This window comes from Echeneis naucrates, chromosome 4, assembly GCF_900963305.1.
Source record: "Echeneis naucrates chromosome 4, fEcheNa1.1, whole genome shotgun sequence".
NCBI classification, from domain to species: Eukaryota; Metazoa; Chordata; class Actinopteri; order Carangiformes; family Echeneidae; genus Echeneis; species Echeneis naucrates.
Genome location: NC_042514.1, coordinates 16,434,513 through 16,506,601, shown reverse-complemented (window position 1 = coordinate 16,506,601; position 72,089 = coordinate 16,434,513). Strand labels below are relative to the sequence as shown.

The following is a 72,089-nucleotide window of genomic DNA, read 5'->3' as shown; positions in this document are numbered from 1 at the left end:
TAAGAAAAAAGAGTAAAAAACAAACAAACAAAAACCTCCCATTAGTACAAAAGTCACAGACGTGTAGCAAATTTATTGTTCCACCACAATGAAAGGTGACAGATATTACCATGACATTTTGTCAAAATTTATTGTTTATAGCGTATAGTATTAAAATGGCAGATAGCTGTCATGTTGATGCTAACATTTATTACAGACCATTAACTAGAACAATCACCAAAGCAGAAGAATAATTCTCAGCGTTTTGAAAGATGGAAAAAAAAAATCACTGAACTTTCTTGCTGAATATAATCTGTGTTCTAAGTAAATGGGGTAATTTGGATTTACAAGGACGGAAAATACTAATGCTCCCAAATTACAGCAAGCAAAAAACTATTCAGTGTCCACGATCCATGGACAAATGAAAAAAAAACCCTTCTGCCATCTCCTCTCTACTTGACCTGTTATGAAAGGGGTCAATGGAAAAATTGTTTTGTGGAAAGAGAGAAATGAAAATGAAAACAGCAGTGAGGACTGCAGGGATGGGACCCTGCAGGGTGGTCTAAGTGTCGGGCCGGAGGTGAGGGCTGGGAATCCAGATGAAAAGTGGACCTTGGGGAGAAGCCTTCGAATGAGTGGCCAGGTTGCATGAGTAAAGACAGTGCTAATCAGATGCTTCAGGCTGAAGAGTGGCTGTGCGTCACAGAATTCATTGTGGGAGATCAGGCAGGAGAAGAGAGCTAATGTCAAGTTATGCAGGCGTGGGAATGAGCTGTGAGGGGTACGTTTGTCTGTCAGCTGCATTTGTTGGATTGATGAGCATTTCCAATTACATCAGATTCATTCATAAAGACTAAGCACACACAGTATGACTCCCTATTTTATTTTTTACATTCAGTTAGATCCTTTTGCTTCTCGCCGGTTATTTGTGTGTCACGGACAACTGAAGCAAAGAGGGGGACATTATGTATGCAAGTTTAAGGTTAAAGATTTAAGGATTAAGGACCCAGTTAATACGAGCAGAAAAACCAGAAACTGTGTTGACCTTGGACCAACTGCTGCACGTTTACCCATTGACAAGTACTTTTATTCAGACTCTGTAAACACTAAGCTGGTTACATTTCAAAGATGTAGTTCATTTTAAAAGGACAAAATAAATGCTGTTGGTAAAGTATAGGTTCATCACAAAGCCTGCTGAAAGGCTACAAGCCAACAAACACATCATGTTCATCCTGCTTTATTGATGATAACGCATCAACACAATCATACATTTATTCAGCTCACAGCTTTGTTTCCTTTTCTCAGCTGTTCTTTTTTCTTCTAAAACTGCTGGGGAGGGGGTGCGAACCATACTGACAAATTTAACAACAAGCCTGTGTTGAAAAGTGAGACAGTGAAATGTTAGCTTTATAGACTAATAGATGGACATACAATATTTTTGAAAACAACAGTTGTGTGATAATTGATACTGCCTCATTAGAGAGTTTGCAGATCAAATAATTAAATGATTTTCTTTCATAACCTGTCAAAATTTGCATTTCCATCCACCGACATAGAGAGCTGGGGTTTCCTTTTCTGGCGTGGTTCTCCATACCCATGACTTTCCTAACTGAGAGTTAGAAAACCAGCAAAGCGTCAAGTCCTCCTACTGTAGCACTAACTAATATTTTTGAAGTATCTGCACAGTTTTTGCCAGAATCTAATGGCCAGAATCTGGGGTAACAGGAAAAAGTGTGGGTAATGCTGTAAGGCAATGTAATTCATATAAAGTGCTGTGCATGCCAAAGGTGAGGGTGTGCTGGTGGAGACAGCGGGTTTGTGCTGGCGTACTGTGTGTGTGTGGTGGAAGTGGGGATATTTTAATTGGGGAGCAGACTGCTGACTGAATCTCTCTGTTTTTGTTGTTGCTGGAGTAAGCCAAGTGATTTCAAGAAGTGAACTCCAGCCTATGCCTCATCCATTATCGCAACAGTGGTTAACTGTCATCGGTCTCTGTCACTGTCTCTACTGCTTTTGTTATTTCCCTGTGCAGTCACACAACAAGAATATAAACAAACAATATTTCCTGAATCAAAGGTCAGCCGCATCCCCTCTCTCAAATTGGTTGGACACTGGCGAACCCCGTCTTTCTCCACAAAGAAAGGAATGGGAAGCTGCAGCCCTGTGTGAGCCTCTCACTTGTTTTCACCGACATGGTGGAGTTCATCAGCTGCTGGTGTGCGGCTCAAAGAGACGGTATATGTCCCCATCCTCCCTCAGATGACTGAGTAAAAAAAAAGAAAAAGAAAAAAAAATGCAATTGCACTTTTTTTTTGTTTGTTTAATAAACTTTAAATTTGTTTTATGCACAACTAAATGTAGTACCTGAAGTGTTGATTGTCTTCTCATGATGTCAAAGAGATAGCTCTGATGGGAATAATGCAGTGCAAACATGCCGAAAGTAAGATTCCCGACTTTCTGCTTTAAATAGTTCTGCTCCCAAGTGCAAATTCTGATATATTTAAATCTACTCTGTGGACAATTTTCAGCTTGGCTTGATGTAATTTGAAACAGGTTTCTGTGCCTTGTGGAGCCGACATATCCAAAATACTTATCTACTGCATTAGTGGAATTAAATGTTGCGTTGGAAAATCCGAGGCCTCAGAGTCACTTGTCACTAAAGTGGAGAGCTTGACTGCAGCATTGAAATTACTCAAAGAGCGACGCACAAAATACCGAAGCCAGCTGGAGCAGATGTGTTACAGATTGTGCTGTCAAGCCACATATACAAATGAAATACCTGCAGATGTGGAAAAATGAAATGATTGATGAGCACCATTTCACACAACACAAATTCAGAAACACACAGAGGTAAAAAAAAAAGGGACAAAAGAGTCAAATATAATATATATATATATACATGTATATGCATATATGTCCCAAAAGATATACACTTCTGTCACTGTTGTTTCTACCAGCTGCCTATAAGAATAATGACTGGAACTCAGACAGTTTTTTTAGGAATCCAAAGATATCTTCAGTTGTATGCAGTACTTTCTGCTCATCTCCTTTTCCTCATACACCGTTCATCCCTCTTCCCTGCTGAGGATTTCAGGATGATTTCCTCCTCACAGTGTAATAATGTCTGCCTGGTGAAGAGAGATGAGTTACTTCTTCTGTTGGAGTGTGATTTGGCTCTTTCTTTGTCAGCTGTGAGGGAATAGGAAAGAAAAAAAAAAAGACAAAATTATTAAAAGTTTCAAAAATCTGATGAGGCACTGCGGACCATTCACAATAAATTTTGACGTCTCTAAGCATGTTTTCTTTGTCTGTGATATTCAGACTAAATTGCCATTTTGGAAAAAGGTAGTTATTTTATACAAACCACTCACTGTGACTTATTTATCTATCTGTACTACATAGTTTCCAGTAGACAGAAGCTGGATAGGTGGCTCCTGGGAACATTTTGCTCACACTGATCAAAGTACCATGTCCTTAGCATTCCAATGAGCCTTACTGAACTCTTTATAGTGTCATTGTCAGGGTGGTCACTATCGTGTTGGCCCTCAATTCTTTTAACTTCTTTTAATTTGTCCACTGACAAAGTACCTTCACAGATTGAAGACTTTGGACTTGTTCCAAACCAGGCCAAAAGAAAAACTGCCTCATGAGACCTTCAGTCCAATAAGGCCGTTAGGATAAATTTGTAAAAATTCCAGCAGTTTACAGTTAACACTTACTGTTTTGTAGAAAAAACACAGTGCTCCTTATAGAATCAACTCTGAAGGTGAGGATTGTGTTGACACGTTTAATGCGTTGGGTTTTGGTGCTGTTACTTTGTTTGTGTAGCATCATTGATAGCTCCCAAAGTTACCAACGCTGTGGTTTAATTTTTTTTCCTGCAGTAGCAAGGCATCGAACCATTGAATTGCAGAGCAATATTGAAACATGGTCGGTTTGGCTGCCTTGAAACTGAATATTATTACCTTCTCTTGAATACCATGTTGTGTAAATCATTAGTTACAGCGGTTGAAAACAGTGCCAATGAATCTATTACTCATTGGTGCTCAAGCAGTAACGATAATTCTTGTGTCCAATAAAGTAATAAATTTGCCAAACCACAAAATATTGCATCAGGTGAAAACTACCAGCACCAATGTTTAATTAAAAATGACATCATTTGTGTGGTGACATGATTTTGACTCTCCAAAGTTAGAGATTGAACAAAGGCTACAAAAGTTAATTAAGTAAGCAAGTGTAACCTTAGGAAACTTGAAAATTTGATGTTCATTGGGCTTTGAAGCCATCCAATGACAGCCTGGAGTGACCCTGCAGGCAGCCACTCAGACACTTTCATTCATTCATCTTCTACCGCTTATCCATTTACGGGTCACGGGGGGTGCTGGAGCCAGTGCCAGCTCACCTTGGACGAGGGCGGGGTCCACCCCTGGACAAGTTGTCAGTCCACCTCAGATGCTGTCCTTTACAAACTGCATAGTGTGGTTGGAGGGACAATAATAATAAATGACACCATCATATATCTTTTCATTGAATTAATGGTGGTACTGCCTATGAGATATTTAACTATTTGAGCATTTTGTTTACTAGTCTCTGGTGCCAGGGGAGGATTGATTTATTCAAAAAATGCCCTAAAAAAATAAAAACTATTGATAAATATTAGCAGTGTAAGCAGCTTAAAATGCATCAAAGTCATTATACAGCAGACAATATCATTGATGTGATCATTTATTTACACGATGTATCAGGGAGAGAGGTAGATGAGCTAAGACTACAAACCAAACCTTGCACTGCAGCCTTAGGGCATTAGGCTCATGGCACATGGAAATAACTCAACTTTCCCCTTCAATGGTTGCTTTAATGACAGCAAGAAACTCAATCTGGGGCACAAAATAAAACACAGAGATGGGCCTCAGCAGCTATCTTGAATTGAATCCGCTTGAAGCACTCCCCATTGAAATATAACTCAACTCTTCAATTGTGAAATGTGCTCAAGTCCACAGGTAAGCAAGGATCAAGACAGCATTCCTGGCGTGCTGCACAGCAGAGAGGCATTCTTTCTTTGAGTTCATTTTGCAGTGGGGAACGAAAGAAAAGAATTGGCACCAGGATTTGAACTATTTTCATTTCATAAAAAGCAAAAGCCAACTGACATTTGTCAGATGCTAAGTGCAGATTAGTGTTTTGTCCACAGTGACTGACAACTCATTTGCCATTAGTTGGATGGCTAGTATCAAAGGAAATTGGATGGAAAGGAGCATGCACCGCATGCACTGCATGCATTGCAAATTTCAAATAGCAAATTTAACACCCTCAGAGTTGAAAATAATACTCACCCAGAGTTTAAATGAGAACCAGGACAAAAGTGTTTTTCAAGCGAGTTTACAGAATTAACACTAGGACAGTGTTGCCTAGCAAACACGTATAGTCTGAAATAGTAACACCCTAATGGATGACAAAAAACACAAAACTGTGTTAACCAATTTGAGACACTCATGGAGTAACCAGTCAACACTGCACTAGTGTGAAGTTAACACTTTACACACACACAAAAAAAAGTACACTCTAAGTGAACTAGTTTTGGCCATTTGGTCTTATCACATCATTAGAAACATGAATGCCCAATTTTGAGTTGTGTGTAGATGGCAGCTGTGCTGGAGTTGTGTTTGCATTTTGCTCCCAGTGTTTTTGTAATTTTACAATTTTGCAACGCAAGTGTGTCACAGAATGTAATGTGTTTAGCAAAAAAGAGCAGATGCGTTTTGCAAATGGAGAACCTGAACAGCGCATGAAGTTTGGCCAAAAGAGAAAAATGATTTGAAAAATGAGTTTAGAGCAAAAGCAGCATTAGACTGTAGAATATTCCTGTCGAACCCTAACCATAAATATCCTATCACAATTTAGCACTATTTCTTGAAAAACACATCATTGTTTTGCCTTAAAATAGATTATTGAAAAGTAAAATATATTTATAGGAGTGTTAAAAGCTCCGACCAACAACCCTGCATATCCTAAACTTACCCTTCTGTGTCCTTCGTCTGCTGACACACAGTGTCCCAGTCTCACCATATTCTTCAAGCACTGTTGTCCCCCCAGGTTTTGCCTGCAGGATCGGCTTTATTGACTGAAACAAAAATGATAACATTGACTTACAGCATTCATTTTTACAATGAAGTGCTGCGGAGATCAAGCCGCTTTTAAAAATGACATCATATTTTTATTAGAATAGCCAACATATACAACTCCCCTATTCGCAGCTCATGTTGTAAAACTGTTGATAAACTGACATCTCTGGCTGAGGAGCTCTGCAATCCCTCTGTGTCGTGTCTCATTTGCTTGGGTTGTCTTGTTTCACCATCACTGCTATTAATAGACAGAGAGGAAACTTCCACTGGAGGAGGACTGCCAGGTGGATGGAGCTGAAGAGTGAGTTTTTCCAGTCTCTAAGACAAAACACATAAAAAACTATTTCACTTGTATGCGGCATTTATGAACCAAATCCTGGATTTAACACTGAGTATGAGAAATCCTTCACCTATGCAGGAAACTCAGCTTTTAGTCCTTTCTGACTCAACAGTTAAAATTTCATAGAATGACCCGGAGGTAAGAAAGAACCACTCTTGGTGTTGAATACCGTTACACTGTGTTACACTGTAACACCAATGATGTCCTATTTTCAGACTCATTCATTTATACTCAACACCACAAACCCAACACTTTACTGTAAAGTAACATTTCTTTCTTTCTTTTAACTCAGGCGAATTCGCTGTGTCGGCAGAGAAAATAGATTTTTATTTGGGATTAAGCTGTGCAGTCTAGCTTAGCTGGTGGCTCAAAATTGTCCTGTGTGTGTTGGCCCTGTAAAGGACTGCTGACCTGTCCAGGGTGTACCCCGCCCTCACCCAGTGTGAGCTGGGGTTGGCTCCAGCAACCCCCGCGATGCGGAAACGGAGAAGCGGTAGAAGATGGATGGATGGATGGATTAAGCTGTGCATATTTTTGTCAAGTTAAATGTTCAAATAACTAATGCAAGACAAAGTTGCTAATGATTTAAGGCATGTAACAATGACAGCAACCAGGCTTGCTGGTAGAGCCGTGTGGGTTTGGGCAGCAGGTGGTCCTGGAGGAGTGGCTTTTGAACAGGTGCCTGCCTGAGTGGGAGAAAAAGTTAGTGACAGTCTTCGCTGCTCTTTTCTTCCAGCCAGTGCCATTAGACCTGTGGGGGATGGTCTGCAGACAGCTCATGACCCTCACAGCAGTACGGACATACCCCCCCCCCCCCAAAACAGCTTGGCATTGGGGCCAGGGGTGGACCGCTGATTGATAGGTCTAGAGGGCATCTGAGCATCGCAACTAATTATGATTAATGCCTGAGTGTCTGCTGGATCACAAGCTGCAGATGCGTGAAATTAACTTTAATTACTCAGTTTGTACAGTTCAGTTGTTTTTGTTTTGTTATGCTCTGATAGAGGACTGACTGAGCTGCTTTGCCGATGAGCAAAATACATCAACTGTTTCAAATGACTCAGGGTGTGAATTTTAATGTACTATGTAAATAATATAGGTCAAGGGTTTGCAATTTGTTGTATGTAAGCTATTAATATATAAGAAACTGCATATCTTTTTCATTTCATCAAGACGTTGGGTTTTTTTTTTTTCATCATGTAACCTGTTTTTAAGGAAGCTAGAGTCATTATCTCATGAAAGCGATGAGGAATACAGAATACTGGAGATCTTTTTCTGCTGGATACAGATGTTTAATGTAAGCTGACAAAGCTTCGCTCCAGAGTCTCACCAAATGGTTCTTGTGTTTTCTTGAAATGTTGTGCCCTTAACTGAGTCGTGTGTGCATAAAAAGCTTTTCCTTGTGCTTGTCTACCTACTAAATAGCTCTACCTTACAGATGGTCTCCCTGATGCGAGCAATGATAAATATGCTTTTAAAGCTGCATTAAACTGCATCATTTCATGCTGGCTGGCTCAAAGTTGCATATATCACACTTAATGGAGTCATAAGATCCCATGCAATATTCATGAGCTCTTCACAAATTCCGGCAGTGTTATCAAAATACGCTGGGCAACTTCTCAAATAGCTGCTCTTTCTGTCTAGCTGCCAGCTTTCTAGTGGCTGGTCGGCAACTTAAGTCATCAAGTGTTGATTTCAGGTCAACCGGCCAATCATAATATGGCCAGTAATCTCGTGTTTTTGCAGAGCTACATTCAGGAGTCATTTTAGTTTTCAGGAATTTCTTGTATTTTTTTAATTTTTATTTTTACGTATTCATTCGTTTTTTTGGTTTGTTTTGTTTTTCCTTGTAGCTGTAATGGAACTTATTAGAGGCAACTGGAGACTCAGTGTGGAGAGCCATTATTTCAGTCATATCCACTGGTAATACAACTGAAAGGTAAATTCCAAAATAGCACGAGGGTTCCCTGGCAATTTTGGTTGATTGAAAATAAGGTATTGTCCATAGAGCCTTACACACACCTCTGTTCTGTTTAACATCTCAGCGGATTGTTCCGAGTTACTGAGCAGAATGCAACTCCTTTTTATTATCCTTTATTTTTGCTTGTGCATTAATGGGTGCATTTTCTGATTTACATAAATGCCTAAGTGCACATATAAATCCAATCCAAATGTTCAAGATGCACGACAATGTCAGGCATAAAATGGAGAATCTTTCCTGACCGCTCCAATGGCCTATAAAGCTGACTATGGTCACTGTTTATCACCATCCTTCTTAATATGTTCCACGAGGGCTTTGCATGGCTCTGCATATCCCCACCTCTGCCACATGACGCATTTCAGGCTGCAGAATTTACAGTCTTCACTTCTTGAGTTTATATAAACATATTTCAGTCCGTTATGGTGCAGACTTTATGAGTGGAGAGGTGCATCGAGGGCAGGTGTGAAGATTGTTTACTGTTGTGTTGGATGTATTTGAAGCAGAGAGCCATGGAAAAAGAGCAGCAGTAACCAAAGCAATTTACAGTAATGAAGAACTCTCCCTCTCTGTTAATGTTTTGGAATAAATACTTCAAGGCGACAGTGTGAACCATTTGCAAAGTTAATCTGTGTATTTATGGACAGTTACTCAAGTTGAAGGCCTTTCCTTAAAGGGTTATTGTTGTGCTACATCAGGTGGAGTTAGTGACAGCCATCTGGCCCTTGGAGCTCATTCATGTAGATTCTTGCCCGGTGCAGCTACACTATTGTATTGCAGCATTGCAGTGTCTGTTTGGACTTTACTGTATGCGCTTCGTCAGTGAGGTCGCTCTGAGCTTATTCAAGATTCGTTAACATTTTCTGAATGCGAGCTCTGAATCTGACAATATGCACACGTGGACTCACCCAACGTGCAGAGCTTTTGCTTCTCTTCTTTTTAAAGCAAGTTAAACCACACTATAAATTTTATCCCCCAAGAGGATATTTTACTGGGTTAGAGTAACCACACTGGTGTGGCGATGTTAATTACCAGAGTTTATGTCATGGCTCATATTTTGCTGTCTTGTGTTGCCTGTCCTGTTGCTCTGTGTGCTCCTGCTTCCTGTGGTTTTTCCTAGTGGGTGTTTCTGCTCTCCTCCTCCTGTGGCTGACCAGGCACACCTGCCCTGCATTACTGGCAGTCAACCCACAATATATACCCACTTTGGACTTCTCTTCAGTGCCAGAGTATCCTGCCTGTTTGGTGATCTACTGTTATTCCCCACTTCTCTTGTGACCGTTTTTTCGTGTTTTGGCTTGTGTCTTTTCTCTCAGGTGTGCCTCAGTCAGCCTTGCCTCTGCCTTGCCCTTGGTTCTTCTTATGATTTCTGATTCAGGCTTTTTTGTTCAGCCTCGCTTTTTGCTCTCTCCTTCGGTTGATACTGTTAGTTTTTTAGAAGGTCAAACGTCTCTGTTTCCTCTTTTGGCTGTACTTTGTGTATTGTCACCGAAATCTTCGCGGACTATTTCTGTTGGACTTTGTTAGCTGTGAATAAAGACTTTGTTTCACCTGATCTTTTTCTGGATCGGGGTCCTCTTTTGTGATTCACTTTTACATATATCAATAACATACATTTCATCTGTTCTGTTCTGTAAAGGGAGATGGTTAATTGTTGGAGTTGTTGACATTTATGATCAATTAGCGCTGAAATGTATTTTCAATATACACTTGACACAAAATACACGCAATGTCCTGAAAATCTTGCACTAGGCTAGATGATCCAAAGTATAGATGGGCCTTGATGATATATATTTCATATATAGCATTATCCCCAATGTAAAAAATAAACATGTGGAGAACAGAAATATTCTGATTATAAGCACATTAAAAAATATAACAAAGAAATATCTTAAAAATGTTGGCTATCCGACCCAAAGAATTTTCAAGAAAGATTCCGAAAATTTTTTTTATCAACTTGGTGTCAGTGTTAACTTATTGTAGTGTCCACTTGTCCTCAGTATGCCCTTGTGATTCAGAGCACCACCATACAAGATAAGGACTGACCCCGAAAACAAAGATAAACTCTCGCTGTGGGCAGGCAGATTAAGTAGTGCTTTCTGCAGGAGACACTGATAAGCATGAACGCAAGAGACTTAGGCAACATTTGTCTGAATAGAGAGACTATGGACATTAAGGAGCTCGAACATTATCATAAATGGTCAACAGCACCAACTGTGACTTCCCAACAGGGATTAGTGTTACTCCTTTGTCTATTTACTTTCTTTTTTCTTTTTTTTAATACCTGATCAAGTCCTTGTTTGCTCTAAATTAAATCCACTGCGTTCAAACTACTCAAAAATTGAAGACCTGTTGAACATGTTGAGATTACACCTACTTGACATTGATTAGAATCTGAATTTATTAATCCCAACTCTATGCTTCATAACAGAGCATCCCATTTTAACAGAAACATGCGCTTCTATGTCAGCTCAGTATTTGTAATTTAAACTGAAAGTCCACGTTTTTTTATATATATTTTTTTTGTTTTGTTTTGTTTTGTTTTTTTCTCTAAAGGACAAATCGGGGTCAGATATACATCAGCACCACAGGAGGAGAGGACTGACTTTATGTTTGTTTATAACACTATTATAGATCCCAGGAGATATGACAGGTATAATATTTGACGATTGATGCAAGTTAATGACTGAGTGGCACTTAAATGAAAACCCTGCACTTCCTCAGTTCTGGCATACTTAATGTAAGTATTTATAGGTTATTATTATTCCTGGTTGACTGGTATCCTTACAGTGACAGTAAGATTATGGGAAGTCAGCGCTCCCTAATGAACATCTTTAACGAGCCTTCGTTGTGTTGGCAGGAATTTTTTTCACCTCTGAAAGGGTAGCTGTTTCCTCTGATGCCAGGGCCACATGAGGCCATTTTGGTGCTTATAGTCAAGTGACGCTGAGGTTTTACTTTTTGGTTCATTTCTTATGCAGCAAAGGCCACCTGTACCCCTGCCCCGTGCCAAACATCAGCCAGATAATTAGAAGAAGCTGGTGAATATTTGGCATCTAAAAAGCCAGATATTCCCTTTAGCAATTGGTAGAGACCAAAAACAAAGCTAAAAGAGCGTGAATATTCGACTTACCTTTCATCGCGTGGTCGAAAACCTAATTCTAAATGAATGATATGAATGATAATCAAGCTTTTTTAAATGCTAAATGTGCATAGAAACAGCTGCCAAATTTGCCAAATAAATTTTAGGAGTAGCAATGTGCCAATGTTGTGTTTATAGCTTTTTTCTACTGCCAAAGCAGGAAAACACTGATAGCCAAGCATAAAAGTAAACCAGACAGAGGCAAAACTTTAGGAACATGTGTGCTGTGTGTTTCCCCCTAATCTGAAATGGAGAGACAGTGGCCGCAGATATGCATATTTCCCAAAATGTTTAGCTCTTCCATTGACTGGAATGACAACTTAAAATTAATGGAGATGTCAGAGCTGGTCCTGTTGGACTGCTACCAGCAGCCATGTAGATTCAGCTAAATGCATACTAACTATATTATTTTCTCAAATAGATGGAATTAAGGAATCTTTTGTCTCTTTTGTCCTTCCTCCTTCCAACCTTCTGTTAGTGCTGCTCCATGGATACCTCAGGCCACAGCAGTTGTGAAAATGACCACCATATTACCAGTGTTACCTGCTGAGAAACCACTGTGCTGCTCCCATCTTCATCTTTGTTTCAAGCTATCCAAGAGAGAAAAGAGTCTTTGCAGTGGGGCATCTGTCTATCTTGGAAAGTGAGAAAATCTTATAGTGTTCAGGGAGAAAGAGAACATCTTGCTACCGAGTCACTTGGCTCTTATTTCATGTAGCATCTCTCTCTCTCTCACACACACACACACACATACTGCCTCAGATACACACAAAGAAGTTTTGTTATCCCTCCCAGGGAGTAATTAGAAGTTGGATTGGTCCAACACACACAAACACATTCAAACAGCAGCAACAGACTCAATGAGTCACTAAAATAATTTAAAGGGAACTCACCAACTTAGGATCCAAACAGGGGAGCACCAGATAAAAGGTCATCTCATGCTTCAAGACAGCCACAATTTTCCCTGTCCTCAAATAAAGGTCAAGTGCTCTCCTGGTCTCCTCCGCATGACAGAACTCAGGGAAGTGAACATGGGATTGCGGCCAGGCAGTAAAAATCTCTAAAAGCCTACTCTTGGCCCAGTTACGATATAGTCTTTCCTGGAGATCATTAGAGGTCTTCTAAACAGAAACATCTTTTTGTCTCCAATTTAAGACAAAAGGAGTGAGACATGACTCAACCTTGTTATCCAGTCACAATCTCATGACCCAAACTCATCTGTCAGTGATAAGGTGGACTGGAAAAATGTATTTCAACTGCCTGTACAGTACGCCAACTCAAAGGTAGAAATCAAACAATGTGCTGCGATTTACTTGTCTTGTCTCTCAGACAATACGTATTTAATGCATGAAGTAGACAGGTGGTAACTAAGACCAAAACAATTAGAAGCTTTCCACAGAGTCAACACATTTCACTGCTTTTAGCTCAAATATCAATACCCAGCATGTGTTGTTTCGATGCCGGGAGAGGTAAGCTCTGGGAGAGCTTAGGAGAGAAGTTCAAACCTACACACAGCTGGCCCATCAAAGCACAAAGTGCATTTTCAGTTTCAGAAAGTTGCCAAAATATTTACAATGCAATGTCAGAAAGGTGTGTGGTAAAGAGAATTCTGAAGCTATCTGACAAGCAGCGGACGCCCCAGCTGCTTAAAACTTTCAGGATGCTGGAAAAAATAGATACATGTTTCAGGGTGAATACTTAGTATATATATAATACATAGTAATCTTTAAAAATCCCAGCATGTGTGCAATTTTGCCAAACTTTCACAACCACTTGTGTGCATTTTCTTTTAAAAATCAGTTTATCGTGTTCAGTATCATTCATAAGAAGCTGCCATGATCAGACTTCAGAATTAATGCCAAAATCTGCTCCTGATCCATGAAATCAAACAATATGCCATTAATCAGATCATGTATCCAAATAAAGCTCACATGCTGAATGTGCTCAAACTACATATTCATAACGACCCTGAAATAGACAAGACTAATCCAATAATTACTTTTGGTAATACTTACCATCCTCTAGATATTTTTTTCTGACCACTCTTACTGGTGTGGGGGAGACCAAAATGAAATGTCTGCTCTTTGTGGACCTGCTCCTATAGGGCCCTGTTTGTTTCCTTATGTAGCGATGCCGTCGCGAATGGAGAAAGAAAGCTTTTCTGCTCATCTCAGCTTTTCCACATCTAGTCAGAGCGCCCAGATCTTGCCTGTAGCCATTGCGTTTGAACACAATGCCAGTGTCTCTTCTCTGACAGGAGCCTTCTTTACCATTTGTAAACTGGTTTCAGTGAAAAGGATAAAAATAGGGATTGTTGGTAGAGCGTGAGGACAATGAGCTTAGCTGCGAGCAGAGGAGCCATCTTACGCAACTATAAATACAGGGACAACGGCTGAATCTGGCCCAGTTCCAGGAATAACCATCTACAATTATCAACAGAAAAAAAAACTGCTCAGAAGATGTGTTTGCTTACATTTTAGTAATCATTAACTAATATATATAATGTCTAAATAATATAAAAGTAATGCCTTGGAAATTAAAGCTGCAGCAAAACTATGTGCAGTGGTAGCTTCAAATGATGATGGAAATGTTTGAACATCATTGGCAAATGCATTGTAGTTCTTATAGAGCATAAAATAAACAAAATTCTGAACCTGCTATCTCACAATCAAGATGTTAAAACTACGCTTGTAATTTAAATAAAGGCTTCCACGAGCAAGACAATTAAATGTATAATGATTTTTTTTTCATCAGCATGTTTGTTGATTATTCTTTTAGCATTTCAAATATTCCATATTTATGCAGATTAACTGTGAATAATTTATTTCAACTTCTTTTTAAAAAAATTTTGCTGTTTCTTTCGTCAGTCTACTTTAGTATCAAACTTTATCCTGCTGCTCACTGAGCGCTGTCTCCATCAGTGCAAATCAACGCCAATTTAAATCCTGTTTTCTTTCTATCATCACTTGTTCTTTTCTGATGAAGCATACTAACCATCCAGCCCAGTCTGGCTCATCACTTTCCAATACCAAAGTCTCTGTTAACCTCGGATCTGTCCCAACGATGAAGTGTATTATAATTTCTTGCCTTCTAAACATGACATTGGCAGTCATGATTGGCAAGGTTCATGCGAAACGGGAATATTAAATGATAATATTGAAAAAGAAATGAGTATACTGAATATTCTAGTCAAAATATGTTTGTTTGTTTAATGCACATGTACATATAAATGTGGTTATAACAAAAAGTTATAAAAAGTATACACATGCCAAAGAACACTTCACATCACAATGATCATTGTTAAAAAAAAATATATATAAAAAAAAAATTCTTCTGTGCATTTAACAAAGAATCCCATCTCAAAACTTGAATTTCATCTGTCATTTTAAATTGTTAAGGTCAAATTACCTCACCCTGCTTTTCATGGCAGAGCAAGGTCAGATAGAAAGCTTCCCACAGGCATCTATCTGGGCATCTATCCTGATAGAAAACAGCAAATCCTTGCCCGGTAGTCAAACCTGAGACCACTCACATCTTCTTCGACACTTCTCTACATCTGTTATGTTGCATTTTCAAGCACCAGCCTTTAAAATGCTGTAACTCTGCTCACTGTTTATTTCATCATATTTAATCCACTTGCCCGTGAACGACGAATCACAACTCCTGAGCAATTAGTAAATCCTGAGGTGTCTTATGGAAGTTAAATTTCAGCTGATGAAATTTAGAGGAGAAGCACAACTGTGGAGTCCATATGACCATTCAATATATGTCTGAGAGTTCGGGGTAAATGAAGGTGTACCAGACACGGTTTTGAAACATCAATATTCCTCTAGCTAACTTAATGATTGGTTCCCTCCAAACAGCACACTAACATCTCCCCAGCATATCAGGGGGACAAAATAACAGTGCTTGAGTCGTTCTACAAAACGATGTTGAATTCATGAGCTTGTTGCTGTGAAACCGCCGAGCAAAAGTTTGCCACCTCAAACATTTCCAATGAATGCCAATGAGAAGATGTTGCGAGCAGGTTCGCTCAAGGCTGCAGGGGAAAACTGCAGTGGGAAGAGATGTGATGACTGAATGTGTGTGTTTTTCCAATGTACAGAATATCATTAAATTCAACAGAATACAGCATGACAGCGCTGTGAGCTCTTTGACCTATTCCCGAGTTCCAGCTCTCACATATCGGCTCTGCTCAATGATACCTCTCAACATTCACATGACTGAAATATGGATTTAGTGTAACACTTATTCTTGCTCTTTTGTATTGTCTTGTGTCGCTCTAATGAGGAAGAGAGACAAGCAGGGAGTCAGAGATCTTGGACAGATTGACGGGTTTTCATTAGATTGTTCGTTAGGGTCTTATAATTAATCCTTCTGAGACCACTGCTGACTAACCTCTTGACCAAACGAGAGAAAAAAGAAGTTAATGTAATGTGTTCCACTGAATGTAGAACACATTTCAGCGTGACTGTTTGCTATAATGAGAACGACATTGAGAAAAACAGAGATGAGATGTGGCCAGATTAAATGAACTAATGCCACCTCGGCATCCACAACAAATAAATTACCGCACCAAGCATTCAAAACATTATATACATTTTCCTTGCAAAAGATTGAAAGTGCATGAAAGCTCTGGTTCCAGCTTCTGAAGGGGAAGAGGATCCGGACACGGGGACTGCTGCGCTCACTGCCTCTCAGCCTTGAGTTCTTTGCTTGTCATGTGTCATTTTGGTATTACATAAATTTTCCTGGCAAAGGACCTCTTGTGGAAAACTATGGCTTTGGCCTGTCAGGAGCAAAGTTCTATCTACTGTACCAAGACACAATGCTAATTTTCTTGAGTAAGAGTTGGAACATATACTGTCAGTTTTGGTCTCTTGTATCCATGAATAAGAGTTTTACTGAACTTAAAGTCACAATATGTTGCTTTTTTTTAGTTTCAAATCTAAAAGTTACATACAGTCCTCGCATTACCACCTGAACAACCTGAAGAACTTCCCAGTCCCCCTGCTGTTTGCGTATCGGGCCAGCTGAGGATATAGTTGACATGGGCTACATGACATCCTACAACACCTCCACTCCACAGGGATTGATGCAAGGATCCTGTTGGTGCCCAACTGAGAGCTCAACACCATCATTTCGGTGGATTAACAGACAGGACAAAGAAGGTGAGGCTGGAAAAATTCACATCCAGCACCCGGGCAACCAGGACTGGCACTCCTCAGGGATGTGTGCTCTCCCCACTGCTCTTCTCCCTCTGGACTAATGGCTGCACCTCCAGAGCCCCATCTGTTCAATTCCCAAAGTTTGCAGATGGCACAAAGGTCATCAGCCTCATCTGAGACGATGAAGAGTCTGCATACACACGGGAGGTGGGCCAGCTGCTTCTTTGGTATGGTCAAAACAACCTGGAGCTGAATATTCTCAGGAGTCCCATCAACCTGGACATAGTCATCAACAAGTCCCAGCAGAGGATGTACTTCCTGAGGCAGCACAGGAAATTAACCTGCCTCAGGAGCTGCTGGTTCACTTTTACACTGCAATAATTCTCTCTGTTCTCTGCACTTCAATAATGACCTGGTTTGCTTCAGCAGCCAGACAGGACAGAAACAGGCAATCAGGACTGCAGAAAAGATCAGTGGTGCTAAACGACCTTCCCACCAGGACCTGTACTCCTCAAGAGTGAAGGAACAGACAGGAAGCTTCACCGCAGATCCATCACACCTCTGTCGTGACCTAGTTAAAGTTCTCCCCTCTGGACGGCATTACAGGACACTCTACACCGAAACAACAGCACACAGGACAACAACAGATATGTATGAATATTTGGCCAACAAAAGCGGATTCTGTTTCTGATGATCAGTGTCCAACAATTCTTAAACCTAGAAAAATATGTTATACTACACATGGTAAGTGTAAGTGTTTATTCTGTGTTATGCATTTTCAGACTCAGCCTTTTAAACCTGGGTGGTTTCCAACCATATATTTGAACCTGATGAAGGACTATAGTTGTAGCTCATCTGGATATTATTTAATCAGAGGAGTAAGCTGACTATATGTTAGACAGCTCAGGCGTTAGTTTATTTACTGTTAAGTGAGTGAAAACAGAAAATGGATAAAATAAAAAAGGAAAGGGATATGCATTAAACCCTCTTATTTAAAATGCCTAGATGGAGTCTACAGGTGATGAAATAACATGTCTGCCGTTTAAAAAAGCCAGTTGCATGTACACTTGAAGATTTGACTATCAACAAACAAAATGGTAAAATCCTCATGGTGAAAATGAAGGTTAACTGATTTCCAAAGGTCAACTATGCATTGAGTGACACAGGAAAAAAAGATTTTTACCGTAAAGGTTGCTAATAGAAAACAGAAGCACGACAAAGGCAGCCTGTCACTCCGAGGCAACCGTTTCCACAGTGCTCAGTTTGTTTTCAGAGCCTAATCAGTCAGTTTGGCATTATCCTTGTCTGCATTGCAGCATCTCCACCGAACGGATGTTTACGCAGCTTCATTTGGTTGACACAAGTGAATAAATTAACTAATTTAACATGTAATTACGCGTGTTTATTCACCTGTGGCTCAACACTGATTACCTACTACATCCGTCTTATCGTCTGATATCACCAAGCTTACTGAGCTTGTCTAATGCTGCATCAAATCCTCATCATGATCAAACCGTTCGTAAAGTCACTCTAACATCTGATCGTGTCGTTAAAGTTGACTGCTACAAACATAGGAACAGTGGATATATGACCTTTGAAATTAAAGGCGCTCTCTGGTATCTAATCTACTAACTAAACAGCACAGCACCTCTGTCTTTGTCTGGCCAATAGCTTGAGAAAACACTGACTTAAATTGTGAAACAGAATTTGATGCTTTGAATGCAGTTATAATCACCAGAGCTGTTTAACTTGGAGAGAAAGATATCCGAAGATAACCTTCTCTAACACAGGAGGAACACAAGCCAAGATAAGCAATGCAATGAAGACGACGCCTCCCATTATTCAATGCTGTCTTTTGTAATTGTTTAGATTTAGAGTCCCTGGCAGCAGATCTTGCTTACTGGGCATTTAACCAAGTAATTTTAGACCTTAACAGTGCTGAGCAGCTGAGCTCAGAACTTTGTGTTTACAAATCGTGTAGTTTAGTCACGTTTTTTTAATGCTATGCAGCCGCGGCATCGTGTGAATGAGCTCCAGTAGGTACATGGCAGTATGTGATCACTCTTCATACGGCCACAGTGAATGATTTTCTGTGGATTCTGTGGTCTTTTACTAATCTTTAACAAAGAGGATTCAGAATAAAATTGTATATATTGTTCGGTTTCTCCATTTGGTTTATGTTTCGTTCTCTGACAAAGTCCCACGCTCATAAGAATTCATAGGGCATTGCATTGGTTGAAACAATTTCTGAACAACCATACAGATAACATGCCTCATATCTTACAGATTAAGTGTATTGATTTAGCTTGCTGCTGCCATTTCCTCCCCCTATTGTCTTGAAGGTTTTGGTATTTTTGACTGTAAAATTCAAAGTTCATTGTATGTAAGTTATGCAGGGCCTGTTTATTCTACCATGTTAAAAGGGGCCATTTGGAAGTTTCATCTGCTTTTGAAAAAGTCAGTGCTAGCATCTTCAGGATGGATAGGAGCTGCAGTGAGCCATTATGGAAACGTGTTGAGACTGGCTGACATTGACGGAGGTAACCGTTACCGTCACTTTTCTTTATAGAAGCGGACAATGAAGAAATTAAGCTTCATGCTGAACTCACAACATTTCTTCCAGAGATTAGTCAGTAATCAGCTTTTAAAGCTGTTACGCCCTGCCCTTAGGTGGCCTTGTGGAGAGTAGAGCAGTGACTCAAAATAAATCAATAAGAAACTACCAAAATGACACGACAAGCAAGCAACTCAAGGCTGAGCAAGCACAGCAGAGCCAGAGCTTTCATGCCCTTCCTACCTTTTACCAGGAAAATGTATGCAACGTTTTTGACAAATGATTGGTGCGGTAATTTATCCGTTGTGGATGCCAAGGTGGCATTAGTTCAGTTTATCTGGGTGTTCACCCATCAGGCGTATCAGATAGACAGGTGAAATGAATACACAGATTATCTCTTCATCATGGCCCATGTTAGTGGGTGCTATATATTAGGCAGCAAGTGAATATTGTGTACTCAGCGTTGGTGTGTTAGAAGCAGGAGAATTTGGCGTAAGGATTAGAGTGAGTTTGAAAAGGGCCACATTGTGATGGCTAGATGGCTGCATGTGTCAGAGCAACTCTACAGCAGGCACATGAGCATAAGAACTGGACCGCAGAGCGATGGAAGAGGGTGGCCTATTCTGATGAATCATGTTTTCCTTTACATCAAATGGATGGCCGACTGCACGTACATCACTTACCTGAGGAACACATGGCACCAGGATGAAACTACGGGAAGAAGGAAGCGTGATGCTTTGGACGCTCATCTCCTGGGAAACCTCGGGCTGATGTTACTTTGACATGTACCACCTACCTAACCATTGTTGCAGACCATGTACACCCTGTCATGGAAACAGTACTCCCTGATGGCTGCGGCCTCTTTCAGCAGGATAATGTGCCATGCAACAAAGCAAAAATTCATTCAGGAATGGTTTGAGTATAACAAAGGGTTTGAGGCGGTGCACTGGCTTCCGAACTCAGGCATTCATGTTCTTAGTGTCTATATTTACACTGTGGGCTTTGGCATGGCTCATGCTACTCCTCAAATACATTACTACACATCAAGCCATGGCAGCTATGAGAGAGATGCTGCCTGGGAACCGTAAGAATGAAAGCATGTAAACGTGTTTACCACCAGGGACTATAAAGTATGGTAATATGGGTCTGGCATTTCTCGACTATCAGTCCAAACTTACACCATAGGCTCCTAGAGCAGGATCTCTGCACACATCACAATTACATATTCAGTTTTAAGTTTTACAGCAGAATATTTGATGCTGCTCAGACTCTCTGAGAAGTCCAACAGAGAGCAGAGCCTTTAACATCAGTCATGCAAGTATTGTTATAAATAGTTTATTGCTTGATGTGGCTCTGGAAAAGAAGAGATGGCTTGAGGACTCAATCGTTTAAAAAAATATCAAAATACATCAGCATTATATAAAGCAAGTGGTGGAAAAAATACTCAACACCAGTATTTTAGTGAATGTAGAGTTACACCTGGTCAAATATTACTCCAATACAGGTGATAGTATTTCGGTCCAATTCAGTAGCATTTGGTTATTTTAGTGGCATCACAATTTTGTCATGTTGCAGCGATGAATTAAGACAACCTAATGGCTGATACCACCTACTTGGTCAAAGAACGTGTAGAGTCAAATGCTTGTAGAATATGCAAAGAAGCCTTTTGAAACACCATTGATTCTTTCAAGAGGATTTCCATTCAAACTTAATTTTTAGTTGTTGTATAGTCTATTGGACATAGCTCTCTCTCATATACCTCATGGAAGAATGATTTTTCAGTTTGGTTTAATTGAAAGTGGCACAAAAAGTGCAAAAAGTATTTGCTGTATCTAACTCTGCCTGCAGACACCCTCTGGTTATTCATTATGCTTATCCGTCTTCGGGTGGCGGGGGGTGCTGGAGCCGATCCCAGCTAATTGTGGGCGACAGCAGGGCCCACCCTGGACATGTTCCAGTCCATCACAGGACCAACACCCACTCACACCCACACTCAGACCTACAGACAGTTTAGAGTCACCAGTTAACCCAAACATGATGTCTTTGGACGGTGGGAGGAAACACACGCAGGCACGAGGAGAACACGCAGACTTCACACAGAAAGGCACGAGGCCGGGAACCAAACCCACGATCATCTAAATGTTGGGCAGTGCTAACCGCTATGCCGCTGTGCTGCCCACCCTCTGATTATCTTGTGAAATATCTTGACAGGAGAACTCAGAATAGTTTTGAGATTTAAAACTCTTCAATCATGATAGTTCTGAAGGAGGATATCTTCTTTGAGCTATGGCAGCTGACCCACAGAGGTATTAGACTCCTCAAGAGTGAGGGACATGTTCGGAATAAGATACTCACATCAAATTACTACATGTTGAAAATAGTTTCTCAGTGTGCTCGTCAGTAACCTGTGTGTGTGTGTGTGTGTGTGTGTACATCCTATTGAGTATCTGTTGACATCCTGGATAGTTTAGTTTGACTGTTTGGTGTGAGCTGTCTATGCTTGGAAAGAGATTAGTAGGAAAGAGCACAGGTATTATACCAAAAATCTGCCAACCCTGAGGTGAACTTCAACTTGTCCTTGATTCTTGGGCTCATCTCTCTTAGCATTCCTCTCTATAAACCGAGAGCAGGCCAGAACCATGTGTCTCTGTCTCCAGCATCTGTGGATCCTTTGTTGGGCAAAATGCTGCTCTGACAGAGTAACAGCTAATACTGTAGATGCGAAAGGCCAGCAGTGTAGAGGCACAGAATGGGACAACATAGTTAGGAAGACTTTAGTGCCACGTTTCTTTCAAAGTGATTTCCTTTGACACTGGATCAAACACTTTTAGGAGTTGATGGGCCCATGTACAAGGTGGAAGATCAACAACACACACAGCCTGGAAAACGTACATGTGAACACACAAATATATAACAGCCAAGGAAAAACCGATACACCAGCAGACCATCAGAATGGACTCATTTATCAAAAACACATAAGACACAACAGTTCTGTCAACACAAAGCGCCTTTGTGCAGAGGCTAACAGATTATAATAAATACACCCTAGCTTTGATGAAAGACACATCTTAGAAATAAGACAGTAGATGAATGACCAAAGAAACCCAAAGATTTTTTCGATTAGAAATAAGCATTTCTCAAAATTGTTTAAGTATTTACTGAGGTGGTCTTTCTACCAATAACAACAAACCGTTTTACCACCTTGATTGCTTTCTTTTGGTATCCTTACCATTTCAAAGGACTGAGCAGGAAATCTCAGCTTTTCGAAAACGTACAATGTGATGACCTTTAATTCAGAGCGAGTACATGGAAGCAAAGAAATGTGTAAGTGTCGAGCTGTGTTTGTACCTTCATGTTGTCTCTTCTTGGATATCCTGTGTCGGCATGAGAAGGATAGCCAGTTTCACCCATACGGCCGACTCTTCTCCTCACCTCAAAGCGCCAACCCGCTGTCAGCTGCTTGTGTCTCCAACTGATAAGAGTAGACAAATATCTGCTAAACCCAAAGCCTGCACCGGAGATAATAAAACACACTTTATTCTTAGCTTTGTTATATCGCTGTATTGGAAGCTGGAAACTTGACAAGAGTCCATTGTTATTCTCAAAATGAAACTTTTTGAAGGTAAGGCTCTGTAATAGCGGAGGAATACAGCGGCTGTGTGATCTACGAGGCACCTGGTGCGGAGGGGAGGGTAAAGAATGAACAAAATAATGCACAGGACCTTAGGAGAAAATCGCCTCTGTCTGATACATTGGTTGGCCATTTTTCATACTGTAATTACACAAGTCTTTGGATCCCCAGCCAATCAGGGAGCTGACCACAACTTGCACAAACATGAATAATGGAAGTCCAAAAGCAGTCTCAATTAGGCTTTTATATTGGAAGAAAATGAATGATTCACATCTCAATATCTCAAGTGCCAAAGAGGCTTTTAGAGATGCCTGACAGATATTGTCTTATATTAGGAATAAGTTATCACTCTACTCTCAGCTGCAACAGCTGGGCAACCGTCAAACCACTGGGATTCACTGTCGGAGACAAAGTCAGGGAAGCATGTTATTGTAATTCCACCACTTTCATTTGTGTCTCATTAAACTTTGTGTTTCATAATATAAAGCCAAGGCCAACGATGGATGGAAGGATATGAAAAGCATCAATAATAGAGGAACAGACATTGATAGTCAGACAGTCGTGCGTGTGTGTGTGTGTGTGCGCGTTTGCGTGTGTGTGCTATGCATCCACCCAAAGAAAATCTGACACTCAGCCACAGTCGAACAAGGCCTCCCCTCTGACTCTCGCGAGCAGCTTTGCATGATGATAACATCCTCTGGAGTGATTTATGTGGTATCCACCAGCACACCTCACTGCTCCTCACCCAGTGGGAATGCCGATAGCCAGATGGGCTGAATGTGTTGACATGCAGTTAAGTCCACCAGAGGGTTCATTACACTGAGCGGAGAGCTCACAAGCACAGGGCGGACAGGCCTTTAGTTCATGTCAACTACGCGCTACCTTCACTCTTCACAGGCCGTCTGCCAAACGTTAATGGGGCTTCGCTCCAATGTGGAGTACAGCTTCGACATTTGGATGTACATTTTTATCGAGCTTCTGGTGGTATAATAAACCTTTTTTTTTTTTCTTTTTTCTTTTTTTTCACGTCCACATTCAAAACACCAGCTCCATAGTGCTGGGTAGAATGATCAGTCTGTGTAGAATATGAATATGTGCTTATGCATAAAAGTAAGAGAAACATTTTGAAAACACCTTAACATTCATGCAACGGGTTGTTAATTAGACCTCTGTACAACTTCTGACCTTGATGTGAAACAGATTTTGAAGGCTAGTTTCTGACAGCGATGTCAGACGTTAATCGAGTAAAAACAGTGTCAGCACGTGAAAAGGGGACTGTTCACATAATTAGAATTGCAGATTTATCAACAATCAAACATTGCTAGAAACATTTTCCATGATGTTACACAATCCATTTAATAAATACAATCAGTCTTTTGAAGTTTCATATTGTAGCCTCGAGTTAATTTAAAATACCTGACTAATTATGATTGAATATGTAAAAACAAATCAAACTAGTTGGGTGGCACTTTTTCAGGAAGTGAGTATAAATTGATCTTTGGCATTTTGAAGTGCATGACAGTTTAATTGCAATACTAACACTAATGTTGACTTTGGTTTAAGATTTCACTTGTGAAGACCTGGTGACGTTGTCAGGAATGTTTAAAGAGTTTTCTTCTCATTTCCCCAATATACATGCCTCGCCATCTTTCGCAAAAATGTCAAGATGGATGATGGCGGTTTGAAGGTACCTCGGGTGAATGAAATTACTGAGTAATTATTTGAGGAAGGAAAGATGTTGTATCTCAAAATACCAACAACAATAAACTTCTAAAGAACCAGTACAACAAACTTTGTCAGTGTGTGGCTGCAGCATTTACAGATTCTGCCACTTTGTTGACATGTTTTCTAATCTGTCCCTTCATGCAATGAAAACTTTTTTTTTTTTTTTAGCTTGTGGGACTGTCTGAGCCAGACGGTTGTTTTAAATCATGGTCATCTTTTATTTTTAGGGGGCACCACTTTGATTTGAGTTTATTCAGTCAGTAACAGGGATTTCTATTAAGATGTTTAGTCCAAAAAAATCAAATCAAATCAAATTTATTTACAAAGTGCCAAATCATAACAAAGTTACATGAAGGCACTTAGAGATACATTAGTGTGAGTACAGCCCCAAGAGCTGAGCTATCCCGCTCGCTCTCTCTCATTCTGTTGGGTGATAATAGAGGACACCCTGAAACCATAATGATGGAGACAGGATCTCAATAAAAGACACTGTCTTATATGTTATTTATTAGAATACAAAAATACACAATGGTGAAAGATGAAAGAAGAGTCTGATATTTTCATCCACCCAGCTTCCAGCTCCGGTTTTCATAGCTGATATAAAACAGGCTCTTTTGGTATCTTGACTTTCACGCATATAAGCGCTGCTTTGTAGATGTGAATCAAACAACTCCAACGTGATTACAGACCAAAAGCAGTGAGATTTGTGCTTGTAAAATAACAATCTCAATTCAAAAAAACCTAAACCCTGCTCTCTGTTTAACAAAATTGACCAAGATCTACAGTATGACGCTGCTGCTGCCAAGTGGATACAAAAGCTTTTCAAAAACTTGCCTGCTGTTCTTTAAAGGGTAATGTAGATTAACTATAGCCACCTCATTAGCAGACTGTCTGCTGAACCAGATCAGGTTGGATCAAGTAACATTAAACTTTTCCTCTGCATTAAACTTTATAACTTTTACTCTGCGGAGAGCAAATAATCTGTAACGTGATCCGCTAATTTTTTTAACTCACAATTTGGATGCAACAGAGTTCTGGGAAACATGACAGTAAAAATCTCTCTTCAAAACAAAAGGTTGTTTTCTGTAATAAATACTGATTATATTTCTCATTAAGTGTAAAAGAAGGTGCAGCTTTATGGACCAATAAAATGACAGCAGAGTTAGTTGTTCCCGCCCTAGCAGGTGCAATAAAACTGGAAAAAAGGCGCGTGAGGGAGCTGTAAGTCAAGACTACTTTACAGTTTCTTACTATTATTTTATATTTCTGTCATATTTGAGTTGAATTTTTTTTCCTTGGTCATACCAAAAGTCTCAAAAAAATCAAACAACTTTTGTGAAAACAAACCATTTGAGGACTCTATCTTTCAGGGCTGCATTTAAAGACAGATTCCATCTCGGTGGCACATGGGAGCCTTCAAATGTACACCTGTCTTAAAATCTCAGATTTTGAAAGCAAATAAAGCAGTGTGTATAGTCTGGGTCGCTAGTTGGGGGGCAGAAGCTCTGTGATGGAACTGTGATGGAATCGTGAGGGAGAGGCAAAATGGATTTCCATTTTCCTCTTTCCCAACTCCCAAGAGATACCAGCATCAGCTGCTGTAGTCCAATATTTGCTTTTATTTCCAATTATTATTTTACAAGGGACAAAAGAAAAGTAGCAAAGGCCTTGGGGAGGGCATAGCCAAAACTAACCTGACATATGAAAAGAGGAAAATAAAGACAATAAACTCACCTACACAACCAAAATCAGGAGAAAGGGGTACTAAACACAAACAGCTTCCCTCCCCTACAGCTACTGGGACTGATAATCCAACGTAAAAAGAGAAAACGACGAGGCAGCACACATAAACACAGAGCACAAAGCAGCACAGCTCATCAAGGCCCAGTGTTGGGAGCAGGAAGGAAGAGGAAGGCATGCATACATGCTGACCTAAACTTCAACTCACTTTCGCTGTCACATTCTCTGCCATTCCCTCACACTCCATTTTCCTGGTTCCTCTCCTTTCCTCTCTCATAGGAACCAGAAAAGTCACAGCAGATTCCCTGAAAAAGCCTGTCCACACCACATCCAGACATAAAGAGCCAAGTTGTTCACGTACAACAGAGCCTGTCGATGTGTTAATAGATACACTTCACATTTACTGTTGCATTTGGAAATTATTTGAAAAGAGAGCAGAGAATCACATTTCTACATTTGTACCTTCTGCGATGAAAAGAAAACAAAGGTGGAGATATCAAGTAAGATAGCCAATGAAATGTTTGCGAAACTGAAACACCAGCATTAGAAATGTAGCCTCAGATAAAGGCTACAGTGTGATCAGAGGGCTGATTTGTTTAAGGTAATTATTCCTGGAAATCACGCTGAATTTGACGGTGAACTTTTGATGCTTAAAATTCTCCACTTCATACCTCTAATTGAAGAACGTGACCTGATTCAGAAGTAATCGCCACCTCTCCCTGTGTTGGTATGTTTTTAAACTGGGAGCGTGAGTCACAGCCTCAGGCATTGGGCCAGGGTTGAGCCAAACAAGCAGTGAATGGCAAACGGCAGCTTCACATTACAATGTACAAAAGGTGTCTGCTCTGGAAATGCTTGATCAGCTCATTTAAATTCTGTCTGCATCGGGGGCAAAGGTGCGAAGTTTATCTGATATTCTGGCCCAGTGAGTGACAGCAGTTGGGTGTGTTACTGAGCTAATGAGAGTGGTGCAGAAAGGCCACTCTGTTGATTGACAATGAAACCATTGACATTTTTCCACATTTAGCTTAATTGATGCACAGCTGGAGCAGCACACATGAGACTCGTGTTTGATTTTAGAGAGATACACACGTTAACATGCAACCAACATTTTCTCGCATGAGCTATGGCTGCTTTGTCTCCGTTTGTGTCTGTCTGCTTGTTCATCCCTGCCAGTGAGAGATTTGGCCAAATTTCATTAGACATTATTTGTAAGATGAGACCTCAAACTGTCTCATTAGGTTTTAAATGCTAAATAACAAGCTTGGCATCAAGTGGAATGTTACTGATTTATTATACTGATTATTCTGAACACTGAAATATTGGCATTTTATCTTTGTTTTTTTTTTTTTTTCCTGGTGGAGATCTTTGTATAATGATGATCAATTAAACATTCGCAACATCTGCATATATTTAGAGGCATGTTTATATTCACATAATGATTATATGTTCAATATTTACTTCCCTTTCTATTTCTGCTAACCATCAGTCTTGGTTCAGGCCATGGTTGTCACTTGCCTTTACCCCTTCAATATTCTTCTCATGGGGTCAGGTTGGTCAAGTACAGCAAGCAAGCCTTAGAACTGGAACAGCGGTGGTGGCGATTTAAAAACAATCCATAGGTTTTACCTTGACAGTCTTCTAGCTGTCTGAATGTTTATGTTGGCAACAGTTTCATTGGGGATGAAAAGGGTTGGTGTGTTTGCTGCAGTCAGTAAAGTCAGTGAATCCAGTCCCGTAATGCGTGCGCATAGAGCGTCCTTGAAGTCCTGGCACAGAAGAGCAGTGTACTCTTGACATCTGTCTGTGAGTGTTTCCCTCCCATTACAACTGTAGGTTAAGGTAAAGCTGTCCTCAACAATGTTGCATTCAAAGAGTTAAATGTTCAAAGTGTTATTTCAGAAATGGTTGGTGTGAAAGAATTTTCTCACAGACACGGGTTGTCTGAATGGCAGTTTGCGATCAGATACCACAGTCTCCTACACGAGCCCCATCTGTGGTCAAGTTCAGGCAACAGAAACAACACATACACATACACATTGTGATTCCACTTATTGTCAACCTCATCTCAGCTCAACTTGACCATGTGGTCTCCCTGAAGTTAGCACAGTATTGATAGTGTCTAAATAGAGGTATAAAAAAATGTGTGTACAACAAGATAATTTGGAAGAAAACAATTAAAACCCTTTGTTGGTGAACTTTTTCACCAATATGCCTGCTGGACACGCAGTATGGCTTGTTTAGGTCTAAATGCAACAAAAAGCAGCTTGAATGAACGTAACGTGACTTATGCATCTTTAATGTCATTCAAAAAAAATGCATGGGAGCAGTATGAGCATAGCTGTTGTGTTTTAGATGAAAAATAAATTACAAGATTGCCCAGATTACAACTAGGTGATAAGCAGAGCAGAGATGTGTAGATGGGTGATAAACCCCACTAGTATTCCTTCAAATCTTGCTGTATAGATTTTCTTGAGTCAAGGACAACTTTTTTAAAAGGATGAGAGCTTTTAAATAAAAAAAAAAAAAGAGCCTTGAGGGATGAATCAAGGACAACAGGACGAGGGTGTGATTCACAAAGTGTGAGCTCCCTCTTTCAGAATTGGCTTCTTGACAACAAATCGTCAAGGAAAGTTAACCAGTTAGGTTTAGGGAAACGCTGTACAAGCCCGCTCCCATCTGTAAAATCAGTGTTTTTCAGCTCAAGCGGTTTAACACGTAAACAGGAAGCAGAATGTGTGAGCTGAAGTTAATGCTGAACGGGGCGTCTTTAAAACTGCTCTGTGAAATTCTCTCTTCCACATTTGCATTGTGTGAAGATTTGGCTACTGTTTACTTTTTGAATGGCACCAGTCTCCAGCGGCTTCTTTTAGGAGGTGTTCAACCAGAGTGCTTTGGCTGAGTGAAGCAAGTGGGGCATTTAGCCAGAATTACTGTGGCACTTTTCTGTACTGTATCTCCTCCCTTCATTTTCGATTTTTAGTCCCACATTGTGGACGCTGGTCACCTCACTTTCATGCTTTCATTCTCTCTCCGTTTCCCCACTTCACCCCATATGGTTTGTAATTCTGGCTGCAGAGATGTGAAATTGGTAATCCGTCGCAGTGAACATCATGTTTGCAATTTTGCTTTCCGGTTTCTCTGATAATGTATTGTAATGTAGTATAGGCTTGTCAAATGAATCAAATCTCCTGTATTCAAGTTCATTTTCAAACAACGGCTGGAAAGACAGAAATGCGTCCCCAAGAAGAATGTAGAACACAGCAGTGTGATATGCATCTGGTAAAAGATCTTCAAAATGAGGCGGATGAGGGTCAGTGTGAGACACACACCTGTTGATTCACATGGAAATCTCTTGAACCAACCAGTTCATCCTGCCACTCAGCCGACCAAATCAGCCGTCATTAACTCAGTGCATTGTTCACTGAATCCAGTTTAATGCTGTGTGTCATAATCGCGGGATTTAAAGAGGGAAATCCTCTGCACTTAATAGTTCCTATTAGGTTTGATCAGGCTTATAGCAGAGGGCAGAAACGTATGACTTTGTGACTTTAAGCCGCTCACAACAGTGAATTCATAATTACTTCTAAGATGGCCTGAAAGGTCGTCATTGACAATGTGACCATTTCGGGAGAAAATGGCAGAGACTGATGGGGAGTTAAGTGGACATAAGGTGGTGCTTACACTCAGCACAGCCTACATTAATAGCGGTCTATTAAACATGTGATTAGAGAAAATTAATAGCTCCTAATGGGAGCCTGTGCGTTTCAAATTGGCCGAACAGTGCACCGCATGTGCAGTCTTTCAGAGGAAACCGAAAGGCAAGCAGGGCTCCTGACAGCACTGGATGTTCAAAGTCTCCAGGGCATCTTAATCTGTTGCTGAATGTCTTTAGAACCAAAGTCTCCAGATTCACCGCCGCATAGTTTCAGCGTTTGACAGCAACAAAGAAACCAGAGGTCATTCAATCACAGCAGCAGACGAGAGACGCTCTTCTCAGCTATTTTTGATTTTTTTTGTGTGTGTTTGTTTGTTTGTTTGTATGTTTTGGTTTTTAGTTTTTTTGCTGTCACCATGAGACTTGAAATGTCACTGTGCATAGATGTCTTTGGCTTCAACTCTTTTTATTTCAGCGAGGATGACCAGCTGGCATGTAAAAGAAAGCTCTGAAATTCCAGCTGGGCTTTAAAGTCTCCGGATGCTTTGCCTTTCCATCCCATTCTACTAAAACTCCAAATAACAAGACTTAAATCCTAACTGGAAGGCCACTTTAATCTATATTAGCGCACTTTCATAATGCATTCCCATGTTGGTTATCTGGCTGCAACTACTGTAAAAAAAAAATCCCCATCTCCACTTTACGTGTAAACGTTTGTTGCTACAAGTACTGCTCTTGTCTCTATCTAAAATTAAATCTTTTAATTACACTGGTGCGGTGTACTGATTTACCACATATTTGTTGAATGTTAACTATGTTGATTTAAGCTTTTGTGGCTCTACATGGACACAGGGGCACAAAAATGTGACAAGAGGAAACATTATGCTGCTCTTCACCTCCGGAGGTCGCCTTTGGTCAGACAAGGCATGAAGTTCGATCCTGAATTCAACTTTTCTTCCAAACTGCTGCTCATCCTAACATTTTCTAAGTAGCAATAGCAACTCTTCCAAACAGCTCCTTTATGGCATTCAGACGTTGTCTGCACAGTGCTCATTGTTGACGTATTTATTTTGTGTCCCTTCAATTTCCAATACGATGAATTGTGAAGAATGGTTTTATGGGACAACTGAGAGACGGTTCGGGTTAGGGAAAGATTTTAGCTCAGCAGAATTATATAAGTCACAACAGGTCAAAAAAAAAAAAAAAAAGTCTACAGCACAGACAAAACACAACATTTTGCTGGAAACCTGTCTCCCGTAAACATAATTTAGGGAGCAATTGTATTTCTTCATAACATTTTTGGCAAAACCATTTATCACTATATAAACACAATTTCTGGGAGACAACCGGGCAAAGGGAGTTCAGACATATAGTTACATCCCCGAGCTCCTCCAGAGGAAACCCAATATATTCCCAGGCCAGATGAGAGATGTAATTCCTCTGCCATGCTCTGGGTCAGCCCTGGGGTCTTCTGCCGGGTGGTTGGACCCCAAAAAAGTCTCTAAAAGAAGATACCTCAGCTCACCTCATGCACCGAGCCTCCTTCAGATAGCTGAACTCCTCAGGTGAGCCCAGCTGCCCTGCGAAGCAGATTCATTTCAGCCCCTTTTATCCACAATATCAAGCCGTCAGTCAGAGCCAGATGATCATGGCCACATGAGAGCTGGAACATAAATCAGGTTCAGCTGCCTTTAAATTAACAAAACATCCATTTGAAACATTTCACGATTAGATTTTTTGATTTTACTGTTTAAGCAGTCAGGTCATTCTTGTCCAGTAGTTGTAGTGCACACTTTGTCTTGTTCAACACTTTAAAAAAGTGAGCTGATAAAACAATTTACTTTTTCTGTACTTTTTTGTGAAATAATAAGTCTTACTCTTTAAAAGGTTTAGGGAGGCTATCTCTCTTTGGTGGAGCTGCTAACAATTTAGAGGCGTTGGAAACATGAAAAAGCACTCAAATAAAATAAAAAAAGAGAACATTTGATTATTTATTTTATTTTAATTTGTCACAGGCAAACTTATTGTGAACCCCTGCTATGATTTTTAATAATGTTCTCTATTTCTTTCTTATTATTGTATTTTCATGCAAAACATTCATCTGTAAATCATAAATATGTATAATGGAGTAAAAAGTAGACTATTTAGTAGATGTATAAAGTGATAGGAGATAGATATACTGAAGTGTAAGACTTAAGCATAGTTTTTCAGTAAATGTGCTTCAAAGAGTATCTGAAGGCACACTTTTGACCAATATATTTATATCACCCTCTGACAAACCCTCTGCCAAAGGAAGAGGAGTATTTCATGTGTTTGCGCCGAGCTTTAAACTGAGGAGAAGATGGTATTTTATGCCCAACAACAGATGGCTCTGACACAAACTGCCTGCCAGAGAAGCACAGAGCCAGAGGAACGGTTAAGTGGAAGGACAGATTCAGGCCAAAGTCTCAATCCTCCAGAAAGATACTTGTGGGATTAGGGTGATTATGCTTTTGAATGATGGAGGGATTTTATTGCTGACTGTGGGTGTGACGGTTTACTCCTGGACTACCCAGACTCATACCTGGCTTGGGGGGCGGGGGGATTTTCTTCTGCTGACAGGTGGCTGTTTGCTGTTTTTTCTTCTCATGGGAGTGCGAGGAATTAATGTGGTGTGGTTCATAGGGTTTATATATTCAGTGAGAGAGCCACAGAGATCACACATGCTGTCCCCTGACACCAGACCTGCTCTGTTTCCATAGAAACGATGCCACTGAACAAGTGTGTTTCCTTCATGCCTAACCAGAGGAAACAGGACTCTTTTCTTCTTTTGTGGTGAAAAAAGGCAAGAAGATTTTTTTTTTTTTTTTTTCAGAAAGGCTTTCTTCACCATCATCATCATCATCATTACGGCTCTCTCACTCATTCTCTGAAACTGCAAACTTGCACGCTACATTGTCATACCGCTGCACCATAACATGTAAGCTGGTTATCGCATGATTTTTATCTAGTTCATCTTTAATATTGCCGATGTTTTGACGCTGTATTTTAGCTTAGACACAAGGAAACTTGTTTTCCTTGAACGAGGAAAATTTGCGAATAAAGAAAACCATTTCCATGTTATTACTTTACTATTTCACTGCACACTGTTAATCTGTTAATTTGTTTCATCTGGGCTGCGTGGGTGCAGCGTGATTAGCAGGTGAGAGCTGAGCTGCACTCTGATTGCTGCATGGGAACGTATGACATCATCATTTCCAGATTAGCCTCAGTTTCAAAACAGTGAGCAGAGCGAAAACAGAAATCCCTTGTGAAACTTCGCTGCTCAATCTCACATTGTTCTCTGCAACTGAAAACACAATGAAACGCCATTAATAAGCTCAATATGTTGGCTCCGCTGTTGGAGGTCAGATCAGTCAATAATTACAGTTAAGAATTTGAGAGATTCAAACTCTCACCCTAACTTGATTCATCAAAATGCAACCCAAAACTTGTATACCTTGCAGATGGTGTTTGGAACAGCGGCTCCCAGTAGCGCGAAGGTTCACAGGCAGCGCAGTCTTCAATGAACATCTGCTTTGTTTAGTTCTTAAATCAGCAACTTATCTTTTACCCACAGCATGTGGTAAAGCTCAAACAGGGCCGATCTAAGAAAGAGTAAGAGAGAGAGAGAGAGAGAGAGAGAGAGGGCATTGGGGAATCATGTGGTGAAAAATCCCCCCACATTATATTACTAGCCAGTTTAGCTCTTACATGGGGAATTCACGCTTGTCACCATGCTCCTTTTAATGCCGTCTGCAGTTATCAAATCATTAATTAAGCTTATGTCGAACCTACCCAGTGAGCCTGGCGTAGAGGAGAGATACGAGAGTGAGCACCACCAGCCATCTGCTTCTAGCATGCTGATGTCGCAGCCTATCAGCCCTAATAGGCCTTCTGTCCAGGCAGAGCCAGAACAAGCATTTGTTTCAGCAACACACTGACACGGCTGTTTCCAATCTACACCACAAAGCATCCTGATATACAAGACCACAGAGACACCCCCGTGAAATGCAATTTCACACAGACAGCATGCAATTGTGCAGATGACATGCGCAAAATGGGCCACGATAAGAACAAGCCGTATAGCTTTAAATTCCCGATAATGGTGCAAACTGTTCTGTGATGGGTTAGGGTGGTATTTGCACCAATTTAGTATAAAGCTAAATCACTAAGGCTGTATTTGTGTGAGCTCAATTGAGTCCCAGCACACTCCTGTTCTACTGACCAAAGCCTGTTTGCTGCTTAAGGACAGCTTTGGTCTTCTCACAAACCAATGCACAGGGACCATCACAGTAGAGGTCTAGCCATCAGCGGTCCCCAGCACTTATTCCCTGAAGAAGGCTGGCACCATACTGATGTAAATGATACGTAAATACAGAGCAGAACAACTACAATCTGCAACCAGAGATGCTATATTTGGACATCTGACACTGCAGGATTGCAGCAAACAGGCTAATGGCACAAACCGATTATTCCTATCTAAACATATTCCATCAGTGTTTCTATTGGCCGACTATGCACATCGGAACAGATGTGAGCTCATTTTCTTTGGGGAAGATTGCAATAAAAAAGGAAATGCATGCTGTCATGTCTTCATCATTCAAGCTGCCGCTCAAGTTAGTGGAAGATGAAGTAAATATTTATGGGGTGGAGATGCGATAAGACTAACAAACTCTAAAAGCTAATGTGTGTGGGCTGAGCCGATGCCCTGTCAGATAGATAATGTTAGTGTATAGGCTGCGGCTCACTTTTTCTTAGCAGAAAATATTGATTCACATTTACCAAAGAATTAAAAAGCCACAGGGGAAAAAAATCTGCTTTTAAAAAAAACTTATATGAATGTTTTTGGACCACTTCACTGAAACAAATGCATTGGTAGCCCTGAGCCGCTTAGTTTGAGCTTAACAGTCACTGATATTTTTGATTAGAGGAGGATTAGAACAACTGTTTGGTCTAAACAGCTGGTTCAGCCCATATTTTTAATTTGGGGGTTGGTTTCGCATTGTGTGAGCTGTCAGCCTGGAGAAAACTTTCAAAAGACATTTAACCTTCTTTTTTTTTTTTTTTTTTTGGCAGATCTAGGTTTTGTTTTGTTTTTGGGTTTTTTTTTCCAAATTATGGTGTTTTAAGACTCCTGGCACTGCTGGTTCACAACCTGATGAGTCGAGTTGTACATCCACACACAGGACTGAGGCAGAGGAAGCTAAGATTTAAAGACTAGGCCTAAAAGTTTTAAGCTGAGCATGACCATGAACCTCAACAGTCCTGAAAAGCAGAGTGTACAGGCTTTGAGCAAGAATGAAATGGCCTGTGCCACAATACAGTAATCGAGTTATTCCGGTTCATACCACATTCATGGGCCCATATGCTCATAGCGCTTTAGTCTCTGGTTTGACTCCTGGCTGGTTGAACACTTCTACTTCTGCAACCACATCCGTTTACAATGGCAGTAAAGTGTTAACCTGACTTGGTCAAAGCCCAAACCTCCCCTTTGCAATTGATGGACTCAGAAATCATGAGAATAGAACAAATAGCCTATTGAATGAGGTTTCAAAAACCCAAATGTATTAAGAGATCAGGACATTAAATGACTTCCAATCCTAATAACTTCACCTGTGGCTGATTTTGGTCTTGTTTTGAATTTATTTTGCTCATCTTTCACATTGTCTAAGAGCACCTTGCTAAGATGGAGAGCGATGAGTGCTTTGATAACATGTTCTGTAATGAGCACTGTGATAATAGGACAAGATAAAAGGATTGTACTTTGTCACAATGTCAGACCGTCAAAAGAAGGGGGATTATTATTTTATTTTATATCTGTAGCCTGCCTTCTGCCAAAAAGTTGAAATAAAAAATAAGTTCTGGGGAACAAAAAAAAAAAAAAAAAAAAAAAAAACTTCAGACAATAAATCCTTTTGATTTAGTTAACAACACTGTCTCTCCTCTGGTGACACCCTCCCCAAGCTTTTCAGTTTTTACCCCCACAGTCATCTGAGAATAACAAAGTTATTTTTCATCTGTTTCCCGGTTTAGATTTCTAGCATGTCATGAGTGTCACAGCCACACTTGCTGCTAGCCAGCCTTTTTTCTCTCTCTTTCTCCCTCTTTTCATTTTGCTGCAGCTTTGAATTAGCTGCATCAATCAAACAGCTGTGTCTGGTTCAGCTGGATTCAACAGCAACTGAGAACAGATAAGCTCGATTTTTGGTGCAGGCCAGGGCCATCATAGTTTTGGAGTGCAAGTGAGTGTCAAGTTAAGTTTCACTAGTTGAACATGACAGTGCTGTTAGCACATCATTGAGATTCAGTACAGGTTTAGATCAGAGCTGGCATTATTGGCCACATTTCATGGTCTGAATCTTTTAAATTCCTTTTCCTTACCAGTTAATGGAGGACTGCAGGTGGCTGCCCAGACAATGATCTGCACTTGGTACAGTGTGTGTGTGTGTGTGTGTGTGTGTGTGTGTGTGTATAGGGGGGTGTATGTGTGACTTTTGTGTGTAGGTTTGGTGGTGATAGGTAATCTTCCCAATCTCAGATCCCTTTGAACACTTAAAGAAGGGCAAAACCAGAATAAAGTCGCTGCTCGCAGGCCTGTCAAAGTGTTATTTTTTAAATATATTTTGAGTCTTTTATCTAGCCCGGGAAACATAAAGAGATTCATATTCAGATGCATATTTGTGGGAATATTTATACAGCTAAACTGCGTAGTGGACCACTTCCCTGTGGCGTTAGGCTCAAGGAACAGCAGATCAAGTTTTCAGGAGTTTCAGGAGTGTGGCAACCTTCAGATGAATGGAACAAGTGATTGAGGTCAATGTTTCATCAGTACCTGTGGACATACTGCTCCTAGTGGAACCAACCCCTCTAAAGCTCCCTCTGTGGGGCACTGACAGGCTCAAACGCTCCTAGTTGCATCACTCTATAGCTCTATAAGTTGGTATATTGATGCACAAATAACTCCAAACTGCCTTGTTCACACTGACATCAGCTGGAAAATGGAGGAACTGTCACCTCCGTGGCAGCATGACAGTCTTCAGCTTTTCTGCTGCATCACACAGGGTGAGCTCTGCAGTCAACCCAATGATGGCCTTTTTTCTCAAGCCTGAGTTCCCTGGATGGCATCGAAACAAGTAAAGCGCATCAATCCTCACTAATGAATTTGTCCTAAAAGAAGACTGTTTTGTAGGAAGGAACAGCCCAGCAGCTCCGCAGAAACCTGTCAGTGACATATGAGCTGCTTCACACTGATCTGTGACTTTGGTGGTGGTCTGTGGCTCGCAGACCGGGCAGTGCTTAAGTCCTGGGTGTCTTTAAGTGCCAGCGCTGCCAGTTTATTGCTCTCCCAGAATGCTTGTGTCAAATATGCGTGCAGCTTCTCTGGGGGCAGTCATGAGCTTTCCCTTGAATACTAAGGCCTAGAAACAATGTCCCCATCTCTCAGCCTTCCAGAAAGAAAATTTGCAGATGACTATTTTTGGCCATTTTGGTCAAGTTTAACCCTTAACATGTATTTAACTGAAGTTCAAAAATGTCAAGGTTTGGTGGATAATTTGTGTGAATTGTGATATAGTTCATGTCTTTGGAAACTTTCCACTTGGAGTCAGATGATGTTCCGTAAACAAAGTTTTTCTCTGATCTGCTGATAGGAGAGTGGAATTTTGATTTGCTTTAGTTAAAATGAGTTGTAAGACTCCCTGTGAGGACACAAGTGTCCCTTAAGTGATCAAAGATTTATTCTTATATATCATGTAAGTACAGTTGTTTTTTCAAAGTTCATCCAGCGGATCTAAACGCTTCGCCACTACGTTATTCCATCAGCTTATAGTGCCCCCTGCTGCCCGATTATCATCATTGTTAACCACAGAAGAGCATAAAACCACTTTATTTCTTACTTTCTTTTTTTCTGATAACAAAAATTTTCATTTTAATATAAAATGACTCTTATGGGTGGTCATGTTGCATTTTAAACTTTGAGCTTTGAAGAGTTTTTCTCATCTGTTCAGCCAAACGTTCCCCTCCTCTTTGCTGTGGAAGAGAAACAAACATGTCAGCAATGGAAGAGCATCTTCCTCGTTAGGATTACCGTTTGGCTGCCGGTCTCTGTGGTCTGCTGTGTCTCTTACCTTTCTCGGTGACAGTATACAATGCCTCCATGCCAGCTTTAATGTGATCAGTGACATGACAGTGGAGCAGCCAGGTACCAGGATACAGAGGACGCATCTTTACTGTCTGAACCAGAGAAAGATCACCACACCACCACATCATTCATTGTGCTAGAGTTTCACGTTTAACATAATTCCACAGCAGCGAGATTATTGTCGTTTTCGACAAAACTTATCACTTTTGTCTGTTTTTACTACATTGTGTTTTCTTAAAAGTTTTCTCAAAAAGTATTTATATAAGCATTACATGACTAAACCCTAAAGTGTACCCCACTACGGACAGTGATGTTTAAATGCAATATGGACCACTTTTTTTGTTAAGACTGGGTTGAGTTTGAGGTTTTACCTGAAAAGTGGCAGGAAACAGCTCGTACACATCAGTACGATGAGGACCTCCACCCAGCTGGAGAGAGAAGAGGATTATTCTCGCCGTTGTTATTTTTACAGACTAAATGGTGCTTGTAATACTGTGATTGTGTTGTGTGACTTGCGTGTGTATGATCTTATTTACCTTATATTCGACAGTGTGTCCATGCCAGTGCGCAGTGTGTATGTCCACTTCATTGCCCATTCCCATCAGGTACCAGTACACCTTATCACCCACCTCCATGTTCAGGCCATTCAGGTTTCCATACACGTATCCATTAATAGCTGCATACAAATGCACATAAAGTGAAAAGAACATTTCAAGGCATTTTTTTTATGATGTAGACGAAGCAAGAAAAATCTTCCATCTGTTGAAACATAAAGCATATCCCTTTATGTTTATCCCACCGTGCATCTTGTTGCTCTCTATAAAGTCCTCATCATCTTTTAGGTTTGCACGAGGGTTCCTTATGTGGGTCCTGATGTTTTCATCCAGATACCTGAAAGAAATGACAGCTCTAAATTTTCCTAATATTCTACAACACTTGTTCTTGGTGTTGCTTGAAGAAGGATTGCCACACTTTTGTCAACGATGCTTTCATTGTATGTGTCATGTGGCCATATCACACAAAGCTTAAACATAATATATCTGCATGGCTCAGGAATTAAATGAATGCATTAAAGGGAAAAAAAATATCTAAATGTAAAATGCAGGTGAAGTTGATTCTTTAAAGCCTAAAGGTTACCTCTTTTTGACTTACCAGCTTTCATTCTCATCAAATACTAGGAAGAGCAGCGCAAACTCGTCAACTTCTTTCTTCAGTCCCAAAGACCTGGATGCGAGTTAATAAAACATTACATTTGCATTTTAGCGCTTGTATACCTCAGTGACACATAACAATAATCCATTTGCCTTCTCAGAGCTCACATAAATACATTATAAAGTGAGAGGAAAGTCTATCATTCATGTAGAAACATTCACCTGCTCCAACTACGGCGACAAATCACTAGCGGGCCAATCAGCCCACTGTACATGTCCTGGAAAAGGAAAGGACATCAGTGTGATCATTTCAGTGTGTAGGCGTGCATGTGTGTGTGTGTGTGTGTGTGTGTGTGTGTGTGTGTGTGTGTGCTTGCACACCTTGGCAACATCAACAGCGGAGTAGTACGCTGATACGGAGCACTCCTCCTGCTCTGTGGTCGGTCCTGTATTCTTCGTTACATACCAGTAGTAGGTGTGAGTCTCACCTGGGAATGACAGCGTTGTTTTAGAGTCTTCTTTTCAAATCCTGCTCCATATGAGTGAAACAGTACAGTTACAGTATACACAGAGTGGAAGAGATGAGTAATAGTAGCACTGTGACCAGCCCGGATTTCAGGACCAAGCCTCTTCAATGTGTGTGCTGAAAAACGTCATTCACTAATACTGATCAAATTAAATCAGACTGGCTGTTCATACTAACAGCAACTATAAAGACAAATGCTGAAAAAGAAATTGTTATAGAAATTAGGCATGCTGCGATTTTTCTATTTACTGCCAGTTTGTTGATTGTTGAACATCCCTGTTAGTTGATCATTCCTGTCTACCTGGTTTGGTTTCGTGGATATCAGGTGTTTCTGTCTTGACTCCATGCGCATGGATGGAATAAGGTCTGCTTGCCATGTTCCTAAAAACCACCTTTACTTTATCTCCTACATCAGCATGGATCATCGGACCTGGAAAAAGAAACAACCTCAAGTTACAAGACCAAGAAATCTTTCTCAGTCATATACGTTACTTTGTTACTTGCTTAACATACTTCATTTATTAGGATCTGAAATCCTACCCAGAATGCCAAGGTGCTCCATATCAGACATTCTTTCCACCTGCTTGGTGAACTTGTCGCTGGTGAACTGGCGGTAGACCACCTTCTTGTAGCGTGAACCTATGAATCCTCCCTCCTGGTTCAAGAATACATCAGCAGGACTACTGAGGAAGGGAATCAGACAGGAAGAAAATAGTTTTAGATTGCTTTTCTCCTGAGCAATAACAGACTCTAGTGTGTCTAGTGAGTGTTCACAGCTGTTCATAGTAGATTTGGGTTGATCGTAATGAACACACGTCATACAGTTAAACAGTGTGGCTCACTGACTGGTTTTTAGCTATATTTGGTATAAAATATAAAACATATCAGTCTTTTGCTATCCAGACTATACCTGCTGTTTGGATGGTTAATCACAGCTTTTGAAAGCCCAAAATTCAAGCAACACAGTAAATCAACTCAGGCATTATGCTACCTTTCGTGATCACGGAACATCTCGGCTTCCCAGGTGCGGTTTGGAGAATAGTCCCACTCCATTTCTATGGCAGCAATGTAGTACGTTTTTGAATGGAGCATCGTCTCACCCTGACGCTGGAAAATGCTGCACTTCTCCACTGTGTAGTTGGCTCTCATTCCACCCTGATAATGGCTCACAGTAGGAGACACCACTTCAAAATGACCTGAAAGCGACATGTATGCGACAATATATGCAATCGATCAAATGCGAATCCACTTTGTTTGAATTGCCTTGCATCGGTTTTTAGTTATTGGTCTATTATAAAGCAGCAGCCACGTGACTAGAACTGCTTTGCCACGAATAACATGTTTGAAGTTTGTATTTCTATAGCCCAATATAAAAAGCTATGTATGGTAAAGGTTTATTTGAAAAATTTTATTATTTTACATTATGGGTATTTCTAAAAACATATAACAGCAATAAGGAAAATCTATAGTTCTTACTGGCCAGTTTTGGAGTGTAAAATAGATGATTCGATGTGATCAAGGATTAGAGTGACACATCATGCTAATTCCTATTTTTACAATGCTCACAATTTCTCCAGCTGCTGTATGGTACAGAAAGTATAAATGTGTCATTAGAAGACATTAATCTGAACAACCACTTTTCATAGGAGGACAGTCCACTGATTTTAGCTTTATCTGTAAATGTTCTTTTCTTAATTGCATGCCATCTTACCTGAGTAGTTGTTACCGCCTCCAGAATTAAGAGATTATATAATTGCAATGCATATATAAAATATATTTGGTGCTGTTTCTCTAAATGGTGCCCAGCAAAAGTCAGAGGACTGTGGACAGTATTCATTCAAAATGAAAGAGAAGGTGTTGATAAATAACTTTGCTCTTTGTATATTACAGGGCAGAAAGTGAAAAGAAACTGAGTGGAAGTTGTATACCCATGCTGTCTGGCTCCATAGTAACTGTGTGTGAGATGTGAGGGAAAACGCTGATGGTGTCCCGTCTGTTCTGGCGATAAAGGAAGCGGTTTCCCTGGAAGTAAAGGCTGTTGATGTCTGTCTCTGACCCCAGTCCCGATAGGTGCCACGTTACTTTATCGCCCTTACACATGGTCAGACCAGGGAGATTCCTGTAGATATATCCATTGATGGCTACAAGAGCACAGGAATAAAACATGCAGTTGAATAACGCGTTATAACGGAATGACAAACATCATGAGTGAGCTGCCAGTGCTCGCTGTGTCTCATACAAACCGTGCATCTTGTTGCTCTCCATGAAGGGCTCGTCCTCCTTGTCAACAGTGGTGGGAGCAGTGGTGAAAGTCCTGATGTTGTCATCCAGGTACCAGCTCAGGTTCTCATCAAACACTGTGGCCATGAGGTGAAACTCTTTATCATAGTTTTTCTACATGAGAAGAAGAAAGACCAGTTAAGAAGAAAATGTTTGACACTATGTTTTTTTTTTTTGTTGTTGTTGTTTTTTGTTTGTTTGTTTGTTTTCAGTAGCTAATACTTTGTAAAAACTAGCAACTGCTTGTACGTTTTTCTGTCTTTATTTGATCTTAAATGTGGCTCTCTGCCACCACCATGTGTGGAGGTTTGATGGAGTAAGCAGGACATCACAGACAGAACACAGCAAGAACTTTATCTAGTGCCCTTCTTGTGCTCCTTCTCATGGCATGCTGCAGGTGTGAGGGCCAACCTGAGGACTGCCAGATTCCCATTGTTCCTCTTTAGCCCCAGGCTGATTTTGCTCTTGCCTTCTTAAGAAAGGTGCCAGCGTTGTTCCTCAGCTCAAACAAAGGGACAGATAGCTTTGCTGGTTTTATGAGCTTCTCCAGCTCCTCCAAGTTATCCTCCCTTTTAGGGGTCACTGTGGACCTGTGGAAGATGCTTCTCAACCTCCTCCTTTGTTGCTTTCAGCTCCCCAGATATTTTTACAGGTCGGACCTTTCCTTCTTCCGTCACAACAGGTAAGGTCTTAATACGCTTTACCCTTTAGTTGTCTCGGAGTTCTTTAAGTGCTGGTCTCTCATCCACTGCTGCTTTATGGAATGCCTTCCTCAGCTTCTGTAGGTCTCCTCTGAGAGTAGCTATCTCCTTCCAGTGTTTCTCCTGGCATTTGGGTCTTCCTTTCCAAAGCGCTCAGCACCGATGTTACAGAATGGATGCCATGGCTTTAAACTTCTTCCCCATGTCTCCTGCCAAGGTTGTCTCCAGTACTCGGTCCACATTGCAATCAAACATCTCCTACTCCTTCTTTGCCCCTGCAGCAGGCCAGTTCATTTGTTCCTTCCAGACCACTGTTGAGCAGGTGACCTTTCTTGGTCATCTGGTGTCCTGAGTGCCCTCCCATGTGGGTATTTTAAAAAATATTTTTCCCTAGCGCCTTTTTGGGTTCCTCCTCAGGAAAAATGTGCTTCGGCCTGCTGAGCCTTCACTCCCCAGATCTGGTCTTTCCAAAAATATCAGCAGTCCTTCTGTAGCTTTCAACCATTCAAGTCACATATACATGCAAGGTCTTTAAAAGGCTGTGTTTTAAGGAATTTTTCCTCTTCAGTTTGGGACGTTGTCCTCACCTGTACTCCTTTCTTCAGTGACCCCTGTCGGCAGACGAGGAGGGGTCCGACCAGTCCAGAGTTGGTGTCTTTAACAGGGTCCACCCCAGAGTAGTAAAGATAAGTCAGACAGTCGGCCTCCCCATCTACCGGACCAGCACCCACTGGCACCATCCACTCATAGGTGTACACCGTCCCAGGTCTGACCAGAGCAGCTGGGGGAGGAGTCACCACTCCTAAAAGATGATGAGACATTTAAAGGACAGTAAGATTTTGCACTTAAGCTGAAACTGCTTTTAAATTACACTTTTAACTCACTTGTTTCCCTCTTTAGCTCCCGAAGTTTCTTTGCAGTGTATGACTCTGAAGGGAAGTTTCAGGAGGAAGTATGGATAAGAAGGAGATGAAGCTGTTTAGCTGTATTCTCCTGAACATTTATATCCCTCCCCGCAACCCAAAAACGGATAAGCGATTGAAGAAGAATGAATGAATGAATGAATTTATAATACTGTGTGTGTATGAATGTAGTAACCTTCCAATTCATTATGATAGAGTGTCCCATCCTGCTCCACACTGTATTGAACACCATGTGGTTGTATCGTGTAAGGCCGGCTGGCTTTGTTCTTAAACACCACCTGGATGGTGTCTTTCTCTTCCGCTCGCAGCACAGGTCCTGGAAACATATGTACACAAAAAGTCACATGGACACACTTATTGTTGTTTTCACGCTGCTTGTTTCTTCTGAAGTTGTTTTTTTCTCTAAAACTAATCCAGCCATGACCATTTTTATAAAACCTATACTAGAGCTGTTGTCTATTGTATTACATTATTTTTCATATAATTCATATAGCTATTTTCTGTTTTATGACATTCAGTAGAATACACAATAAAACAGAAACTAACCCACAGAACTATCATTCATTAATATTCCAAATACTTTTGTATTGCTATTTCTTACTTAGGTGCTGACTAACCAAAATAATCAGATTAGTGGATACAATTACAAAACAACAGATTGGGTTACCCAGAATTCCGAGGTGCTGCTCCTGCGGGTTGCGCAGCATCTTTGTTGTGAAAGTGTTGTCAGTGTATTCCACATATCGAGCCTTCTTATAGCGGCTGCCGATACGGTTTCGTCCCTTGGTTACAAACATGTCTGCCTCACTGCACACACACAAACACACACACACTTAAAAATAAACAAGTCTCACCAGATCATATCTCTTTGAGAGTGTGTGTGAGTGTGCAGTAACTAACTCATCAGTAGGTGGTGTTGGTGCGTAGTCCCACACCTCTTCTTCAGCAGCAATGAAGAACGTTCTGAGTGCACCGTGAGGTCTGGGCTTATGGACGTTGGGAAAACACTTCTTGATTTCAAATATTGCCTGCATTCCAGCTTAACAAGAGCACAAAACCGAGTATGTTCAGCCACCACACGGTGGAGGGATACAGCTTGGTGGAGTAGATCAGCCTCGTGCTAAGTGTGCGAGCTCACCCATCAGATGATCATTGACAGTGCACGTCAGCAGCCAGTGTCCGGGGTTATCAGCCACCATTTTAGCTGTGGTGCTGGAGGCAGGGAAAAGACTGACTGTGTCTGTGTGGTGGTTCTGCACGGTCAGGACCTGGCCGTGGAAATGGACTGAATGCATGTCCACCTGTTAAGATAGATAAAAGACATTTAAACTGGCCTCGTCCAACTCATGTGTGGACCAGTTAAAATAAAGGCAACATGTGTGACAGATATAATCACAGATTTTACAGATTTTACATTCGGGTGTAACAGAGGTTGAAAAAAATGCAGAAGGAGAAAGTTGTTGAGGTCAAATTGATCATAGAATATTAGTGGAGGGAACTGTAACAGATGTTCAACTACTATATTGGAAACTAATCAAGTTTTGAATGTGTATAATTTAACTGTCAGGCCTAATGTATATTTGCAGGCACCTTTTAGTATATCTTTTTACTAGTATATCTATTTAGTATATAATATCTAATCATATGTTTGCTGGTTAGTTGTGTTCCCAAACTTTGACTTTTGGGTATTGCATGAAACTTTCAAGCTTCACATGAGACTGAAAGAAATAAATACACATATCTAGTTATAAATATAATAGTAGTAATACTTACCTCATTCCCTAAACCCAGCATATGCCAGTGGATCGTGTTGCCTTGGCACATGCTCAGTCCAGGCAGGTTGCCATACAGAAAACCGTTTATACCTGCCACATACACTTTGGGTTAAATTATGCATTTGTGGACACATTGTGTATCTTTAAACAATATATATGAGTTATGGGCTCTGCTTGTGGATGAGATATGCCCCCCCCCCCCCCCACCATGCATCTTGTTGCTCTCAATGAAATCCTCATCCTCCTTCAGGCCTCTGGCAGGATTGGTGATGTACGTTCTGATGTTCTCATCCAGGTACCAGCTGAAGTTCTCATCTGACACCATGAAGAGCAGAGCATACAGGTAGTCTCCTGAGCTGTCGCCATGCAAGTCCAAAGTTCCTAGAGGAGAAACCAAGAAAAGGGAGGCGGTCTGTCACTCTGGAATTTGTGCTCATTGACTAATCGATGGATTGACAAATAATTTCTGCATAGCAGTGAAGCACGGAATGAAGACACTCAGAGAAGTACCAGAAATATGTATCGAACCGGTACTAAAAAGGTTCAAAGTACCTCTCTTACAGGTAATGAGGGGTCCTATCAGTCCTGAGTTAATGTCTTTTGGGGGGCAGACATGGGAGTGGTAAAATCTGGTCATACAGTTTTCGTCGTCTGATGCTGGGCTGTGGGATTCAGGGATGGTCCACTGATACAATACTGTTGCTCCAGGAGCCACTGAGTCGTCACGCTTCAGCTCTGGACCAGTACCATCCGGGTACAGGGCTCCTGAGGAAAGCACAAAGTCACATATGTGTCTGTCAAGTCTTCCCCGTGCTCATCACTTATGTCCATGCATTCATTCCTCACCCTCATTGCCCTTGCTGTAGTTCATCCCATGGGCGTGGATGCTGTAAGGTCTGGATGCAGCGTTCCTCAGGAGGATGAACACTGTGTCTCCCTCCTCGGCCATCAGCAGGGGCCCCAGGTAGCCCAGCCAGACAGACTTGACCACCTCTGTCCTGAAGGTGGCGTCAGTGTACTGCTTATAAACAACCTTCTTGTAGGCGGGGCCGATCCGTTGGGGGCCATGCTTTAAAAAGACTGAGGCTTCTCTTTGGAGTGATGACAGAAGAGAAAGACAGAGAGAGACAGAATGGCATGTATTTATCTGTTATTACATGGATACTGTTTGACATTATGACTGGTCGTTATTGGAAATGCCACTGCAAAAGAGAACAGCTTTGCCTCTCTCAACAATGTCTTTGTTGCAAATTAGCCATCATTCATTTTATTATTACACCTGCAATTTTCCAACGGTGATGTGCTGAGAAAAAGGCTCATTGGTCGTATATTTTCATTACAGATTGGCTGTCATGCTATTAAATGACATAATTTATATACATATTTCATTGAAATATGTCTCTCTAAGAGAGGAAATATCCTCTCTAAGTAACTGTGAGCATATGGAAGTAAAAACTTCTCCACAACAATGGTAATAAATAGAAATGTTGGTTGGAGACCGGAGATCGTACGGAAGCCCTGAGACGATAAATATGCTGTGGTTGAGAAAAGGTGGGGCAAGAATTGATATTTATAATGATGAGTCCAAAATCCAAGCAGTAGCAGTAGCAGTAACGTGGCAGTTTCCAAAGTCTTTTAGCTGAGAACACACAGTCCATGGGGCACTGGAACATGGAAAATAAATTGTGTAAAATCCCTTAACAAATGATCTGGTGATTAAAATGTTGTAATATCCCACAACACCTAATGGTACATCAACAGGACACTGATGATTTTGGTGTGTGTGTGTGTGTTTAATCATAGTGCGCTGCCTTCTACTGCCGTGTTGTGGCGCAGCTCCACAATCCTTGAGGGTAAAACTTAACTATAACCAGGTTAATGTAAGATGTGTGTACAGTACTTACTCGTCCTCCTGAATTGTGTGGTTATGAATGATGTTCATCCCGCTTGGGGCGTAGTTCCAAGTAATTTCCTCTATCCTGAGGAAGTAGTCTCTCCTGACCCCAGACACACAAACTAACACACAACATAGCAGCAACACACGACTGATCATCAGCCCACGCATTTTAATGAGGAAATAAAGGCTCTGCAAAGACAGGAAGGAAGATGCGTCTTTGGAGTCCGCTGATCCAATAGGTGGTGATGGCGAAGACAGACAGGGAATGTTGTCAACTGACAGCAGGGAGTTTGTCAATAGACCAGTCCTCAAGACCCTTTGGACCCTGTGTGTGTCTTTATAGCAGCTAGGACAGCGAGGAAAATCCAAGAAGGGGCACAGGGGGTCACTGACCATCGGACAGAGTTTGAGGCAGCCTATCAGAGGCCTGTCCACCTGTTTGATCAGCAGCTCAGACTTAGATAAGAACAAAAACTCCTTGTGACATCACAATTTGATTTGTCCAAAAATTCAAAAAGTCGAACTGAAGTCACATCAAACTTAATGTTGTCTCTGTTTTAAGTCTGTGTCACATTCACTTTTTTCCGTGCATGTAGAGATGTAAAGAAAAAATGGGTGTGGTCATACAGTTTAACAACATTTTGGACCTCACAACATGCAATGCCTCGCTGATAACAAACCTGCAACTCCATCTGTTTTACTACTTAAACATCTGAATTGCTTGCATCTACCTCTGTTAATTAAGGATTACAAATCTTACATTCAAGGCCGGTTTATCAAGATAAATATTAAATTTTTGGGCTTATTTTTCAATTAATTTTAAAATGTTAGATTTGCAAAAGAAAATTGCTCCAGTAAGGTTTTGGGGTCAAAGGCCACATTTACTCAGGTCTTGGGCTAATATGTTATCAATAACAGGCAACTTTGGAAACTCCAGGACACAACCTTGGGTCCACAAACTGATTGCAACACACCAAGCAAGCTGCATGTGTACACACACATGGATAGACCCAAATTTTAGACAACCAAACATAACCCATAATTTCATAACCAAACTGTTACATAACCAAATTTGCATTTGTGTCGCTGAAACGCCCCCTATGGAAGAACGATTGGTGGCCAAGAGTAATGAAGTTGAACAGAAAAGCTGAAACCTTTTTTTGAAAGGTTGGCAAATGATTCCTTTATAGTAGCAGCTTTTGGGAGGTTCAGGAAGTATGAACACACACATACGCACATCTGTTTCTGCTGCAGGAGACCTGCTGTTTACCACCAATATCTCTGGGGATGTCGTACTAAAGTAACTTGGCTGAAGATAAGTGACCTGAGAATTTCATAACTGCCATTTTAACGTTTGAAGGGAAAATGTGAAATAAAAGTAAACACTGGTTATATAAAATGGAAACCGTTTCTTTCTTCTTCTTTTTTTTTTTTAATTCAAGGCAACACAAACAAAGGCTCTTTATAAAAATATGTCACTAAAATATGTATAAAATGTCTGTTAACACTTAGCCAGAATCTGAAAAACCTACAGAAAACAACATATAACCAAATACAGTGAAAATGAAAACACATGTACAAACACACAAATATAGATATTTACTTGTAACCCATGAGTAGTCCAACACAGTGTATTAAAGTTGGCAGCACAAAATAAACACAGAGCAGAAAGGACAAGATGGCACATTTAAAATAATATGAAAATGTCCATCAGGCCTTGCCAGAATAATATCAACAATGACAGTAAAATGCCAGGAACGACTATACTAAGGAAGGTGGCGAAATTTGTTTAGCAGCCATTTTGACTGTGCTGGTAAATGAAATTGATTTGAGGCTTTATCAGCTCTATTCACTGCTGGTATAATATTACTTAGCTTACGGATGTCATATAGTACATTGCATAGCAATACTACTACTAATAATAATAATAATGATGACGATGATGATGATAGCAAAAATAATAATCATGACAAAGAAACTAAATGACCACAAGATTTACAACATTAGATTCCATAAACGGCTGAGCAGTTGTTTCTCTTGTTCATTTTGTAAAAGATAAAAACAATTCTACAAGAAGGAGCTTTCTCTCAAGATGTTTTAGGTTGAACACAGCGTTGTGGAGCTTCAGTGAGACGTCTTATCCTGTAAACTCCATATCATCCTTATTATTCTTATTATTCTTATCATGACCTAGGACACTCCAATTCTTATTATGTATTTGTTGGTTTGCTGAGCCTCCTTTTACCACCTGAGCAAATAAGTATATCCTCCTCTTCCAGTGGAGTAGACAACACACACACACACCTACATCATTAAGGACAAACATTCTGGTGTCACTGATGACCGCATAGTGATTTGCCACTTTAACTGGGCCAAGAAGAAAGCTTGAAGATACAGTGGTGACACAAAGCTGACATGGTTGTAAGAGGTTCATGACAGTGCATGTTTAAGTGTGTCTAACTAGTGTGTTGCGTACACACGCACACATGGTGGGGTTTTTTTGTGTATCCATATACCGAACGCCTGTTTAGGTGAATCTACCTGTCCGAGCCTGACTATGCATTAAGACTATACTCCTGCTTGTAGCAGCAGGGCCGGCACACAGCGTTGACTAAACCACTCCCCAGCTGCAGGAGACAGATGATAAACTCCAGCACAGCCAAACCCAGCAAAACACACAGCAGAGTCATGTTCCACTCTACGATATGAGCCGGCTGAACACACCGCGACCAAGTCTCTGGCTGCAACAGATACCTGGAACCCAAAGAGAGAGATCAGTGTATGAAGGTGCAGCAGACAATTGTACTGATGGAATGTTTTTGAAATTAAAATCAATGAATGATACAGAACAAACAGTACCTATATATGAATTTAAGGACCATGACCTGAAAGTTTAGGTTCAGCCCTGGTTGTGACAGTGTGTTATATGTATTTTTTGTATGTATATATATTTAAAAAAATAAAATAAATTCCTCATAACTAAGTGTGGAAACAGGATGTTTATGAATTGTACAACAATTCATCATGTAATAGTTGTTAGGCCTATACTGTTTTATAATAAAATGACCATGACACCATGCACACCATCGCACATTATGTCCCTACCTGCCCCCCTGGTCTGCAAAGGGGTATGTCCAGCCATACTTGGTGAAGCACTGGGGACCCTGCACCAAGGTCAACCCTGATATGACGAAGCAGTAACCAGACCCCACCAGGCCAACCACAGCCGCCAACACGGACCCACACATCTTGAGAGGAACACAGATACGCACAGTGTTTTTAAAGATGATCCAAATGTTTGGACGCCTTTGTGGTTACTTGTGTAACTGCCTGTCTCTCTGCAGACAGGTGCTACCCCCCCACACACAGTTTTTAAACTATAGCTCTTTTGCAAAAATGAATTTCCTTTCACACATGTGCACACACATACTCACCGCAGCTGTGCATGTGGCTTGAGTGGTGTGAGCCAAGCTTACTTTGTTGAGTGTTACCTAACAATGGGACCCTTGTTGATTATCATTGCTGGATTAGCATTAGCATTCTACCCCATAAGGACACAGTGTTAGTTGGCTTAATGTCAACTGCAGTGTATTATTCTCCAAGTAAGAAGAAATGAACCGGAAAATGTCACTGAAATGGGAACATTATGCAAAGTAAGAAAAGCCAAAAAAAAAAAAAAAAAAGAAGACATTTATATTTAGTAAAAGAAAAAGGCAACGGAAACTAAAAAATTGTTTATGGACTGCGTAGCAAAGATATATGACCATAAAGTGAAGACTTGGCGATACAAGGCAGCTGTTAATGGAAATGAGAACACAATGTCTGATATCATTGTGTTAATGAAGCGGAAACAGTATGAGAGTTCTCTACCAGTGCATTATCTTAGCATTAATTATTGAAATATCTCAGTCAGTCAAAGCATTCGATTTTAAATATGATTCATGACAAAAAATAATCTTACCATTAAGCTTTCATTCCAGCAGCAGCCACATTTCCCCAGAGTGATGAAGACAACTGTTGGAACCAGCATCTGGAAGCACACAGAAATAGGAGCTATAAAAATGTTTTGTTCATTATTGGGGTTAATATATGGGGCAAAGGAAAATAACAGAGGCTATTAGCAGGCTTTTTTTAGTTGACATTTTGCTTCATGGACAAATTAGCTATGCTTTGACTTTCACTTAACAATCAGTTAGATAATAATCATACAACAATAGCTTTTCTTGTTGAAAGCAGAATTCCTCAAATTAGGCAAAGATAGAATGAGCAAAAAAACTTTTTTCAAACCTTAAGATCACAATTCATGTTGTTTGCTAAGAATAGCTAAAATAGACATTTATTTTAAGTTTAAAGACTAATGCTTTTTATTTTTAAATAATCTGACTGGCAAGTATACAATCATGCAACGATAATTTTAAGATCAATTCAATCTGACACATTGTTGGACTTAATACAGCTTCTTTGTACCTCCATACACATCTCTTTTAAGGTGGTGAAACTAAGTATAATAATCTTTGTCGTCAACAGAGACTTATTTTGGTCCTATCTAAGACATCCCCACAGAAAAGTGTCAAAATTTGCCCCTCTTGTTGGCACTAAAATACCCTATACTTCTGTTATTAGTTCTGATAAAACACTGAGTTGTGGCCCAACTGAGTCTTAGTTGTACTGCTATAAAGTGAGGACATGGTGAAATAAACTATGCTTTATGAGTACAATCAGTCAGTGATGGGTAAACAAGAGCACAGGCTGCATTGTACTGTCAGCTGCTCCGGCTGAGATACAGCAGAGCTGTAAAGGTGAGAAAGATGGTGGAAATCCTCCTGTTTACGTTCTACTACACCATTTTCTCCCTCTCCTTTTGCTTTCCTGTTGTCTGTCTCCCAGGAGTCAAGGACTTTAGATGACATTCTAACAGTGGGAGGGAAGTTCCCAAGGTTTTACACACACACATAATGTGATGACAGAGCCTGACAATGCAGAAGCAAAAGGGAGGGGAAAAAGAGGGAGGAAGAGAGAACGAGAGGAACGATGGGAGCTAAAGATAGATTTCTCTCAGAGGAGCTCGGTTTGCTCTTTGACTCTGTTATGTTCTGTCCTCCCACAGAGGAAACCAAAGAGGAAAAAATAAAGACGACATGACAAAAGTTTTCTCAGAACAAAAAAAAAAAAAAAGAAAAAAAGATGAAGAACACTTGTGTGCAGCTTCAAATAATATGCCCACAGCAGGCAGGGGTTAATTTATTCATTCATTTATTCAACACAGCTTAACTAATGTGTTGTAGCTAATATAATAGCAATAGCTAACTATTGAGCATTCTCGGGTGTTCGAGGCAGGCCTTTACTGAAGGGGCCTGTTTCAGAATTTTGCCTTAAAAAAATGTCCAACCATGTGATCTGTTCCCATTTGCTACAGCTTGTTTTTGATGAGTTTCAATGTTGCACTTTTACTTTGAAATACATACAGGAAGATAAAGATCATTTGGAAAATGAACAGCAAGTTCAATTTGATCAGCATCAGTGAGAGCCCCTAATCAAACTTTCTACAATATAAAGAGTGTATATACGAAAAGGTCCAGTGAAGCGAAGTGAAGTGAAAAGTGAAAATCCAGTGAAGTTTGAGAGTGAAAAATGTTTTGGTTTTTTTTCAAACCTTAAAATTTAGGTTAAAAAAAACAAAACTTTTCTCTCTCAAACTTCACTGGATACTTGGTTTAATAATGGCCAGCATTTTTAAAATACCCAGTCTTTTCTTTCTGTATCGCTGCATGTGTTAGAACAATGATGAATAGCGTGGTAGCATATTGTTTAAAAGTTGCTGTGTGTGTCTCTCAAAGCCAAACTGAAAGTCTAAATTCCTCTATGAGAAATTCTAAGTCAAATATTGGCACCTGAAAAATACACTACAATAAGTATTTAAGTAACGTGCTAAGATGTTTCTTCTTCTCACCTCTTCAGACCACAAGCTGCAAAAATAATTGAAATTTTCCAGAGACTGGACCTTCAGCAGAGTTAATCCTCTCTGGGAAAACACAATCTCCATTCTGTTTGTACTTAAAAACAAAAGAACAGCTCCCTTCTGCTCAGGCGCAGCAGAAACCCATCAGATCAGCAGCATGTGGAGCAGACAGATTAACTGAGTTCACACAGCACTTCATTGTTCTCAATAAACTACTGCAAACACACTTCACACACTGAAGGGGACACAATTCACTTTCAGTGGCCTTTTTGTCCAAAGTCATGTTTTCATGAGTCAGTCATTGGTCATATATAATAAACACACTGAGTGAAATAAAGAGGCCTCAGGCAATGTAACAAGCACCGGCCTTTGTCTCTGCATAAGGGATGAAGGGAGGTGGTGGCTGTCTTCAGTGAAAAGCTCACAGCTCGACCCAAATACAACAGTTTCTTCTGCAGAAGTTTAGTCACATGGTCCAAATGTGGTCAAAGAATCTCATTCATTTGAATATAACTGGAGAAGTTTTTGTTACGCTTATAAAATGAAACACATTTTGGTTTCAGATGAAAAGTAGATGTCATTACTGTTAGTTTCAGTGAATTTCTCTCTTCGCTGTACGTAATAGTGAAAATCCCCAGCAGTGACCTCAACTGAAGCAACATCCATTAATTGTTTTAGCTTCTGCCAGGCAAAATAATCCAATCTGCTTTGATTCATCACCCCATTCAAAACTCGCATTATTTTTACCTTCACTTCTCTTAATTTATTATGAAAGAGGATTTTTGTCACATAGTCAATATGTAATACTTTATATAGAATCGGCCAAAAGCTGTATTGTATGGGCCTCTCCTTTAAGTAACGTAAAAATATAAAAGTATTGAAGAAGCTTTCAGTAATTACTAATTTGTATGGAAAAAAAGATAAAACCTTTCATGAGAATTTAAACTTTTGGTGCATTAAAATTACTGATCAGTACTCCAAGCATTGTGGAAAACTAAGGTACGCCGATTTTTGTCTAAAACAGTGTTATTTTTAGATTTACTTATTACTTATTTTAGTAAGTAAGTACTTTAGTAGTAAGTAAAGTGTTGAGAAAAATGTTGTACAAGCATACAAGGTAGAAGGAAGTGAAAAACAATGCATCCCCTTCATAGTGAAGTTGAGACTTTGAAAGCCCACCACAAGACTGAGCTCCCACCACATGTGTTCAGTCCTTTAGTTAGATGTGTGGTCAAAGTGTTCCATGATCACTGGCAGTGCCATAATCAGTTTCAAATTTAAGTTTGCATTTTCTAGACAAAAGTGCCGCCAGAATAAAGGAGATGGCGTGATGTCTACAAAACTATGTGGCAGAAAAACTGACTGAGGAGTTTTGTCATCTCAAGCTTCACCATTCATACTACTTCTTACTCACCATCAGTCCTCCACCTCCTAGTCCACCAAAGTACCATATGAAGCTGGCAAGTCGGTCCTGCTGGATGTAAGTGATTGCTCCCATGGGAAACAGCAGCAGCAAGTTGGCCAGAATACAGCAGAGGGCCAGAGGCAGCAGAGCCAGACCCAGAGACCTGGCAAAACCCACCGAGCAGCACATCGTTCCCCCCAAAAACACCCAAGACTGTACGCACAACTGCAGGGAGGAGAGCAGAGAACTTGAACGGACCAAGGAGAGCTGTGAAAGACAGGCAGAGGGCAAGGGAGGGTGAGAGCAGCTGGGGCGCTGGGGGAGTGCTGAACAGATTCGTCTTCCCTTACTGAGGGAGTTCTGCCATGACTCGACATCTGCCAGGAAACACACTCAGAAAGGAGGCTGACCAATAGCTGCACAGAGCTCAGCCAGAAATACGAAAAAATCCCAAAAGTGTGCGTGAGCATGTGTTTCCTACAGCCTCTTAGCCAGCGGGGCCTCACACAGTACTCTTAATTAATTTCCCTCAGAAATACTAATGCACAACAACAGGCTGACATGTTTAAATACATCATCAGTGCACTTTCTTTCCTAATCCCTTTTTCCTACATGGTGGACTCACGTACAGTCCGTAAGATGTCATGAAGTTTGAGAAAAGCTTTTGTGGTCATTGCTCAAGGAGATACCTTTAAAATGTTTTATGTTCCATCAAGAGTCCAAAACACCACAGTAAAACTTAAGTGAGCTGTGAGAATTTGTGAATTTAGTTTGTTGATTAGAAAATATTCAGCTAAAGAAGTGATCATTTAAAGAAGAGTTTTAAGACAACCCCCCTCACTGTGAATATCTGCTCCTCCTTGGGTGTTGACTGTGGACTGTTTGAAAACCTGACACTTTTTTTTTTCTTTATTGGTTAGATGAAGAAATAATCTCCAAATTAATTATGAAAAAGAAAGTCCACATTTTTGGCACTTTTAATCAAAAGTTTAGTTACCTAAATACAGCTAACAGCAAATGTAGTTCTGCATTTATTGATATGATGGTGTAGCATATGCAGTCTACATGTGGCTGTCATTTAATTGTATGTCCTTTGTTTTTTTTTATCTATCATTCCAATTGCAATTTTTCATGTATTTGCTTGTCACCTGAAAAGCACCTTGAACTGCACTACTTTGTACAAAAGTTGTTGTATAATTTAACTTTAACCTAAATGAACAACTTGCCACAATTAAGTAGGTCGACCACAGTGCAACAAGGAACAACATAATAAAATCTTTCATGGATCTTGTCAAATTTCCTGGAAAATGTACGAATGAGAACTGTGCAAACATTTCTGTCCCTCTTTCTGGGTCACAAGGGCAAAACAGCACAGCAGGTCTATGTAGGGCAATAGAGCACAACATGACTTCTGCAAGAGAAAGCCAGAGGGACTTGTGCATGAGTGTTTTCAGGGGTCCAGGATGCTGTGAGCTTCTTTCTAATCTAGCTGGAATGCAGCACGTCCAGATAAACTGCGCTGTAAACTGGAACAGACCACTAACAACTTGCACTCACAAGCTGTGTTAATTAAGACAGATTATGTTGTGTATATGTGTGTTTGTTTCTTTACATGATACCAGGGTGGCTTTGGAGCTGTAAGCCGATCAACACTGAAACAAAGTCCAACATCATGTTTCTACATCAAGCAATTTGTGGAAAAATGGTTGAGCTGCTCCAGGATATAAGGTGTTTACCCCACAGCATGCCATGAAAAAGATGTAGATGAAAAAAGACACACAGTAGGATTGGACAGACACTAAATTTAAGATATTGTGCACTTTTAACGTGTCATATCGTACCAGAAGTCATATTCTTTCCGTACAGCTGAAATTTAGGCTATGTAGTGTTACAGAATAAAAAGTATGTAATATAGAAATAACAGAATGTGCAGATCAAAAGAAAAAGAAAAGATTGAAAAGATCAAAGAATAAACCAAACATAAGAAATCACCCTTTGGAGACTGTGAATCAGCCCTCCCTTCTAGTTGTTCAGAAGTACAAAGTCAACACATTTTTAGTCATTTTTAAAACACTGTGCTCTGGAGAAACAAGGTGATCATATGACAGATCAATATCTCTGTGCAGTCCTATTGAGGACAAATAAAAACACCACATTCTCCAACCAGGAAACCAGGAATTAGAGTTTACAGACCGCCCTCAAAAAAATTAGACTTAACTCTTCCAACAGCATAGACCAGATTGTTCTTTAGGGAATTAAGTTATTTTGAGGGACCTTCATCTGGACCAGAGGTATCTTTAGACGATTGTGAGATCCTCAGTCATTGCATTGATTACTAAGACTTGTTCAATAATATATAAGAATTAATTTTCATGAGTAAACATGCAAAAATAAAAGTATTTACATTGAAATATGGAAGAATGATGCAAAAAAGATTTTATCTGAAGATATTAACTTAAATTGCATTACATCATCATCACTAGATGATCGCAAGGCAATTTTTCCAAAGAAAATGTAAAACTTGAGTAAAGATGTAACTCTAACCTCCAACCATAATCTGATTAGTTCAATAATAGAGATTGATAATCATTTTGACCAAAAGATGCCAGGAGAAACACTTTTTTTGGGTATATATGTATACTTTTTCAATGCCTTTTTGCTGACAGGAGGTAGGGAGAGAGAGGGGAATGACATGCAGCGTAGGTCCACAGTCAGAGTCAAACCCAGGACGCATGCATGCTAACCACATTACCACGCACACGATATCTTGTTTTTCAGTTATAGTTAAGGACAAACAACTCTTCCAAACCACCACAAATGATGAAATATGGTGCTCAAACTGATTTTATGCAGTGATGCTGTCACAGACTGCATATATGCTAATAAGTAGTTCTACAGAAACCGGTTTAGAATATAAATCTATATCCATCTATATATATCCATCATGACACTGGGCTATGGCTCAAATATAAACCTGAACTGATGTGAAGTTAAACACATGGTAATTAAATCTGTCATCTGAATGGTGATGCCAGAGAAAAGTGCTCACAGTATAATTAGGAGACACAGGAAACACCCTGGTTGGCTGATCGACACGATTGACAGATGGGTTCCACCAATCCCCCACTGTGATGACCTGCCCCCGCCCAAACTGAGACCTCTTGTGTCCTGTGTTGGAAGGAGGCATGGTTGGAGCACAAATTATTAAAAGGTCTCATCTTTTAAACAATTTTATGCTGATGATTATACATTTATCTATTATGCAGCACAGTATTTTTTTTTTCTGTGAGATGCAGGTGAATAAAAATGTCTGTTTCTCCTTGGATGCAGTGTTCCTGCTTTCATACAGAAAACATTTGGATAAAACACACCGAAGGTGAGGCAAAGGTTGGCTGTAAATCCAACACGCTAAACTAATATAATCCAACACACAACAGAAACTCACTGTTGAGTAACACACTAAAAGAAAAATTATACTTTCATGTGAGATATGATGAAACAAAGAAACTAATATTTTCAAATCTGGCATATACATTGCTATTTAAGTTGTGAGAAAAAGCTGGCAGTTAGGTGGTGAGGAAGTTTCATTCTTCAGTGATGAGCAGAATTTGGTTCCCTAAATTTGATTTTCTTGTTAATGATTAAAGTGTACAATGATTAGTGTCATAATTCATATCGCATGTGAGACATTTCATCCACACAGAAGTCAATAAAAAACCACCCTCACAAAGCTTCCTAGTTTAGTTCTACACAAAGTTAAATAGAACAGTTCATTAATCAGCAAATGTTTGAAAATTGGTGCTGCGTCAATTTAAGGAATTACAGCTGTTTCTGGCAAATTAGTTTTCACTTTTTATTAGATTAATACAAGTTATGCAGACAGATACTCCAATTTGAAGTAAGCACAAGAAATTTGTGTTACAAAATAAATAAATAAATAAATAAATGGACCAGACTCAGTGACTAATTCCTTAAATTTAACAACATACAATATTAGAGCATCTACTCAATATGCATAAGCATGGCAGCAGGAAATAAAAATTATATAAACAGACTTAGGCAAAAAGGATGAACTGAAGTTTAATTGGTTTTTCCACACCTAAACATATTTCTATCATGAAGCATTTGCAACATGCCAAATATTCCTCTACAGCACTGATACTTGGCTGCAGTAAAGAAATGACCAAGAGCCCTACACTGTCCCAGTTTCTTCTCTACAACAGCCATTTCTGATTTTTCCATAATGCCAAGTTCACTCACATGCTCAGAAGCTTCTTCAGAGCAACTTAACCAACCGAGGCTGATATCAGGACAGGAAGGAGGAACAAATTAAAATGTCCTGTTTTTAATAGGAAGCTACAGTGTTTGTGGGAACTGTGGGCTAATCTCTCTAATCTGAGCCCACCAGTTGTTTCAGATGTGGTCACATTTGTTTATGGCTATTAGTACAAAACAATAGAATTTAAGTAACACATTAACTTCTGAGCAGGCTATATACAACACCTATTAATTATGAAATATTGTATGTCATCAATTAAATAAATATTTACATCTTTTTATACAAAAATGACAAGCATTTAGAACTAGCAAGGTTTTAAATGAAGTACCTGTGATCGGTCCGTTGACTTTTTGCCCTCGTCTTTTCAATTCCTCCACCACCTCCTGTCAACCCCCTCCTCCAGATTAACCAACCACTCCTCAGCTGCATGCAAAAAGTTCCATCAGACTGTGATTATGGCAGAAAGTGTTTCAAAAAGACATGGGACACAATCAAGGATTCGTTTTCTTTTGATCTGTAGAGAAAAAATGCCATAAAAGCAAAATTATGAGCTAATCCAACAAACACCCATAAGAAACAGAACACACCAAATTTTTTTTATGGCCACTAAAGCACTCACTTGGTTGATTCCTTTTTAAAAGAATTTTTCTGTGGGGATAGCTTCTCTAGTATGATATGTTTACCAACCTTTACATGTTTAAAAGGATAGAGCTAGAGCTGAACAATGCTTGTATAAAAGTTACTGTAACTTTAAATGTATATATAAATATAGTTATGTTGTTGTAATGAATGTACATCTCATTTTCATCAATTTCACACTTTAATGATTCAGTGGACAGCTATCCAAAAGCTGTTTCCATCTAAATGCATGAGTCTGGATGTCAAAGTTGCACATCAGCCTCCACAGTGGATCAGTGTGTCATCCCATACACTGCAACCCATTGGTTAGCCATTGTGAGTGGGGGGGGGGGGGGAGTCCAGGGAAGGAATATCTGTCCATTCCTTCTATTCTAGGAGACCCTTGCAGGTAAAAAAAAAAAAAAAAAGTATTTCAAAGTATTCCCATTGACTTATTTTATTCATTGTTTCGCCAAAAACACATTTCGTCAGTTAAAAGTAAAAAAAAAAAAAAAAAAAAGTTGTCCAGCCACGAACATGCCACACACTCGTTGAAAAATGTGTGTTTAAAAAAAATGAAGTTGAATAATAAAAACCATTGGGAAAAAATCCTGAGGGAGAATTTCATAATTCATGCAGCAGAGGGATATTATAACCACACAGTATGTCGTGCCATGTTTGTCATGTCAGTGTGTTATCTAATCAGGAGGCCTCACAAGAGGAAGCATGACACCTAACAGTATTTTGACTAAACACAATTTTTAACCATTAATCAAGACATGGTGCTCAACTATAGTTCAGAAATTCAATGATGCTGAAACCTGTTTGGAGTGCACGCATATCCATGTGTGTGAGTGTGTGTCTGTGTGTGTTGGCTGAGGAGCGTTCATACATCTTTGGTCATACTGTACGAAGATTCTTGGTGCATCCAGAGCTTGTTGAGGATTCATCCCAAACTCCAGCATGTTCAGCAACACCTAAGCAGGGGCATCACCAGCGGATAAAACTGTTACATGTGAGGATGAACCACGTTAGAGGCTAAATCTCCTCTAACGCTATGCATAGAAGCAAAAGCTAAATCATACTATCACTAGTGTTTATTCTTTCTTTCTTTGTATGATTCCTGATTACAATGTACCTGGATGTGTCCTTGTGGTTGCATAAAAGCCCCCATCACCCCAAGTGCAGTGAGGAGCCTTGGTTTTTCCAACTGGGCTGCAGAGGCAGTGATGACAGCAGGTATTATGGTGTGATATGGTCGCTTCCCCCCAGCAACACAGTTCACGTGGCTTCGATGCAGAGAAAAGCTGGCACCACAGTTCTGTGAGACGAAGAAAGAATTTACTAGCACATTACAATGATTCATAGTATAAATGAACCTTTTCATTAAGTCATGTGCTTTTTGTTTTCAATGTCTCTTTCCAATCTGTAAATTGTGCATTTGGTGAATAAATTCTACAAAGACAGAGTTCCCTTTGTAATATCATGTTACTTCAGCAGTCTATTTATGGATTTCCTTCCAGGTAAAAAAAAAAAAAAAAAAAAAACACCGTTCCCCTCCGCTCTTCTGAGCTAATGCTATTATGCAAATTGGCAAAGTAAAATATGAGAAGATTTTTCATTCAAGCCTGGTGCTTTAATTTTCCTTTTTGTCTTAGCGCCACCGAACACAGGCTGCATTCAGCTTGTCATCAGATGTTCCTTACATTTAACACTGCTCATCATCAACTCCTAAACTAGACAGAGGTCCATCTGATCCATCTAATCGATTAATACACATGCATGTATTAGGTATGGGTTTGTAAAAATGATCAAAGTTTGTGCTAAAAGCGAGGAGGCCACAGAGAGTGTGCTGAAAATACAGTTTTTACAGTTATTTATCAGATCTTCTGTTGGCACTTACTCTAGAGTGACTCGGCTGCTCGTTAGCTTTAAAAAAAAAAAAAAACATTTTGTAACCCTTCTGACCTGCAGTGAGAATCCACAATCCTTTGGGACCAGCCCACTCCCAAAGCCCATGTAGGTGCTGTTAACAAATGAACAGGCGTTCAGGCGACTGTCAATCACACAGAAATAGACGGTGTCACTTCCAGTCACTAAGCCAGGCTTCACACCCTCCATGGCCCCGTAATATATACACAAATACACAGATATTATATGAAAAACACTATTATTATCAACATGATTTTTATCAATATGTAAAAACCCTTCACAGTGTAAAGTTATAAGTGAACATACTGTTTTTCTTCTCTCACATTTATCTTTAAATTGATGAAATGACAAGTGAAATCTCATTTAAAGACTGTGTGCTGATACTGTCACTTTGACAGTGCCTAATTGAACCCTGTTGTAATTTTACTTAGATGCATGGTAGGAAAAATACTCAAGAAGAAGACCTGCAGACTGCCTTGATTACTGGTTTGACCTTTTTAATAAAATGCAAAATTACATGCTATCAACCTTTTGCCTGTTTGTTAAAAGAGCATATCTACTGGAACTTCTATAAAATTTACAACTGTGTTCTCTTTTAATACATACTTTGTCCTCCCACAGTGTCATTAGTGAAAAAAAAAACTGTCCTGTAGAATCACATACCATTGAGAAAATATATGACACTGATTCAAACTAAGACGCAGCCCTAAACCTATATTAGATTCGAATCTTTACTCAATAGGTGCAGTATTAGTGTTCGTTTTTGTGTTTGTAATGTTATTAGAAAATAAAACAGTGCAAACAGAAGGACTTTTTTTGTGTGAGCATTAAGAGATCATTCTGATGTTTTATATTTTTATTGTCTATTTGTCTTACAAATGATGAAGACCTACAGTTCAAAGTCTACAACCATGGACAGTAAATACAAATTGCTGCCCAAATACACACGCAAAGAGACAGGAGACAGAGGAGGGAAGAGCTGAGCATTAGGTCAGAGCGGTAGTAAAAGTCTACAGTCATATCTAAAGTCAACAGGGAACGACAGGTACACACTGGTACTAACAGACGAGAACATGTACAAATGTAAACACATACCTTTCCATGCTGATGTGCGAAGCACACTGACAGCTGTAGCTCTTGTCGAGTAAATTTTCCAGAGGTTGAGTCACATGCTCTGGATCACCCAGATAATCTGTTAGGGATAAACAAATGGCCTCCACCAAAACATGGATGTAGTCAGTTATGGCCCATAGCTAAAAACACACACACATAAAGCTAGTGAGTTTCCAGGAATGTAGCTTTATTCTTAACAAATTAGTTGAGCGACTAATATATTCACATCACTTTGCATGCACCATAGGCTTATTCCAGATGACATCAACCAACATTTCACCAATGAATACTGCAATCAATTAATGCAACAATACAGCCTTAACACTTAATTTGATTTGTCCTCTTTTAGGTCTTTTTCTCTCACATGTAAAAAATATTAAACTAGAGGAGGAAACAGATGCTTCCTTTGCTGTAATTGCAATCGCTGCATCTTTAATGAAAATATATAAGTACCAACATATTCATAGAATAACGCTGATCTACTGCTCATTAGCTGACCTCATTGAAAGCTTGGTCTACAAGGGTCTTGATTTCTGCTTGTCTATGGATCAATCTGCCTTTTCACTCACTAGGGTTTGGGTTAGCAAAGTGGGGTTCAGAGATAATACTGCATAAAAATGTCCAAACCGGAGTTTGTTTTTTGCCCTGACCAGTTCGAGATTGTGACTTTGTCAGATGTGAATCAGAGCCAAAACAACAAACAATGTAACTCTGGAAACTGATCATGCCCAGACAATGAGTCAAATGACTTTGGAAACACTGAGCTGCTGAGCTAATGAGCTCTATGAAGTAGGGAATTATCCTAGTTTCAAGAAAGCTGCATTTGTTAAAACAGAAATTATCATCTCATAGCCATGTAGATTTTGGAAATTTGGTTTGGTTTTGGACCTTCAGTGCTCAAAATACCAAAATGTATCAGCACCCAATGGTCCATTCAGAGACTCTTAATAATATGATTAGGCATTCAAGAATACCTTACTACACAAAGTAAAAGGTAACAATAAGGTGTAAGGGATAAATTAGAACAACAGAGAATAAAGATGAAAGCATTACAGAAAATGAATGTAAACTAGTGAGATGAAAAGAAAAGATAAATACACTGCCGCAGAGTTTTTATTTGAAGCAGCACAAACAGAGGTCCATTCACCTAATATGTGTTTGAGTGGAGAGACAGATGTCAGAGGGAGAAAGCTCCAAATCTTAGTGCATAACACTTTGCCTGTGGTTACCTTTGACAGGGAAGTTCTCCAGAATATTGAGCAGCAGCAGAGCAGCCAGTCCCTGATTGTTAGGCGGGGGCTCCCACAGGCGCACACCTTAAACACACAATAGAGTCATTCACTCTGCGCATCACATGATTACAACACAGGTATAATGAGGATCTCACTTTGTATTCAGTGCTTATGGGGGTAATGAATTCACTGTCATGACTGCTGAGGTCATCCATGGTCATCACTCCTCCATGCTGGCTGATGACCTCAACGACGGCTTGGGCAACTCTACCCTGGTAGAAACCTGGTTTCCCCCGTTCACCCAGCTCCTGGAAATACATTTGTCAATCACTTTGAATCCATCTACATGTTTCACAGTCAAAAGCACTGATTCATAATGATTAGGATATGACCACAAAATGATGTACCCCTAAGAAAAATGATCACTATGATTCAATAGTTCCAAGCATGGATCACTCGTCAATGAGGCTGAGGTCACTGCTATTGTTTTCAACGTTAGGACTGTGTGGCTGTGTGTGTGATTGTGTCTGCAGGTGTGTCTGTGTGTGTCTGCATAGAGAACTACCACAGAATTCTTATGCATAATTGAACCACTAAATGAATGACTGTTTGATGCAGTAATGCAAAAGGACAACAACCAGTGCGAGCCTTACAGTGAATGGCAGCCAAACGCGCACACAGAGATGTCAACCAAAGTTCAACTCGAGTGTCCTTGACAGGAAACTTGCACACAAAGAAACATTCCACATACTTTCATGGCCTCACATAAGGGAAATAAGGGACGGGGGGGTGGGTGGAAAAAGGTTGCAAGGGAACATCAAAACTTTTTTAATATGTTTCAAATAATCAAAATTATTTAAAAATACCTCAGTAAAAATTCACAGTGCCATTCATTCGTTTTGGTTTGACTTTTCCAGTATGATTTTAATGCTGGCAGTTCAATTTTAAGTTTCCAGTTACTTGTATCTTATGGCCAACAACCTTTTATGTTAATGTTGCCGAGTCAGTTCAAAGGTTAGCACAGAAAGGTGTGAGAGGTCTATTCACCAATCACTGTCACAAACAATTTATCAGTCAAACTGCTGTTTCTACAAAACGTGATTTGGCGAATCAAAATATATAATTTATATTGTTCAACAAACCAGCAACTAAACATATAAACAGCATTTTACCATATTTGGGGAAAACCTGACCTCTTGATTTAAAGTTATCAGAAAAATGAGCCATGGGAAAGAGGCTTTGTTTATGTTTCCATACTTTGCTGGTTATGGCTAAAATTTGTCAACCTTTGGATCCTTGTAAATTATAACGATAAACAATGAGTTTTCTACAATGTCCTTCCCATTATTCTTCTCTCTCCTGAAGAACTCACTTTAGCTTTTGTTGTCCTAAATTATCTCTTGTCTTTCTTTCACTCCATCTCTTTGTCTTTTTCAAAGCCCATCCTTACTTTACTACCCATATTTCTCCACCCATTTACCTTCTTTTTTTTTCTTCCATGTCAAGTAAAACATCCTTAAGTCAGGATTTTTTTACCCAGTGTGACCTTAGGCTCATTCCAGATGTTCTCATACAGAAGAATGAGATAAGCTTAAAAAAGCAATCAACCTCTGATGAGCAATGAATGCAACAGTTTCTGCAGGGGGGGGAGTTTATATTGTTCTATTTCCTTCTTTTCTAAACAAAAAAAAGTTAAAAATAAAAAAGGGCCCATAAATTTCTTCTTGTTCTAGTTTTTGGTGGATTTTCTCCATTCCATTTTCAAGGATTTACCTTCAGGGTCAAGGCCAGGACAGGGTTTCTGAAAACTTGTCCACATTTGGGCGCATGATTGTTAATCAGCAGGTCCCCACCTAGTTCCTTCCCAGCATCTCTCAGAGCAGCCACTCATTTTGCCCAGTGGTGAGCTGTAACCTCAGCCACAGGAAACCCCAACTCCGCAAGCCCCACCGCCCCACTCAGCACCTCCTGAAAGGACAGCTGGGGAAAAAAGGAAAAAGGCAGAGGAAACACACACTTACAATATTACCTCACAGGAAAGCTTGCTGGGCAGGAAGTTTGAGTCATTGTTTTAAAGGGGATATGTGGGGACTAAAACCGATTTATAATTTCCTTTGAGGGGTTGCGATAATTTATTTTTTTAGCTCTTAGCAATAAGTGAAAGGACAATTCAGGAGTTATTTTGGGATGAGCCAACATTTGCTCAAAAAATTGCAACTGACTTCTGTATCATTTAACAGTTGGCCACATTTCCCACAAAACATTGACAGCCCACTGTAATTAATAAGCAAGCCTTTAATATACATACTCATGAACAGACACAAACTTTGTAATAGTAATGATGTATTTTATCATTTCTGCCTCCATAAATGCGAAATATGAAGCAGTTAAGATTTATTTTGTTTTTGAGGGACTTGGACCAGTTAGAGCTTTCTCAGTAACGTTTTACACTAATGAACAGTTACCATCAAAATCCAACTGTCATTATCACATTTTCAATATTTTCAACATTTATTTTAAAATTTACCACAACAGTGAAATCTCTCAGACACCTAAATATGGATATTTCACATTGTTGATGCATTTAATATTAAAACGTTTTTAATTAGAGAATAGTGATCCAGCGCATTTAATCTGCTGCATTTACACTAAAATTCTGAAAAGGAATAGTGAAATTTGTTCCTTCTTTAGCTTTCAAATAGCTTTCAAACTCTGAGGCCCTTGTTTTAAAACTTTGTCCATAGTTTTTAAGAACCTGTGGAAATCCTACCATAGATGGTTATAATGTTGCCATTTTGACCAAACAGAGAAACTGTCCAGATCTCAAAGATAGTTTTTCCTCTCCTTATTTATATATCCTCAACTAGCCTTCAATACCATAGTTTAGAACATACAAGAGTCAAGAGCCTTACTTCCAAGTGTGTTTGCGTATAATGATGTTGTGTGCCAAAATGTTTGCTTTTGAAGTGCATGTTTAGATTTAGGTTGTTTATGGCATATACATGATGCTGTCAAATGGCTCAGAATAGCCTTGTGGGCCCAAAAAGACCCCACCACAGTGCTGTTACAGCTAAATGTATGCCACGACAAATGACTTTCCAATGTAAATTGCTCTTAAGATTTACAAATGTACTTTCACCTGGTTTAAAGTCCCTGCTTCCAACTAAAAATCACAGCAAACAAAACATTTTTGTCACTTACTCCCAGGAGGTAATTATTTGTCCAAACAATTTTAGTTTACGTACAGTTTCTGACAGCGTCACCATCTCGGTTTATTGCCTCACATGGCAGGTGATGATTTGTTTGTGAACTGCATAAACTACATTCCATTCACCTCTGCTTGCATATATCGGACATTTCCTTTTGTATATCACTGATTCTTACAGTGGCTGCTTGAGAGTGTTCCTTGTGTGCCCGCCAAAAGGGAATTATTTATTTCCACCATAATTCCATCCATAAGTAGCAGGACGACAATACATGTTGTTTTAGTTGTGCGTTTCAAACTTTTTCTGTTTGAAAATATAAAAAATGTTGACAAAAATCAAATAGGGAACCCCAGATGTGAAAATGTTACCCAAACAATATATGTACATAGTCATTTTCGTGTTGATTTTTATATTAAAGCTATGGCTGGGGTTAGGCATATGTTAAAAAAAAATAAATAAATAACCCAGATACCAAACTTCAAGTATTTACTGCTTTTTCCTTATATTTATTGTGAATTGAATGCCCACTGGTTTTTGAAGTCCTATGTTGTGGAAACAAGCGATAGGAATATATAATATAGCTGTGGCTTCAGTGTTAGTGCAGATGCACTGGAACATGTAATTGGTGATTTGGCATCTGTCAAGTGCAGTTTACGGATGAAAACAGCATCTTCTCCAGAGTGCCCACAGTCTTTTGTGTTGGTGGCCTTTTATTGTGGTGAAATCGCTGCTATAAAATGTCTTAGTGAACTCGAAAATTGAGAGACGAGATCTCTATGGCAGCTGTTTCCACTCACCCAGTCCTGAGCTAGAAGCTAGCGGCTGGCTGGACGCCGCACAGCCGTGTAAGCACACGACAGGAGACCGACGAGAGCAAAAGGGCAAGTCGGTGTCCATCCCTCTTCAGCCACAAGCAGCTGTTTACTACGATGAAGCGGATTTAACAGGAAAAATAATCCAAGCCCACAAAACTTTCAACTTCTCATCGCTTACTCGGGTATCTATTAAGTTTGGCTCCACTAGGATTGCAACAGAGCAGCGGATGACTGATGACATCGATCGATGGCTGCTTTCAACAACAGCAAGATATGATGATCAGGCCAGCTGACAGTCTTACCTGAGCCCTTGACAAAATTACAAAATAATCTTGTCCCCCCCCCCATCCCTCTGTCTAATTTAATCACAGTTTGATTAAAAAGTAGATATAAGAGTATAATTTTGCTACATTAAAATATTTTCCATTTACAAATCTTTATAAATACATCCCGTTTGAGCATTTTAAACTGAAGACAACACTACTCAACGAAACTCGTGTTTTCTAAAGATACAATTGGGACTATAGTATTTCCCTTGTAGTATTGACAAAGGCCGCTTGTCCTCTATGGGATAGCTTGCCAGCTGCCATTCAGGCAGATTATGCTAAAGTAAAAGAGAAATTGCAGGCGGCTTTCAGCAAAGGCATTTTCTAGACTGTTTCAGAACAAACCTCTCTGCCCCCCTCCATGCTCCCTGAGAGTCTGGAAGTATATGCAGCAGAGATAAGCAAGCTGCTTCAAGAGGCAAGTGTATAAACATAAGTTACACACACAGTAACTTTAGCTATAAAATAATAAAATAATGCGATGCAGCCAGACAGTATCGTATGCACGGGTGGGGATTACACCACCTAATATTCTGTCAATTCACTGTACAGGATGTCCATCTATCAGATGTCTGATGTAGATGTAGATGTAATTAATCTATTTTCTCTCCCTGTTTTCCTTGTGTCTATCTCTCAACAGCATACTGCCCATCATGGCATAGTCACTGAGATCCTGCTGCTGCAGTGACCCAGGCTGTTCAAACAGTAAGAAAAACGTTCCATAGCTTAGTTTTCACAACTTCCCAGATGATGCTGAGAGTAAATGCTGCCACCACGGATTTTAAAATTTGGCACCTCATCTCTTCTAACTGCCCTCACCCACCAGGCACGAAGCTCAGTCGTGAAAACTTCAGATGTGGGAAGTTCTTCTTATTGTTTGAACGGCCCGGGACACTGTCTTCATCATCCGTATCATCCTGTGAGTATGAGCGCTATGTTTCAGTATACTTTAAACTTGTATTTGGTATAATCGTCATAAAGATGATGAACTCAGAGTTAACCTTGTTGGCAAATGTTTATACACGAACAAACATATTTATATATTTGCATGTATACACTTTTTATGGTTAACCTCCCCAGAGCTGAAAGGACCAACTTAAATCAACAGTTTTGAAAAGAAAAACTCAAGAGGAAGTGCGTTCAGGGTTAGACTGCACCTTGAACAAACCTCAGGATTAATTACTACCAGCTGTGTTCACTTAAAGCTCAATTAACTCAAGTTTGAGAGACCTTTAAAAGGAGGAATTTAGCACTCATGAGGACACTGTGTTTGTGGGGACTGGTATGTCTGTGGTAAGAAGGTTGTTGTCATCGTAACTTATTAGGGGTGTTGCATGTTTCCATTCTTATATGTGCGCTGTCTTTGTAGTTCTGTTGGGGAGGACTTGCTTGAGTTTAACCACCCACAAACCAACATCATGTAAGTAGTAAGTAAGTCACTGATTTCAATTTAAGACTAGCATCTATTGAAGTTGACCTACAAGGGAATGTGTCTACAGGATGTTCTGGATCCTATGCCTGCTGGTTGGAAGTGTCACCTGTAGTCCTGTATATAAAGGTAAGGTTAGAGAAGCTACTCTACTAGCTCAATAAATAAACTACTGAATCTACTCATGTTCCTCCAGAGTATGGATCACAAGGGTCACGTTCAGCAGCTACAGAGCCTGTGGCAGTGCCACTTCCTTATAGTCCTGGTAACTGGAGAAGGGTCAATTCTAATGCTGGTGGCAGCTTCCCTAAACCAAGTGGACCCAACCAGAGTTCTGACAAAGTTGACACTCCCATTTCTGGCAGTTACTCTGGTTACAGCAGCACCAACATGGCTGGTTTGAGGAAGCCCTATTACAGTCCTGAGCCCAGTAACTATGGGGTTAATGTAGCATCTTACTCCAGTGGGCATGCTGGGAGTGCTCCAAGTGGCGGTTCAGGCTGTGGCGGTTCAGCCGGTGGCTGTGGTGCAGAACGCAATTCTGGCTCTGTTGCAGCACCTCAAGATGAGACTGGGAATTCTGGATCTTCCAATGCTGAAATTGCAGCGCTGGACTTCAGTGACGTCTCTGCTCTGGAGCCAATCTACTCCTTCAGCTCTCGTTCACGCTACCAACGAGGAAGGGCAGTGTTTGCCCAAACCCGTTATATCCCAGGAGAGCTAGCTCCCCCTGTTATGCCAGTATCCAGAGATAACAGCAAAAAGTCAGCGCAAAGTGGCTTTGCAGCTAATGGGGGCTTCTGAAGACTTTTCTGGTGAGATGGTTCACTCTACTTTTTTTTTGAAAATATTTGTCACTTGACTTGCACATGTCTTTGTCTTCCAGGTCTCTCTGCAGAGTCTTATTGCAACTTGGTGGTTAACTGAAATAAAGTCACTTTGAAATCTAACTCAATCTTTGCTTTTTAAAATTGGGTGGGGACAAACATTCTAGCGACAGCCAGAGGGATCCCTTAACTTTGGGTTAATGTCATTTCAGTTTTTGGTAGTCATTGCAGTGTATTTGTCAACCAAACATTTGGGGAAATGAGACTACAATTTGCACTACTGCTGCACTGATTCCCTGTCAGCTTCCAAACTTTGAAAATAAAATTTGGATTACTAAAACTTTTTTACCTAGTCTCCAAGGACTCTATTTGAGGAAAGAAATGTAACTATTAGGGAGGCCCTGCAGTAGCATGGTCTCAACGATTGTGCATTTGGGGGGGGGTTTGGTATCAGACTTCTGATAGATGGACATCCTGTACAGTAAACTGACAGATTGGGTGGTTTAATCCCCACCTGTGCATACAATATTGCCAGTGGTGTAGACTATTTAAGGTGGCTATACTGTTGTGCTCATCCATCCTAGAGCGACGCAACAGTTCAACACCACCACACTCACTGCATCTTGAGACTGGTTATGCATTATCATGACACAGGATTTGGCTCCTTTTCTCTTCCATTGGTCACACTGTTGGTCGTTAGCTAGCTCTAACCAACTACCCCCTGTATCATTGCATATATAAGCAGGATATAAGGAGATTGCTGACCTTCTAGTGATACCAGTGTATCACAGGCTGCATCTTAAGTCGATAGCTGAAGTTGCTGCTTGTAAGCCTGCCGGTTAGTATGCATTAGGTTGCGTTACTTCCCCACGTCAAGGAAGCTACGTAACGCGAACAATACCAAGGGAAATTAAGGTGATGACTACTACGAGAAATAATAGTCTCAATTGTATCTTTCAAAAATACGCTGAGTTTTGTTGAGTGCTGTCTTACGTTCCTGCATCTTCATTTTAAAAGGCTCAAACTGGATGCAGCGATACCCTGCTTGGCTTTGTCACTGTGAAAAGACTCTGTGTCCCTCCTCCGGGGCAGCGGGCCCCTCCTGTATCACTCTCTCTGTCACCGGACTGCAGCTGCAGCCCTCTCCTCTCTGTGCCTATCATTCTGATGGAGCTAGCCAAACTTTTGTGTAAGGCTTTTATACAAACTAGGCTAATGGCTGTTAACATTAGAGCTGACCAGTTAGTTTACGTTACAAGGCTCACCGTTCTGCTTCTGACTGCTCAGTTTCTCGTCCCAGTTCCACTATCACCAAATTTTTTTTTTGTTGTTGAATATTTGTTTAGAAAAATTCTCAATCTTGTATTTTCTTGTTTTTTATTTTCCTCTCTTTTCTGGGCTCCGGACTTATGCTGACTGGACATTTTCCAAACGAACTTCAGGCAACAGAAAACAGCCAGGCATAGCAACAGTAACCAAGGGGGGGGGGCAAGGCTT

At 40.1% G+C, this 72,089-nt stretch overlaps 2 protein-coding genes across 2 annotated transcripts; both read right to left on the bottom strand.

Annotated features, from left to right (window-relative positions):
- Positions 1–38,018: 38,018 nt before the first annotated feature.
- On the bottom strand, positions 38,019–48,885 carry cp (ceruloplasmin). The gene is made up of 24 exons (XM_029499798.1): positions 47,459–48,885; positions 46,401–46,645; positions 46,107–46,319; positions 45,762–45,935; positions 45,553–45,644; positions 44,918–45,080; positions 44,680–44,818; positions 44,447–44,586; positions 43,955–44,095; positions 43,741–43,785; positions 43,444–43,658; positions 42,119–42,269; positions 41,804–42,016; positions 40,867–41,071; positions 40,416–40,555; positions 40,177–40,305; positions 39,731–39,837; positions 39,572–39,627; positions 39,351–39,422; positions 38,998–39,089; positions 38,735–38,874; positions 38,570–38,626; positions 38,185–38,290; positions 38,019–38,086 (listed from the first exon to the last, which is right to left on the bottom strand). Exons 1-24 carry the CDS (start codon positions 47,845–47,847, stop codon positions 38,061–38,063), a joined length of 3,450 nt encoding a protein of 1,149 aa, XP_029355658.1. The 5' UTR covers positions 47,848–48,885; the 3' UTR covers positions 38,019–38,060.
- Positions 48,886–49,027: 142 nt separating this feature from the next.
- Positions 49,028–68,177, bottom strand: LOC115042135 (glutathione hydrolase-like YwrD proenzyme). Its single transcript, XM_029500185.1, is given in 17 exon segments — positions 49,028–50,205; positions 50,557–50,699; positions 51,413–51,481; positions 54,825–55,082; positions 57,865–57,983; positions 59,423–59,482; positions 59,485–59,517; positions 60,605–60,689; positions 60,851–61,033; positions 61,681–61,827; positions 62,718–62,883; positions 62,885–62,897; positions 63,987–64,098; positions 64,145–64,297; positions 65,763–65,969; positions 67,115–67,152; positions 67,993–68,177. Coding segments are annotated over 17 exon segments (2,085 nt in total). The 5' UTR covers positions 68,093–68,177; the 3' UTR covers positions 49,028–50,006.
- Positions 68,178–72,089: the final 3,912 nt, after the last annotated feature.

What these genes read in the sequence shown, in the direction of transcription:
- cp (XM_029499798.1), bottom strand. Translation starts at nt 47,847, where the DNA reads ATGGTCAGTGACCCCCTGTGCCCCTTCTTGGATTTTCCTCGCTGTCCT. An exon ending in TATGGAGCCAGACAGCATGG is followed by an intron (nt 41,072 to 41,803) that starts GTATACAACTTC and finishes TGTCGCTTTCAG; the next exon opens with GTCATTTTGAAGTGGTGTCT. An exon ending in TTTGATGAGAATGAAAGCTG is followed by an intron (nt 39,090 to 39,350) that starts GTAAGTCAAAAA and finishes CATTTCTTTCAG; the next exon opens with GTATCTGGATGAAAACATCA.